Here is a 71,406-nt window from a genome sequence, read left to right on the forward strand (position 1 = left end):
GTTTTGGACTTATTACAAGTTTGCCACTCCAATGAAGGTAGGTACAAATGTGACTTTATAGCCTTTTCTTCATTAGGGTTTCTTTTGGAGAAAAAATGAGAACACAATGTCTCTCCCTTTCTCTCTAGGAGGCCGGCCCCCTTGGAGGAGATTAGCTAGCAATCTTCCCTCTTCCAAGGTCACTCATCTCTTATTTGAATCTCTCCTTGGTGTGGAAAAATTAGAGGTTCTCAACTTTGGGAACTTGGAGAATCCTTTCAACCATCCTCATCCAAAAAATCCATGGAGCTAAGAAGCAAGGAATGAAGGCCCTATCCTTGGGTGATTAGCCTTTGCTTATGCAAAGAGGAATCAACAAAGGTATAAAATTTCTCAACTCACTTTGTTCTTGAGTTGAGTCTTGGTTCACATAACTACTAGGCTTTGAATTTCATGGGTAATGTTTTGTTTTTAAGTGCATACAAGCATGATTCCGCCTTTAAATGTTAATTACATGTCATAGATGTTGCTCAAATGAACATGTTTTTCACAAAATTTCCGTCACGGAATAGAACGATGTTATAACTTTATTTTTAAAAAAATGGAACTTTCATGAAAAGGGCTTTAATCAAGTTTATTTTAATAAAAAATCATGTTATAATTTTATTTAATGAAAAAGACTTAAATTTTAATGAAAAACCCTTAAATTTTAATAAAAATGACAAACGAACTTAAATTTTAATGAAAAATATATAATTTTAATATTTTAAAAAAAAAAAATCTAACATGCTGACCCACGCATCCTTACACTGTTTATGAAACTTCTATAGTGTTTATGAAAAAGACATAATTTTAACATTTCTATCCAATGTTTAGCATTGAAAGTTGTATAAAAAATGTTTAATGTTGAAAGAGACCTCGGACCCGATCTCATTGAACATATATATATTTTTTTACAACTCAAATACTCTAATTAATACACATTTATACTGGTCTTTGTGTATATGATGTTTGTCCTTAATTATTTGCAAAAATAATGTAAAATATACATGAGCTGTATTACCTGTGTATAAATCTTTTGGGCAAATCACCTTTTTCTCTCCGTAAGTGAGAGCCTTTCTCTCCGTGAGTGAGAGTTCCTTCTTCCCTTTGTGTGAGGGTTTCTAGATCCATTTTTCCATTTAGCCGCCAGCCTTAGCTATGGCTAGGGTCAGTGGCAGTCTTTTCTTTATGTGTTTTGTTGTTCTCTCCCTTACCTCCTACTACTGTTTTGCCCCAGTTATCATTTCCCCTTTGTTTGTTCTTTCCACCCCATATGTTGTCGATCCTATTAGCCGATGTCCTCATAACCACTCTTTTCTTCTCCATCCTTTGCAATTTGTTTTGTTCTTTCTAATTTGGTTCCATCTTTCATCAATACCTTACCTTAGCCAATTTGCCATCACTTTCAACTGCAATCTGTTGCGGTATATCGAGAGGGTGTGTAGAGCTCCGGTGTTTCCACCGGCTCGGGTGTTCGCACCACCTCCTTCTCTTGGTCTGCCTTTGTTGGCAATGTCGCAAGTGGAGATCCCACTAGCTTTCTTCATTTTTTCTACCTGGTGGCTGCAATCGGAGAGGTTTTCTTTGATAGATGATGGCATCTTCCTTCCTTCAACCTCTGAGGTGTCGATTGGTCGAATCTATGGTATTCGTTAGGTTTCATGGAACGTGATGATCAAGAGGTGTTGCGGCGGCGGGGATTGCAGCAGACTAGGGTTTTCTATTTTCTTTTGGTCTGTTTATGTTTTTGGGCCTAATCTCTTGGTTAGGCTCAGTCTGCTTTGTCTGGAAGGCCCACCCTTTTGTTGTTTATTATGTTTGGGGCCTTGGCTTTGTAACTTTCGTTTTATGTTGGCAATAAAATGCCTTTCTCTCCCAAAAAATAAAAAAAAATTTGGACTAGAGGCACCAATTGGTCCTTCCTACCTTTGCTAGTGGCAACATCGTTTTAGGGTAACGATTTCTTCGCCCTCTTCTTCATTTATGCACTTATCGCTTTGTTTTTATCTCTTGAATTTCTTTCATGTTACAATGCATAAGAATTATACTTTTGATGACGTCCACAATTTGATTAGACAGGCCGCACTAAAGATACCAAGGCTTAGTTTGACATTGATGTGCTGCGAAAACAATCCTTTCAAAATTACTGTGTGAGGAATCATTTGTGGCAAAAAGTTCTTTGATCTCTGGTAAATTATATATTTAGAGGTATATTCAATTGAGATTTTAAGAGATTTTAATGAATTATAAATTCATGAAGTTTGATGGCATTTAATTGACTTTTAGAGATTTCACGTAAAATTTGAGTAAAATGTCTCAAAATAGAAGAAGAGCAGGAGAGATTCGTGAGTGCTTAATGGGCCAACATCTTTATATAGAAATGGCTCACTCAAGCTTACTAGCAATTTACGGGTTATTGATAATTATAGTCCATATTTTCCCGGCAACAAAATTACAGAAGATATCACATAAACAAATGAAACTATTTATTCGAAATTCGAATACAGGCTACGCAACCTTCAACTTACAAACTGCAACCCAATGCTAGCTTTCAAGTGGAAAACATTATTAGTAATTATAGAAAAAGAAAATGATTATTTTGTTAAGTTTTAGTAAACTGATATATACAGGAATTGGATTTTTAGAGAAAGCTGAAAAGACAGAGAGAGTGAGAGGCAAAGTTTCTTCAACTGCAACTCTGTTACATTGCAGAGAGCAACATTTCATTCATCTACGTTCCTTTCTTTTACATCGGAAATCATATCCGTTCAATTACATGAGCCAATGTGATTTTGACACATGGCAGAACAAAGCATATGAGCTATTGAAAAAGACCTGATCTAAAATCACACACTTGGCATATGAGCACAAGTTATCACAACATAAAACAGCTACACAATAGAACAAAGATAAAATAGATAAGTAAATCATTTACTAACTTGAAATTAGTAAGCAATTTACTTTTCAACACTCCCTTCTAAATTGTTAACTGATTTCACACCCAGTAAACTTCTCAAGTTGTTGAATCTGTCTTTGGGAAGAGCCTTGGTAAAGATGTCTGCAATTTGTTCTTCACTCTTGCAGTAAATCAGATCAATGGTACCTTCTTGAATTGCATCCCGAATAAAGTGAAACTTCCTGCCAATATGCTTGGTTCTTTGATGAAACACAGGATTCTTAGACATAGCTATAGCTGAAGTGTTGTCACAGAATAGCGTTGTTGCTGCAGCTTGCTCTTCTCCAAAGTCCTTGAGCACAAACCTAAGCCAAATGGCCTGAGATGTTGCTTCAGCTGCACTAACATACTCTGCTTCTGTAGTTGAAAGAGCTACACTATGCTGCTTGACTGAAGCCCATGAGAATGCCCCACTTCCAAATGAAAAAGCATACCCTGAGGTGCTTTTCATATCCTCCTCAGATCCACTCCAGTCACTATCGCAATATCCAATCAGCAAAGCAGATTTTCCATTCAAATATTCAATTCCAAAGTCAATTGTTCCTTGAATGTACCTTAGGACTCGTTTAGCCGCTCCATAATGTTTCTTGGTAGGCTTGTGCATAAATCGTGCAAGTATACTAGCAGAGAACATAATATCTGGTCTAGTTGCTGTTAAATACAGAAGACTTCCAACTATTTTCCTGTACTCACACTCATCTGCAGGTTCACTTCCATCTTCTCTTCTCAGTTTATCAGTTGCAACCAATGGAATGCTCATTGGTTTGCAATCTTTGAGCCCAAATTTATCCAAAAGAGTTAGAGCATATTTTTTCTGATGTATAAATATACTCCATTCAATTTGAGTTACCCCCATTCCAAGAAAGTGATGAAGTAAACCCAAATCTGACATCTCATATTTGCACATCATTTCAGCTTTGAATTCTTCCATCATTTCTGCATTGCTCCCTGTGTACACAATGTCATCAACATGGATTGACACGATCAAAGTACCAACATCTTCCTTGCTTCTCACATATAAAGTTGCTTCACTTGAGCTTTTGTGAAATCCACAGTGAATTAAATATGTGTCTATTTCACTGTACCAGGCCCTTGGTGCTTGTTTTAGACCATAGAGAGCCTTTCTCAGCTTATAAACCTTGTCTTCAGCCCCTTTAATCACAAAACCATCAGGTTGATCAACATATACTTCCTCCTCAAGAACACCATTCAGAAAGGCTGATTTAACATCTAATTGCCACAGTTTCCAACCTTTCTGTGCAGCTAGTGCAATGAGTGTTCTAATAGTATCTAACCTTGCCACTGGAGCAAAGGTTTCATTAAAATTAATCCCTGGTTTCTGTGTGTAACCTTTGGCTACAAGCCTTGCCTTGTGTTTTTGAATGGAACCATCAAGATTCAGCTTTGTTTTGTATACCCATTTCACACCCACAACAGGTTTACTACTAGGTCTGTCAACTAATTCCCACGTGGAATTCTTTTCAATCATCAATATTTCTTCTGTCATAGCCTTTTTTCAAGCATCATCTTTGATTGCCTCACTGAAATCTTCAGGTTCAATGATGCTCATGTTGCATTGAGCATATACTTCACTCAAACTCTTCCATTTCTGTGGAGTATGGTCATAACTTTCTGAGATTGGAACTGGAGAACCAAGTGAACCAGGTTCTTGAGATGCTTGTAGATCTCCAGTTGATTGTGATCTCAGAGGAGGCTGCATTGACTGAGTTGAATCACTTGAATCTGGCTCAAATTCAGATATCCTTGAGTTTCTTTCATCATTCCAAGAACTAGGAACTTGAACTGATTCATTAGTTTTCCAGTCCCATATCACTTTCTCATCAAAGATTACACTTCTTGATAGTTTAACCTTTTGAGTTCTCAAGTTGAAGATTCTATATCCTTTTTCACAATTTCCATATCCAACGAATACTCCCTTCTCACCAGTTTCCTCCAGTTTGTGTCTTTTCTGTGAAGGAATGTGAATATAACACATGGAACCAAATATCTTCAAATGTTTGACACCTGGCTTCCTCCCACTAAATGCCTCAAATGGAGTTATGTTGTTAAGAGCACTTGTTGGACATCGGTTTTGCAGATACACAGCTGTGTTGACAGCTTCAGCCCAAAACTTCAAGGGAATCTTCTTTTCAATCATCATAGTTCTTGCCATTTCAATTATTGTCCTATTCTTTCTCTCTGCAACACCATTTTGTTGCGGAGAGTAGGCAATAGTCAATTGCCTTTCTAATCCCATATCTTCACAGAACCTTGAAAACTCTAGAGATGTATATTCTCCACCCCTATCACTTCTGAGTTTCTTGATTTGATAACCACTTTGTAGCTCAACCATGGATTTAAACCTTTTGAAAATGTTGAAGACTTGAGACTTGTGTTGCAAGAAAAATACCCAACACATCCTAGTGTGGTCATCAATAAATGTGAGAAAGAATTTGTTGCCTCCTAGAGTAGTTATCTGCATTGGGCCGCATATATCGGAATGAATAAGTTCTAGAGGTTATGATGCCCTCCAAACTTTTCCCTTGTCAAATGATTCCCTGTGACCCTTTCCTGTAGCACATCCGGAGCAAACATGCTCAGAAACTTGTAGTCTAGGTAAGCCCTGCACCATTTCCTTCTCTTGCAGAAGCATCAAACTAATGTAGTTTAGATGTCCATATCTTCTATGCCACAACTGAGATGAATCTTCAACAGTTGCTCTATTAGCCATGTGAGAATTAACATATTCCAAACTTAATGGAAAGCATATGTTCCCTTTCATTGGAACACTTGCAATCAGATCTTCCATATGTCTATCTCCATAAATATCAACCATGTAATCACCAAACACAAGCCAATGTCCATGTTCTACCATCTGCCCTACACTCAATAAGTTTTCATCCAATCCAGGTACAATCATAACTTCTTTAATATACCTAGTCACACCTTTCATCTCAATCACCAATGTGCCTTTGCCTATTGACTGCACTAAATCTCCAGTGCCCATTTTAACTCTACACTTCACATTCTTATCAACATCAATAAGCAAGGATTCATGGGAGGTCATATGATTGCTACATGCACTATCTACATACCATATATTCATACTTCTTCCAATAGTAGCAGAATGACAGGCATAAAACATGGTTGCAGATTCTGTTACCTGATTCGCATAGTTTACAAGTTTTCCAGACTTGTTTGGTTGATCACAATCCTTGATGAAATGACCGAAACGATTGCATCCATGACATTTTGGCTTCCCTTTAAACCAGCACTCACCATAGTGCAGTTTATCACAATGCTTGCATTTTCCCTTAGACTGATCAGATTTTCCTCCTTGATCATATTTGCCACCTCGATTAGCAAGATTCAGAGGTTTAGGATCCCATTTCTTCCCTTTTGATTTCCAATCCTTCTTTGGTTTAGAATTACCAAACGAGAGATTTGGTTGACTTCCTTTCGAATTCAGATTCAGAGTACTGAAAGCTCTTTCAATGGTAGTCTCAGCATGTCTATCAAGGCGTTGTGCAAACCCTCTTAATGCTGCAATCACCTCTTGTACCTCAATAGTTTCAATATCCTTGGTTTGTTCAATTACATAACAAACAGGATCAAACTCCTTAGTTAAGCTTATGAGCAATTTCTGAACTAATCGTTCTCTGGGTAAATCTTCCCCATAACCCTTCATCTGATTTACCAACTCGAGAAGACGAGTGAGATACATAGACAGAGTTTCATCATCCCTCATCCTTGTGTACTCGAAATCACGACGTAGACCCTGCAACTTGATGGATCTCACTTGCTTATCACCAAGAAATTCCTGATGTAGGATATCCCAAGCACCCTTTGAGGTTTCTTCGTTTGAGATTCTGGGAAAGATGTCATCCGAGACAGCTCCTTGGATTATACCCAGTGCCTTAGCATCCTTCATTAGCTTGTCGCTCAGAGAAACTCTCTCCGACTCTGATGAACCTTCATCTCCAATCTTCTTATCCTTCGATTCTGAAATTTCAAACCCCTTTTCAACTAAATCCCAGATTCCATGTGATTTGAAAATAGTTCTCATTCGAATCTTCCAAAATTCATAGTTGTCACCATTGAATATTGAAGCCCGAAGATCACTACCACCAGATCCAGCCATTTGAGACTTGAATCGACAAAACTGAGTCGGAAATTTCACGTTGGATTTCCGAGCACAGCACTCACAGATCTTACGCCCCGATTCCAGATAGAACCTGAGCTCTAGATACCATGTTAAGTTTTAGTAAACTGATATATACAGGAATTGGATTTTTAGAGAAAGCTGAAAAGACAGAGAGAGTGAGAGGCAAAGTTTCTTCAACTGCAACTCTGTTACATTGCAGAGAGCAACATTTCATTCATCTACGTTCCTTTCTTTTACATCGGAAATCATATCTGTTCAATTACATGAGCCAATGTGATTTTGACACATGGCAGAACAAAGCATATGAGCTATTGAAAAAGACCTGATCTAAAATCACACACTTGGCATATGAGCACAAGTTATCACAACATAAAACAGCTACACAATAGAACAAAGATAAAATAGATAAGTAAATCATTTACTAACTTGAAATTAGTAAGCAATTTACTTTTCAACATATTTAATCTAAAGGAAAAAGGAAGAATGCAACAACATAATATATATATATATATATATATATATATATATATATATATATATATATATATATATTAGCTATGGAAGAGTGCTGCAAACAGAATTTGATTCCAACTATCCGGAACGCCGGGAAGACACCAATGGGTGCAATCCATGTTCCGGTGGCCACCGAAACCATAGACCGATGGGTGGCCGTCTTTCCTTAGTTGTGAAAGAGTTGTTATGTTGAGCAAATGAACTGGCTTTGACATTGTCCGCAGCACGTTTTCTAGAACAACTTGTGCTGGATGTGAACCTCCTGGATATTGTGCCCCCATCACTGGTGCCCTTTGTCCAAAACAGTTCCCTGATTTTGCATCATCGCCCCATTCTCTTGGACTGGCCATTACCACAAACATCAGATTAGATCACAATTAATTGTACGAGGGAGAACTAATCGTCATTGCTTTTATTTTTGGAACAAAATTAATGGTCAAAGTTTTTTATTCGAGCAACAATCTAATCTAATCTAAGCTACAGGGACAGTGATTCGAACTTGGATGCAGAAGAACTTGTCTATGTCAACTTGGCAACGACTAGGTCTGCAATATTGTCAAAGTTGAAGTAAGCGGATGATGTTGTTTAATTAGGAGGTCCAATTGCTTAATTACCTCATATGATCTGGAGAAACACCTTGAAAGAAGACCTTAGTTTTACCAGGATCCACATTGGAGTCCACCCACCTAGCCCATGTCTTCAAAGCTTTCTCATATGCCATCATGCGATCAATGTCTTCGTGTACGTTGTTTACGCCATATCGAACTTCCTCCCACCTGCATTGCTTTAGTTTAATTAATGTAAAAACATGAAGAAGGCAAAAGAAAAAAAAATTAGCAGAACATTCATGCGTACGTACGGCTGTTTTCTTCCAGTATGAAGCCACCAATGCCAGGTATTGAAGACCAAGACATCAAAGGTTCTCCAATAACTTCCATTCTGAATCGAGTCGAGCATTAGAACACGTCTGCTGTTCTCATGCACAATATCTACTAGGAAGGCATTCCGGGACAGTACGATCGAAACGTCGTAGGCCTACAAATTAGTGCAAGTGAGCACGATCGCATCTTGTAATTAACATATTTCGTGTGATTAAGGGGACCTGATTAGTAATATGACGGGTGTATTAGAGGGAAATGAAGCTAGTTAGCCTTACCGGGAACTTGAATGTGGAGACACCTCCAACCCTGTTTGAGGTGTAATTGGCTTGTGGCACTGATTTATGAAGTAAACATGTGAGGGACTGCCATTGATTTATGCTCAGTGAGTCCCCTACAAATAGAATGCGCTTCCCTCTAAATTTTTCCAAAAAGCTTTTCCCATCCAACCTACATATATACGTACATAATTATGAGATGACACTTTTTTTTTAGGGAAAATGACCCTTAATTAGGAATAATAGAAATGCAAATTATGACGAGGTGATGCTCCCAAAATAGTTTAGAAATTAAGGATGATTATTGCGGGCATGCATTAACCATGTGGTAAATACTTTCAGAAAAAAAAAAAAAAAAAAAAAGACAACTCGCTACAATAAACATATTTTAACATATGTTTATGATCAATTTGTTGACATTATTGAAAACTGACCATTTGTACAACGAAATGCCATAATTTTTTTTTTGACAGCCAGAATATGTTTATTGTAACTATTCCCCCCCCCCCCCAAAAAAAATCCACATTCTGCTATAGTGGCGAGAAGGACTGGATAGAGAAGATGAAGAGAGAAACAAAATGATGGATAAGAAATGTACGTTGGTAATTTGCATGAAGTGGGCTGCCATCTGTAGTTGAGATACTCATTGTCTGGACGACCATTCTTTTGGCAATCGAATTCCTTCCAAATGAAGGGACAGTCTACTGAATTGTAGAGAGGGTAGGACTTATCATATACCCATTCCCCATGGAAAAGGTCACACCTAGACCCAGACCCAGAACCAGCACTGTTTACATGTTTTATTGTCCCTTGACTCACCACCCTTCCTCCTATTTGACACAAAAGAGAAAATATCAATGCTGCAGAAAATATAGAGGAAGCACCCATGTGGCACAAGAGGATGATAGCTAGCTACAATATTCTTAGTTGCTTAGAATTATAGTCTTGCTTTTGTTTAAATAAGGGGGCTTCCTCTATATGCATAATCTTTTCTTAATCGATATGGCAATTAAGGGCTTGTTATATATTAGCTTTTCTTTTATAATTGAACACCCTAATTAAGAAGAATATATTTTGATTGCTAGATCAGCAGTTTAACAACATAACATTAGTAATTAGTTAGACCATTGATTGGATGGGTTGTGTCTTCATATCTAGAGTTAAATTCTCTGTTTGACGACATATTTGACAAAAGTGAATTAATCACTCTTTATATTGAATTTTCCCAATATAGCTTTTGTTCAAAACAATGGCTCTAATACAAGTAAAGGTCCTTTTTTCAACCCCACAAAAAAGCTAAGGTCTTAAACCTCTTCATATTAATATTTAAGTACATTAGCAATAAATAATCATGTTTTCCTAGACAAAATAATCCAAGAAAATTCTAATAGCGTTCGATCTTTATCTAATGGTGAATGAGAAAGTATAACAACAAAATATTAAATCTGATCCCCTATGGGATTAAGATTGAATGGTAGATGGCCACTTCCTTAAGTCATGTGGTTTAGATAAATACTAATATACTATATTGCGATATACAATGGAAGGCAAATAATCTCCATATACCTATCTAATTGACTAGATATTGGCCTTTGCAAGTGGCGAAATTAGTGGTCGAGGCTTGAGTAGTTTAGGCGTATAGAGGACCTTATTGTTTGGATTATTCCAACTTCTGAGTGGCTTTTCTCCACTCTAAAATGATAAGGTTGGAGGCTAGCTACTTCAATTCGTCACATTTTTCTTTTTCCTTTAATTTTGTGATTTGGTTCGATCGAACCTATACAATATACATGCAGCTCCTCTGCGTGGTGTCCATCAAGGTTCCAGCTTGCAGTAGATATATAATGAACTACGGTCGCTTCAGTGATTGCTGCGGCATAGGATTTACTTCCCTCTAAATTTCCTCTTTTTTTTTTCTCCCATCTTTTCACACTTTTTTTTGTCTTTATCTCTAAAAAAAAAAAGTCAATACAAGATATTGATGTGACTTAATCGTAACCATTACCACGTCAACCAGCTGTTGGAAGGTTCTATGATATATGCTACATTGGGGCCCATTGCTGTAGTGTTTGTCGGGACACATGTGCCTGTCATAAAAAAAATTGTCTTACGACTTTTGCGAAGACTTGTATTTTTGTTAAACAGTCGCCCGGCCTCGTCATTATGACTCCCCTTGTGAGGGAGAGATTTGATTAAGCAATCATAAGCCAGTCGGTGACACAATCATTTGATTAAGAAGTTTACTTACTTGTGGCACACGCACCACATATATAATCTAGTATAAAATTAATACATATATTAACTATTCTAAAATTAATTCATCTTTTCTATTGACAGAAATCAATAGTGGGACGCCTTTATAACAACAATCAAATAGATTCACTAGGTTCACCAAAGGCTTTGAGTGTCAATCCTCCGAAAACAACTGAGAATCCAACTTACGAAAGGGCCATTGTGTTTTCAACCAAACAGGATTATCTTATTCTATTTACAATACGGTAGCTTCTTCCACTTGTTACTTTAAGTTCATCTTTTTGAAGGAGAAATAAATTTATTCAAAGTTTTCGAGCCTAATAATACAATCGTTTATTTTTTAGGTCTTTTGTCAAAAATTATGTCTATAAAAAATCATTCAAATCAGAAATCATATGATCATTGGCTTAAATGATAGTCATTTTTAGTGTTTTTTTTTTACAAAACCGTATTCATTCATTTTCTTCACTACAAATGAATGTTTTATTGATTTTAGATTTGTCTAATTTTTTGCAGGGAAGATTTGTAAATGATGAATTGAAAGCTAGACGATTCGAATTCTTGAAAAAATTACAGAGTGACCTCCAAAATTTGTGTCAAAATTAGACAAAATCCAAAACCAGTAAGTCATTCATTTGTAGTAAAGAAAATAGACGAATATGATTATGCAAAAAAAAAAAAACACTAAAATGATTATTATTTTACGTTCATATGGTTTCGAATGTTTTGGTGATTTTTGGTAGACATAATTTTTTAGGGAAGACCTTGAAAATGGATTAGATCATTGAAATACAATACAAAGTGAGCCAACAAAATATTTGTCAAAATAGGTGTAAAAAAGTGTCATCCTAACCTAAACCTATATAATATATGTATATGTGTGTGTATATATTTATGGTAGATTTACTCTAAGGGGCGAGATGATAAGTAGGTATTGAACTCGTTATCCACAAAACATCTCACTTATAAGTGAAAAAAAATACCAATAGACTGTATTAGTAAGTGCTCATTTTTACAGTATATATGTACTTGTTCATAACTGTGTTACTTTTGATGAATAAAGATGATGCTCATAAGTTGAAATCGCATGCTTGCGTAAGTAAACCATATTAATTGGATGGAATCGCCAATTGGACTAAACCTGAGGGCTTACATGTTACTTTTAATTTTCCGAGTCCACATACACATAGTAACTGATTTTGCTTTGTATCAGAGATGCGTATAGAAGCTGATTCCAAGTATCAGGAACTCCGGCTAAACACCAGTGGCTGCAGTCCATGTCCCTGTGACCGCCGTGACCGTACACAGATGGATGCCCATCTTTTCTTAGTTGTGAAAGGGTTGTGACATTTAGCAAATGAACTGGGTTTGACATTGAACGCAGCACTCTTTCTACTACTACCTCTGCTGGATGTGAACCTGCCGGATACTCATCCCTCGCCATTGGTTGCGTTTGCCCTTCACAATGCTTTGAGGCTGCCTCTCCCCACTCACTTCCACTGAAAAAACATTGCACAACTAGAATGAGACAGGAAAACAAAAGGTTGCAGAAGAAATGTAAACAAAATGAGCAAACAATTGTGTTAAAAATAAGGTAAAACACTAGCTAATTGATACTAAATTCTAAACAATGTAACAACGTTTCCTTATGTGATGAAAGCCACAAGATTTCTTACCGGATAACTGAACATGTGCATTTGAATAAAAGTTCATATTGTAAAGGTTGACGTTCATAATTTGATAACATGTTGGACCTTATAGAATAATGCGGTTACATTACAAACAATGTGCTACATGAAATTAGCGTTACTTATTATGATCTGGGGAAACGCCTTGGAAGAAAACTCTTGTTTTTGTCGATTCCAAATTTGTATCAACCCATCTAGCCCATGTCTTGAGCGCTTTCTCGTATGCAACCAAGCGATCCATATCTTTGTATGTATGGCTTCCGTCTTGAATTAGATCCCAACTGTAACACATACGTTCATTTACTTAACGTTGTTAATTAACCAAATTTTTACAAGCTAAATTTACAAATTCAATTATTTAAGCAGTTTTCTATCATCTAGCACAGGCCCATAGGGTGTTGGAAAATGGAGCTTACGGTTGCTTCCTTCCGGTGTGAAGCCACCAATGCCATGAGTTGAAGACCAAAACATCACTATTCCTCCACAGTTTCCCACTTTCGATAGAGTCGAGTTTAAGAACTCGACCAGCAGTTGTGTTTATTGTATCAACCAGAAATGCATTCCGAGAGAACATGACCTTCATATTGTATGCCTGCAGCCAGATGTGGAACAATACGGTTTTAGAACCACTTGATGACATCAAATTACTTTAGCTAGGACCATTAATAACTGACGTGTGTGCGATTGAAAGTTAATGTTCTACTCTAAAACTAATTAGCAATAAGGGAATTAACTTGATTCTTTATAATCACATGCAAGGTCTCTTAATTCTCTGACGTGGGACAATACTCTACAGCATCACACACCTCCTCACACGTGACGATAATCAAGTCAAACACATGGCTGGCACATATTATATCAAAGTAATGATGCACTTGCAAAATTTATTTACCAAATTTTGTTCACCAAATAATATGCGGTACTGTGTCGTTATTTATTCAAATCCTTATCTATATCCAAGGAGGCCTGAGTCGTCATGTACTAAACAAATTTAATGAACGTAATATTATTCTGGTAGCTAGAGATTTATAGGTGGTCTCACTTTTTTTATATCTTGTTTGTCAAGTTTTGATGCTGATAGGCTATATTTTAGGGAAGAGATTTGAAACCAAGGAATCTCTAATTAAAGAAATCTATGATTAATATTCCATCCTAGCGGTTGCTCTTTACAGTTCACATGCATTAAGCTTACCTAATTTCCAAAATAATTGCTGGTAGAGTAATGCATGCATCATTACAGCATAATTGTCATCTTTTCTACTATTTTTATAGTTAGGAGGACCCAAATATACTTATATGAGATCCCAAAAATAAAAATAAAAAAGGAAAAAGCAGTATTCGGTTCTTAGTTTTTAATGTTTATTTATTAAGATCTTATTAGTTTTTAGATTTTGATCAAAGTCGCTAATATTAATATATTAATAAATTACATGTAAGTTACATAATTTTTTATAATGAAAATTAGTAATTGATTTAGAGTTTTAATACTCATACTCTTATTAAACTCCTAATTAATTTTCAATTCAAACATTTCCAAAATATAAAAAATAAAATTAGAATAAGTTTGTACCCATTAAATTTTTATAAAAAAAATTGGGTAAATTACAGAAAACTACCTCAACTATTAGACCAGTCATAATTTCATACCTCATCTTTAAAAAATGTCAATGTCATACCTCATCTTACGAATTTATTACAATTTCATATTTTCCGTTAGTTTGTCTGTCAATTCTTCCATCAAATAATGACAGGCCCACTTTCAATTCCAACTAGATTAAAAAATTAACTAAATATTATAAAAAATTAAAAAAAAAAAAACAACAACAACAAACCCACTCCCAGATCCCCTTCCTTCCCCCTCACCTCTCTGCAACTCCCGCTCTCTCTTCCTCCATCTCCACCTCTGTGCTCCTCCCCCTCCCCCTCATACATACCCATCACCCTCTCCATGTATGCCCACTCTCCTTCCCCATCATCGTCATCCGTACGATTCGTGAACCGCCCCAGATCTCCATGCCGTTTGATTTTGGTGAAGAATTAGTTCTGCAACAGCAAGAACAATAACGACCAGGCCGTTGTCAGTGAGAATCGAAGGAATGGAAGGCGATTTGGTGAGAAGGCTTTGTCGGCAATGGGTGTGTGGTAGGGTTCACGAATCGTACGAACGACGATGACGGGGAATGAGAGTGGGCATACATGGAGAGGGTGATGGGTGTGTAGGAGGGGGAGGGGGAGGAGCGCGGAGGTGGAGATGGAGGAAGAGAGGGCAGGAGTTGCGAGGGGGAAGGATATGGATCTGAGTGTGGGTTTGTTGTTTGTTGTTTGTTTTTAATTTTTTAATATTTAGTTAATTTTTTAATCTAGTTGGAATTGAAAGTGGGTTCCGTCTCAAGCCACGTTACTATTTAATGGAAGAATTGACAGAAAAATTGGCAGAATGTATGAAATTGTAACAAATTCGTAAGATGAGGTATGACATTGACATTTTTTAAAGATGAGATATGAAATTGTAATTGGACCAATAGTTGAGGTAGTTTTATGTAATCTACCCAAAAAAATTCAATTTTTTAATCTTATATGTACCCATTCTTAAATATAACAATTTGTTATATTAAAAATGTACCTTTTTTTTAATATAAAATGTACCCAGTTTTTATTTAAAATTCATATTCAATCTTTTCTCTAATCTATTTTTTAAATTTATATGGGTACATTCTATTTCGTTGATTTGAGAATGCGGCCATGTCAAAAGTTTAATAAAAGAAATTTAATAATGTTATTAAGCCTAATATTTTTTTTTTATGTTCTCAAAAAAATGTACCCATATTTTGGTACAATAATTTTTTGGTTAGTTTTGATGAACGTACCCATGTATGTATATATATACACACAATATATTGGAGAGTATAATTCATCTTTAATATTTTTAATCCTATAAATTATGAGTTCTATTTAAAATCTGATTAATATAAATAACTATAAATTTTATTTTTAATTTAAAAATATAATAACCTACATAGAAATACATAATTACATTAATGTTAATGTAAGGAACTTCGATAAAAAACTAAAAACCACAAAGGTTCAGTGAAAGAACATTGGTAGTTAGGGACTGTATTCAAAGTATTCCAATAAAAAATTATGCATTACTGTGAAGGAAAAAGATTATGCACTTCCTTTTTATCTTATTTTCTTGTTTTGTTTATAGCCACATGATTGAATAAATCACCTGTGAATCAGAGGACAAAAACCAACAAACATTATTTCCCTAGACCTAGGGTTAAAATACAGTGCAACAGTAGGACAACTAATATAAGAAATGCATTAACAATTAAAAAGAAGGTAAAATATATATAGGTATCAATGGTCTCACTGGGAATGCGAATGTGGATAGTCCGCCAGTCCTGTACAGGTTATATTGAGTCTGTGGATTCGCTGTATGAAGCATACAAGTGAGTGACTGCCACTGGTTCAAACTCAATGAGTCTCCAACAAACATGATGCTTTTCCCTCTAAATCTCTGCAAGAAATCTTCACTGTTGAACCTATATATACACCAGTATTAAAAAAAAAAGAATTAAAGAATTAAAGTATTTATAATTTCTGAAACTAAAAGTTGAAGAAAGCATACAGCAAAGGGGTATCTAGCCATTGATACCAAGGGAGGGGGAGGTTTTGGACTTGAACGTAGTGAGTTGAAGAGGAAGACTCTAATCACCAAAGCAATCTACCACTTGCATATATTTACCTTGTTAAGTTGCAGTGAGTAGGCTGCCATCGGAATTTGAGATAGAATTTGTCGGAACGACCATTTTGTAGGCAATCGAATTCCTTCTCGATGAAGGAGCATTGTGATGATGTATAAAGGGGATATGATTCATCATAAACCCATCTTCCTTGGAAAATATCACATCCTTCACTAGAGTACTGGCGACTTCCGCGTACATGATGGTGCAGAATAGAGAGCACCATAATAAATGTGCCAATGGCAAAATTATCCATGAGAGAGAGAGAGAGAGAGAGAGAGAGAGAGAGAGAGAGAGAGAGAGAGAGAGGAGGAGGAGGAGGTTGGAGAGTCTCACAATGTATGTGACTAGCTAGGGGGTGAGAATGCATGTATGTATATACGTGTGAAATTACATGTTTCTTCTTTTTGGCAGGAGATTTTGTGGATTAGAGATGAAATGTACTCCAAGAAATGGAATTTAAAGATTTGGATTTTGTTATGATTGGGTGGATGGAAAGGACTGGGAGAGAGTTTTGTGTAATCTCCATTATCCACATATATATGACACTTTGGATGTAGTCCCTAGCTATCAATATTCTTTGACTGAAACCTTATCTGTTTTTAGCTTTGATCGAAGTTCCTGACATTAATGTAATAGTCTAAGTTACTATATTTTTTTAAATTAAAAATTATGAATTGAAATTTGTATTTGTTTATATTAAGGAGATGGAGAAGTGGGTTGCCCGGGGGGGTGGGTTCTGGCTTGTTTTGGTTGTTTTTGTTTTTTTTTAAAATAGGGTAAATAATATTATATTTTAAATGCATAAAGATTACTTTTTTTTGCCACGTGTCACAAATGTGGCAGCACGTCAGCACAGATGTGGATCCCATATTACATTCGTTATTTAGAGAAAACCGAACTTGCCAATTTAATAGTGGAGAATAATACGATTAGGCTATAGTTTGGAATCATTGTGTTTTGATTTTTTGTGTGTAAACAAATACAATTGAAATTAGTAATTTAAACCACTAAAAATTGAAAAGGACTAAGAAAACTGCCAAAGTAAAAAGAAAGCGAATCATTTTTAAAATTAAGAAAGGATCCCAAAATAATAGAATAATCATGCAAAACCAAATAAAAAACTTATTTTAGCAATGTTACATGAATTGTACACAAAGTTTTACTGTAACTCTTATAAAAAAAAAAAGTTTCCTCTCATATTAATTCATGTACTCATCCTCCATGTTCTGCATTATCCTATTCGGTCAACTAGGTTAAAAGAAATGTTAATTTCACATACAATGAACACCAAAAATTGTAAAAAAAAAAAAAAAAAAACCCTAGCTAGACCAGTAAATTATATTATATTCAATCTATACTAAAGCTGAAAACAAACTGTTTTACTATTCATAAGAACAGTGTAATTTCGAAAATGCCCCTGCCTTAATTGTGTAATTTCAATATATTACTCCGATGTAAATCTAATTGAATCTGGACCGTCCATTTATTTGGGGCACTGTGATAAGAAATCAGTCCGTCCATTTTTATCTTCTTTTTCCTCTTAAGTGAACGTCATTCTTTCTCTCGCTCTCTCTTCCCACTCAGCACCCACGAACCCAGAAACACCGAAAACCATCACCAGTCTCATCCTTCAGTTCTCAATTGGATTCCACAGTGTAAACCCAGAAACTAAAGGTAAGAAAATTCAATTTTGTTTTCGGTTTCTTATTAACTTTCAATGTTACTTTCTTATTAGATTATTATTTTTGATAAACCCACTTAGAATCTGATTTGGGGTTTCCTTGGATTCTAAAGTAAAAACCTTGAAACTTAAAGGTAGGAAAATTTCAATTTATTTATTTATTTATTTACTGTGTTGATATCTGATTAATACTATTTTTCATAAACCCACCTAGAATCTGATATGGGTTTTGCTTAAATTCATCTTGGGGTTTTTTAATTTTAAGTTTTATAATTTTCTGGTGCACCTGTGATTAAATATTCAGATAAATTTAACGGGATGGGTTTTTATTTTTATTTTTTTAATTGCTGTAGTTTATGCAAAGAGCAACTTACAAAGAGGTGAAGAAAAAAAAGTATGTCAAACCATTGCTCATCACTTCAAGTACCTTTTGACCATTTGCATGTCAAGATATGCTTCAATTTTGTTAGGTATTATTTTAGTTTTAGTTTTGAAGTTTGAGAATTTGGAACTGGTATGCAGGATGATCATGAATGAATGGTACTCTTCTGCAATGGCGGGATTTGTTATTTGTGGGGCAACTGATTGGGTAAGTTATTTCGAAGCGTTTTTCGTAAAAATTTATTTATGCTGGACATAGTTGCAAGACTCATAATGATTAGGCTTGAAACAGATTCTGTAAATCAATTTTGGTGGAGGAGTTGTTCCGTAGCCTGAGGAAGAACAGAGCAATGTTTTTGAAACAAGGTTTGGCCGAAACTTTTCTATAAAATTTCACAATTTTTGAGTTTTAAGCCATTCAAATTGGTTTGTTAAGTAGGAATAAAACTACCAATTAATTAAAGATTAGTAATTTTCTCAAGAACTAATTACTAACCAAATTCACATCTACCTGTATTAAGCAAAACCCCAAGATGAATATCTTTTATGATGTCCAGCTTTCTCACTGTACATTTGGTACCTGAGTACTGGATGTTAGCTTAGAGATTTTGAAATACCAATGTTTTTTAGTTATCATATTATTTTGACCATATTATTTGCTTTAGTCTTGATGCATCAATGTCACTGATTACAGTCAGTTGCAGATGAACCAGCTAGCTATCTTTCACCAGAAAACAAAACAAGGTAGCATTCACCTTCTTCTCCATCTTTCCAAACCAATTAATTATACTATAGATTACAGATAAAGCAGTCCATGTAATTTTAGCATGGTATCATTTTTTATCTAATAACTCCGCCTATGTAAGTTTATCTTACATGGCCGGTCCCAAGGCCTGGTAAAGGAGGAGGGGGAGGGCGTCAGGTAGTCGACAGCCGGCACTCCACAGTCACGTCGAATCCTTATGAAAATGAATTCAGAATGAAATCGCGCTAAAGCTAGGGCGTCACCCGTAAGTGGCGCGCTGTGTGGCCCGAGCACAGTGATAAGTGAGCAAGGGTCGCTGTATTTCCATAGGCACCCGGATGCAGTGTTAAATGAGTAAGGGGGCCATAGAAACTTCTTTTCGAACGACTCCACTCAAAGTTGTTTAGGAGCATATGCACCTATCAACTTTACACGGGACACACAAAAGAAGTACTTTGATTCCATTGGACAGGGGAGGGTGAAGAAGCTAGGACAGAAGGGTAGAGCTCAGGAGAGTAGAATGCGTTTAGGAACGTGGAATATAGGAACCTTAACGGGAAAATCTATGGAAGTAGTGGAAGTTATGGTGAGGAGAAGGATAAATATTATGTGCCTACAAGAAACTAAGTGAGTTGGTCTTAAGGCAAAGGATCTAGAAAACTCAGGGTTTAAACTTTGGTACTCGGGCACAAATAGAACGAGAAACGGTGTTGGCATCATCGTGGACAAGACCTTGACACAAGATGTTGTAGATGTCAAGAGGGTAGGAGATAGAATCATGGCAATCAAGATTGTAATAGGACAAGAACTTATCAATGTGATTAGTGCGTACGCACCTCAAGTAGGGTTGGATATGAGTTCGAAGGAGAAATTTTGGGAAGACCTTGGAGACTTGGTGCAAGGAATTGCTCAGACGGAGAAGTTATTTATAGGAGGAGATTTAAATGGACACGTGGGCAGGGAGACAGGCAACTATGGAGGTTTTCATGGTGGCCATGGTTTTGGGGAGAGAAACGAGGATGGGGAAGCTATCTTGGATTTTGCAATGGCATATGATCTCTTCTTAGCCAACACCTTCTTTAAGAAGAGAGAAGAACATGTGATCACCTACAAGAGTGGGTCGTCAAAAACACAAATAGATTTTCTTCTAATGAGGAAAGGGGATCGTATAACTTGTAAGGATTGCAAAGTTATACCAGGAGAGAGCGTGGCTAATCAACATCGCTTGTTGGTGATGGATGTACATATCAAAAGAGTGAGAAAAAAGAACAAGACTTGGAAGTGCCCAAGGACTAGATGGTGGAATCTAAAAGAAGAAAAACAAGTCATTTTCAAAGAGAAAGTAATCACCCAGTGTGTGTGGGATAGAGAGGGGGAAGCTAGCCAAATGTGGGATTCCATGGCTAGTTGTATCCGAAAAGTAGCAAAAGAGGTGTTAGGAGAGTCCAAGGGCTTTGCCCCACACCAAAAGGAATCTTGGTGGTGGAATGAGGAGGTACAAACAAAGGTGAAGGCTAAGAAGGAATGTTGTAAAGCCTTATACAAGGATAGGACCGATGAAAATGGTGAAAGGTATAGAAAAACGAAGCAAGAGGCGAAGAAAGCTGTGAGAGAAGCTAAGTTAGCGGCTTATGACGATATGTATAAGCGACTAGATACCAAAGAAGGAGAGTTGGATATCTATAAACTAGCTAGAGCAAGGGAAAAGAAGACAAGGGACCTAAACCAAGTGAGGTGCATCAAGGATGAGGATGGAAAGGTTCTTGCTATAGAGAACGCGGTTAAAGATAGATGGAGAGGTTATTTTCATAATCTTTTCAATGAAGGACATGAAAGGAGTGCTTCTTTAGGGGAGTTGAGTAACTCAGAAGAGTGTAGAAACTACTCTTTTTATCGTCGAATCCGGAAGGAAGAAGTGGTTGTAGCTTTGAAGAAGATGAAGCATAGAAAAGCAGTAGGCCCAGACGATATACCAATCGAAGTGTGGAAAGTTTTGGGAGAGACAGGTATAACATGGCTCACTGATCTTTTCAATAGGATTTTGAAAATGAAGAAGATGCCAAATGAGTGGCGAACGAGCACTTTGGTGCCTATCTACAAGAATAAGGGCGACGTACAAAATTGCATGAACTATAGGGGTATTAAGCTAATGAGTCATACAATGAAGCTCTGGGAGAGAGTCATTGAGCATAGATTGAGGCAATAGACACGGGTTTCGGACAACCAATTCGGGTTCATGCCAGGACGCTCAACCATGGAGGCAATCTATCTCTTACGAAGATTGATGGAAAGATATAGAGATGGGAAAAAGGATTTACACATGGTCTTTATAGATTTGGAAAAAGCGTATGATAGGGTCCCAAGAGACATTCTTTGGAGGATTTTAGAGAAGAAAGGAGTACGAGTAGCATATATCCAAGCTATAAAGGATATGTATGAAGGAGCAAAGACTGCCGTAAGAACTCATGAAGGACAAACCGAAAGTTTTCCCATAACTGTAGGATTACATCAAGGCTCATCCTTAAGTCCTTACCTTTTTGCGTTGGTAATGGATGAGTTAACAGGACATATTTAAGATGATATTCCTTGGTGTATGCTTTTCGCAGACGATATAGTGTTGATAGATGAAACTCAGGAAGGGGTAAATGCAAAGCTTAACCTTTGGAGAGAAGTGTTGGAATCTAAAGGTCTTCGCCTAAGCCGATCAAAGACAGAATATATGGAGTGCAAGTTCAGTGCAAATGGAGGCCAAAACGAGTTAGGGGTGAGGATCGGAGATCAAGAAATACCAAAGAGCGATCGTTTTCGTTACCTAGGATCTATCTTGCAAAAGAACGGAGAATTAGATGGAGATCTCAACCATAGAATACAAGCTGGATGGATGAAGTGGAAGAGTGCATCCGGCGTATTGTGTGACCGCCGTATGCCACTGAAGCTCAAGGAAAAATTTTATAGGACGGCAATAAGGCCGGCGATGCTGTATGGCACAGAATGTTGGGCGGTGAAGCATCAACACGTACACAAAATGGGTGTAGCGGAGATGAGGATGCTTCGTTGGATGTGTGGGCACACAAGAAAGGATAAGATTAGGAATGAGGATATCCAGGGTAAAGTAGGAGTAGCCGAAATTGAAGGAAAGATGAGAGAAAATCGGTTACGGTGGTTTGGACATGTGCAAAGAAGGCCTACTGACGCTCCGATTAGAAGATGCGACTATGGGACAGAGGTTCAGGGCCGAAGGGGTAGAGGAAGACCTAGGAAAACTTTGGAAGAGACTCTAAGAAAAGACTTAGAGTACTTGGATCTAACGGAGGACATGACACAGGACCGAGCACAATGGCGTTCAAAGATTCATATAGCCGATCCCACTCAGTGACTTGGATTTTCCAAGTCTCCAACCGAGAAGTTTTCCTCACTCGGGAAATTAAGGGAATACTACCTCAACCTACATGCTCCACTCACAAAGCTTCAACATACAAGCTTCAACAAAAGAAAATTCAAAGAACTTAGCGAAGAAGGCTTTGGTGTGTTCAACACAATACGTTGAAATGAAGGAAAGCTATTTATTGATATCCCTGATAAGTCACAAATATGTACATATACATGAGTCAAAATAAACAAACAAGAGGGAGCCTTCACAAAGGTTGCTTAGGAGAAGTCTCAGTAGTCGGTAGAGCCCCAGAAAGAGCAGGCACTGGAGGGGGATCATTTGGAGCCTCAGTACTGGATAAAACCCTAGAAGGAGGAGGCAGCAGAGGTTGATCATTTGGAGCTTCATTACGCGGTATAGCCCCAGAAGACGAAGGCAATAAATGCCTTTGGAACAAACCCACAAATCTCTGATGATCAAGTAAAACCTGACCATCAGATTCCTTCATCTGGTCAAGCTTCCTCTTCATGTTTGTAGCATAGTCATGTGCGAGCCGGTGCAACTGTTTATTCTCATGCTTGAGCCCTCTAATCTCCTGTTTGAGACTCATCACTTCAGCCGCCAATGATTCAACTTGGCGAGTTCGAGCAAATAGGCGTTGGGCCATGTTAGACACAGAACCTGCACACTGAACACTGAGAGCCAGAGAATCCTTAACAGCCAACTAATCAGACCGTTTGGAAAGTAGTCTGTTATCTTTGGGAGTGAGAATGTTCCTGGCCACTACCGCAGCGGTCATATCATTCTTCATCACGGAATCCCCAACAGTAAGAGGACCAGTAGGGGAGACGAAGGATGGGCGCCATATGTTGTCTGGAGAAGGCGTGGCTGCCTCTTCAACAAGGTTCAAGTCAAAACGACGGTCGGAGGGGCCAGACATTTTCAAAGGTGTTGAAGAGAGAAAAGGTCGGACAAATCAAGATCTTAGAAGTGCAAGAATGAAGCTTCTACTGGTGGAGATTCAAGTGTGCTTTGGAACTTAATGCCAGCCTCTATAAAAATCTGCACTCGACGGAGCTTCAGAAATAGAAGAGGCGTTTGCTTTCTCAAAAGCTAGGATGCTCAGAGACCACGAGACGTTTGCTTTCTCAAAAGTTGGGCTGCTCAAAGACCACGAAGGCCGATCTCAGAAATCGAAGAGGCGCTTGCTTTCTCAAAAGCTGGGCTGCTCAAAGACCACGAGGGCCGATCTCAGAAATCGAAGAGGCACCTACTTTCTCAGCCTTGTCAGCACCTGTCAGCTTTGCGGAAATTATGGGCATTATGTCGAAGATTTCTGGTGAAGTAGAAAGCACATGAATCTTACTGTTCAATCACCCACTTCCCACACGCAACATTAGCTCATGGGTACCACAGATAACTTTGCCAAAGTTCTCTGACAAAGTTGAGACACGTGAAGCTTGCAGCACACACTACACCGCTCTGACCAAGAAGGGTAAAAGAATAGCAATGAAACAGCACTAACAAAGTTTAGACACATAAATTTTGAAGGTCTAGCTACCATATTATTACCCACAAGGGTAAAGGAACAGTACCACTGCTGGATAATTGGAAAGTCTCTGTGTGTCAACCTCTGTGCTTCGTGGCAAGATAGACTAGCAAACATGCCCAACCTTTTCTCACATTCGAGAAAACACTCCCAACAAGACTGCTTGCTCCAAAATCGAAGAGGCACCGCCCTCCGAATCTCGAGAGCCAGACTCCCAACATGATTACTTTCTCAAAAATCGAAGAGACACCGCTCTCCGAATCTCGAGAGCCAGACCCCTAGCAGGATGGCTTTCTCAAAAATCGAAAAGGCATCGTTCTCCGAATCTTGAGAGCCAGATCTCCGACAGGATTGCTTGTTCGAAAACCGAAGAGGCACCACTTTCCCAACTTCAAGAGCCGGATCTTCTTGGATAAAGCTTGTCTGTAATCTTTACACGCAACATCAGCTTTCCAGATACCACAGACCACTTTTTCAAAGTGCTCTGACAGTTAAAACATGTGAAGCTGGCAGCTCCCACTACCGTGTTATGACCAAGCAGGGTAAGGGAATAGCATTACTACTTGTTGTTAGGGAGACTCCTATATATGTTGACCTCCATCCCCAACAGACAGGCAGACCTGCAAAAATGCTCAACCCTTCCTCATATCTGAGAAGGCACTCCCAAAGAAGCCTTTCGAAATATTCAGCTTTCTTTCCCCCCGATAACACCTCTGCAAACAAGCTATACTAGAGCAAGAATATCTCATATCATCAGGGTTAAAAGCAAGAGTATCCCATATCATGTTTTTTCCCTGTCTTTTCCTTTGGCCTTGTTCTTACCTACAAGACAAGGAGAAAGAGAGCAATCAGTCAGCACTTGGAATCAAGCTTCCAGTCAGGAACTGACTGCCTGGAACCCCTTACTTGATTACTTACCTGGCATTGCTCTCGAGTACTCATCTTCAACATCTTATGCTTCCAGGGAAGATACCGCATCTGCCTGAGGAACATATAGGGCAAGTGAGAGGGATACAAGGAAGCATGTGGAGACAAGCGTAACAGCACACGTGCCGATACATCCACTACTCTGTCAAAAGCAAAAGTATCCCATATCAGCAGGGTCGAACGTACTATAGATTTGATGGACTTGTTTTGACCCTCAAATTCTTCAGTCGGCCTTATACTCTGGAGGAAACCAGAAAACCCTCCAGCCCAGTTCAAGAATAAGCCTGTGGAAAGTTACTTCTTCAAAAGCAAAAGTATCCCATATCATCTCTTCTCATTTTTCTTCTCTTTATCCTTCATGCTGCCTGCAAGATAGGGAGAATGTGAACAATCAGCCGGAACTCGAAATCAAAGTTCTGATCTGGGACTGATTGCTTGGAGCTCTGATTGCTTACCTTGTCTGTCACCTCTTTCAGCAGATCCCCTAGCTCGACGACTTGGAGGACTCCTACTACATGGTTTGTATCGCGCTTGACCAAGCCTGAAACTACAAGTAAGCTTCAAGTGAAATTGATACATTACCTTGTGCATCTCCACCAGTTAAAGATACCACCCCTGGATGGAGGAAGAGTACTTCCAGAGAAGATGCCACATCTACCTACGAGACAGATAACTAAATCATTCACTTGTACTCACTAAAAGAGAGCTTGAACCTATGTACTTGTGTAAACCCTTCACAATTAATGAGAACTCCTCTATTTCATGGACGTAGCCAATATGGGTGAACCACGTACATCTGGTGTTTGCTTTCCTATCTCTATCCATTTATATACTTATCCACACTAATGACTGGAGCAATCTAGCGACGATCACAAAAAGCGACCGTTTTCGCTACCTAGGATCTATCTTGCAAGAGAACGGAGAATTAGATGGAGATCTCAACCATAGAATACAAGCTGGATGGATGAAGTGTAAGAGTGCATCCGGCGTGTTGTGTGATCGTCGTAAGTCACTGAAGCTCAAGGGAAAATTTTATAGGACGGCAATAAGGCCAGCGATGTTGTATGGCACAGAATGTTGGGCAGTGAAGCATCAACACGTACACAAAATGGGTGTAGCGGAGATAAGGATGCTTCGTGGGATGTTTCGTGGGATGTGTGGGCACACGAGAAAGGAGAAGATTGTGAATGAGGATATCCGAGGTAAAGTAGGAGTAGCCGAAGTTGAAGGAAAGATGAGAGAAAATCGGTTACGGTGGTTTGGACATGTGCAAAGAAGGCCTACTGACGCTCCGGTTCGAAGATGTGACTACGGAACAGAGGTTCGGGGCCGAAGGGGTAGAGGAAGACCTAGGAAAACTTTGGAAGAGACCCTAAGAAAAGACTTAGAGTACTTGGATCTAACGGAGGACATGACACAAAACCGAGCGCAATGGCGTTCTAGGATTCATATAGTCGACCCCACTTAGTGGGAAAAGGCTTTGTTGTTGTTGTTGTTGTTGTTGTATCATTTTTTATCTAATGCATGAGTATAAGAAATGTTAAGACAATAGTATATTGGGAAACACCATGTGATTTAAAATGCAAAGAGAAACAATGAACCATGTTTTATATTTTTTTCGTATTGGTTGATTTAAATTTGGGAACTTTTGACTTGGATTAATGTGTTCTGTTTAAGATATCATTTTTAGATTATGAATTGTTTGCCAATGCAAAAGTTTACATCTTTTTTATAGTAGGATTCATGCGGTTTTTTTTAATCAATTAATCTTTCAAGCTTTTAGTTTTTATCAAGAAATTTAATTTGGGTTTCATTTATTTGTAAAATTAGACACTATTTTGTGAAGATTTTTCTTTATAATTCAGTAAATAATTGCTCCTTTGGCTGTAAATTTGACTTTTGTAAATTTCCAGGTTGTTCTAGACTTTGTCGATTCTGCACAGAGGTTGATAACAGGTTTGGGTCAGTCTCAATTGCCAGTAGATATTACTTTGTTTTAATTTATTCATCTTTTTCAAATTTTTGTGCAAATATTTTTGAAACCCAAGTAATTCAAAGTTCAAATTTATTTGTAAATTGATAGGTGTGGGTGTGGACACCCAATATGACTTTTACATGGTGTTGCTATTTGGTTTTTCACATAATTATACTGGGAACCGTCGAAATTTTGGTTTAGCTGCAGATAAAACAAAATCAAAACGTTACAAAGTAGAGGTATGATTTGATTTTTATATTTGATGCATCATTGGATTATATCAATATAGTAAGAACATTGACTTGACGTATGTGCTTTCGTTTCATATTTAGAATGGATGTTTTCCTTAAATTTGTTCATCCAATATGTTTTCGAGGATCATGCACAAATTCATCCTTCAAACAACAACAAGGGTGATGAAACAATAAGTAATCTTGGGAAAAAACATATGGTTAATGAAATGCTACCGTCTACACCACCACTCTCAGTCAAGAAATCTCTACCTTCATCTCCAACAGAGAGCAGCTCAAGTTCAAAGAAACGACAAAGAGAGCCAAACAGAAAGACTCTTTTCACCTCTACACCAACAAAAAAACCTAAAAGGTTAGTCTTTATAAAAAAAAAAATTAATTGAGATAAACCTTTTTTCCATTACTAGATGTGCATTGATACTTTAATCTCTCTCTATTTTATATGATCCAAGTGATACCACAAGTGGATACAGGGAAGAGACCTATGCATTTGAAGAGACCGATGACGAGAATGTAGCAAGCCCAGATCAAACTCCCAATGAATAAAGTATGGATCCCAACAGTCATAAATCAATTTTCTTAACAAATTGTTTTCCCATCTTGAATGAGCAGTCTCTCTAACACGGAACTATATCTTATAAATATCGCATAATCAATAGGAAAATCTAGAGATAGAGTTCATTTGCGTTGCCTACTGCTTCCTTTCTCCTCTGGCTTTTTATGACCTAAAAAAGCGGTAATGAATGATAAGATGGGTTTTGATTTATATATGCAAAGTGTCCGTAACTGCTGCTTATGATAATTTTGTTGGGGATCCTATTACTATGCACTAGCTTGGTGTCAATGAGTTTTTTTATTTGATTTCAGAGAAATTGAGGAATGAGAAATTGTTTTTTGCTTATGTTTTTTTTAGGTGTGTACTGATTTGAATGGCTACTGAATTGAATGGCTAATACAAAATGTGAACCAATCTGACTTTTTAATTTTTGTGTGCCTGCAAATCATATGCAATTTAGATTCATTCAATTCTTAAGTGATCGAGTTCTATTTTTAATGTTTTTTGTATTTATTTGCAGTTCATCGTTATCGTACAAGACAAAGGAGACACCATTAACGATGCATATGGGTGTCTTTAGTGGAACAAATCTTACTTTTTGAGCTTTGTACAGTTTTAAACGTTAGTCTCCCCGGGAATAGGACCATAGCTTTTAAAGAACAATCCATGAGGATGACATACTAACATCCTCCATTTTTGGCATGTAATATATGAAAGTAAATAGTACTCTTTAGCTATGGTGTACTACCATCCCAATTTTTGTCATGTAATATATGAATGTAAATAGTACTCTCTAGTTATGGCTATGGCGTACTCTCTGGCACATATTTTCTCACGTATATATGCCTTACTTTTTACACGTTTACAACAGTTTTGAAACCCGCAGCATCGCGCGGGCTTCAATGCTTGTATATACTAAAAGAGAAAAAGAACTGAAACACTGTTCATAAGCACAGTGTGATTCCGTTTTTGCCCCTACTTCTTTTTTGTTATTTCAACTTTGCCGGTTTGCTATGATGTGGGAACAAAATGGTGATGCGTGTTCTTCCTTCTCGATGTTTCGACTTGCTTCTTTCTCTCTTTGCTCTCACCGATTCACTTCCGTCAACTCTTTCTCTCGCAGTACCCACAAGCTCTCTTTCGCAGAAATGACGAACCCAGCTCGAGTTTTCTTTCAAAACTCAGGTCGAGTCCTCGACTTCTCTTTCAAAACTCAGCTCGAGTCCTCGGGTAAAACTCATCATCTTCCCTGATTTTGATGGGTTTTCGTACTGCATCAAATTTTGATAAAAATTGTGAAATTTGGGATGTGGGTATTGATGGGGTCGATAGGGTTATTTTCCTTTCCTCTTCTGTTCTCCTCTCTCTCCGTCTGTGTTTGCCTTTGTTTTGATCTCTCTATCTCTTTCGTTTCGATTCCGATCCGATCGTTTGTGAAGGTGGTTTGACTGTGCTTCCCGTTGCTTTCCAGAAACGAATCGCAATGTTTTAGGTGCGTTGGTTCATTTGTTTCTCTATTTTTTGTTTGGTTAGGAAGAAATTTTTTCAATAATTGTTGTAAGATTCCTGCCTCTGCTGCTTCCTGATTCTGTCTCTGTTTGTTATTTGGCTTCCTAGAATTTGTGGTTTTGTCCGATAATCTTGAAAAAAAATTGGTCTAAGCGGAGGAACCAATTCAGGTATTATGTGGAGGTGACTGACGTGATTCATAATAATGCAATTGCACATAGAGAGCACGTTAGTAAGTTGTAATGTTCTGGAATTCAATTAATGGTGGTGTGTGCAGATGGCTGTGACACACACAATACTTCCCAGCCGCTTCTGAAAGATATAAGAATGGTTAGTAGCTGAATTCATCAAAGTTTCCTGAGTTTCTAGAATGACCTTTTACATGATACTTCATTTCATCGTTTTAAATATTTTCTGTAACGATTGTAGTTGATTGGCATTGAATTGTTGAATTTCGGACTAGGGTTGTTGAATTGTTGATTGGAATTTTTATCTGGATATATATATGTGTGAAGACAACCACAGATGCCAAATTAGAATGGGAAAAAAAATAATATCAAATTAACAAAACACAAGGCAGGAAACTTAACTCAAAACTAGTACCAAAGTTGCTTGTATCTTTATACGAAGTTTTACAAGCTGCTTTTGGGAAAGGAGTGGATCCAAAACCTGAGATTGCTTCAGAATTGTCAAAGATGGATTTGTCTATTGAGGATCAAATCAAGGCATTAAATATTCTTTTCGAAAAGCCACAGAATGAGAGGACATTCTTGTCTTTGGATGGTGCAATGAAAAAAGCTTTTGTACTCATGTTACTTGGACAAAGTAACCGCAATTGACATTTCAAACCAACAACAATATATTTTGTTAAAAGCAGCATGCATATCTTTTGTTAAAAGCTGCATCATGCATATATTTTGTTAAAAGCAGCATGCATATGTTTTGGCTATTTGGACAAATTGTTTCTTACTGAAACCAACTTGCATTTGTATATTTTATGAACTTGAATATGTGGTTGGATTATATAATGTAACGATTGTAGTTGTTTTTTGTGAACCTTCTTTTATGTTATTGGAAAATATTTTGAATTTGATGTATGGAATTTACTATGTTTCTTTGTTATTTGAAAATTTGTGTGGTTTTCAATAGGTATAAATATGAGAAAAGTTCAACAAACAAAGAAAGATTTGTTAATTTTTTTTTTCTCTTGTCCTATCCGGTTCAGTACCAAACACAGTATAAATAATACGGTCATTAATCCGATACTGCACCAAATGCCCGACTAATTTAGTCAGTACTATCCGGTGGCTATTTATCCTATCCGACAGAAATAATCAGTACAATCCAAGCTGTCAAACGAGGCCCTAGTGTATATAATATCGCATTTTTCAAAAAAAAAAAAAAAAAAAAACAACCTATTGCTCTTGTGTATGCATGAAATTTGATATTTAATTGCATGATTATTTCTTGAATTTTCTATGTGATTATATATAGCGATTAGACTCTACTTTTCGAACATATGATGAATTTCTCCAGTGGTTAGAATCTTCCTTTTTGGCCCATTGTTTCACGTGTTCAAATTCTCATCCCCCCCCCCCCCCCAGTGTAGCTTAGATTATAAATATATTTAGTAAGTAAAAAAAATAAGGAAACCAAACAGAGCACAGCACAAGAAAACTTTTAGCGAATAGCTAACGTAAGATTTAACATAATGAAGCCTTATTTGAGAAAAGCTTAATCAATGATTATTAATCGCCAATTTGGTAAAAAAAAAAAAAATTCTTTGAGATATAAAGAATGCCTAATTTTGAGTAAGAGCTGCATGAAGAAGCACATTCCAAGTATCAGGAACTCCAGCTAAACACCAATGGCTGCAGTCCATGCCCCGGTGCCCGCCGAGGCCATAGACCGACGGGTGCGCATCCTTTCGTAGTTGCGAAAGAGTTGTAATATTCAGCAAATGGACCGGCCTTGACGCGGTGCGTAACACTTTCTCTAGTACTTGCTCTGCTGGATGTGGTTTTCCTGGAAAGTCTGGGCCTGGCAGTGGTTCTGTTTGTGCATTGCAGTTAATTGCTTGAGGATCACCCCACTCTGTTGCACTGATACAAACAAAAAGATTGAGTTTGATTAGAAACTATCAGAAACTCTGCTCAATATTTCAATTCTACGAAATGGGTTGTGATTCAGGTTCTCTCGGGTGCGTCATGTTCGTGCCGTGTTCATACTTGCACTGGCAGTTGAGAATACTTACTTGCTATGATCTGGAGAAACACCTTGGAAGAAGACCTTGGTTTTGTTGGAGTTCACTTTGGAGTCAACCCATCCAGCCCAAGTGGTCAACGCCTTCTCATATGCACGCAACCGATCCATGTCCTTGTAAGTTTGATTCCCCACTTGAATTAAATCCCATCTGCAACGCATTTGAACACAAACATTCAATTACTTGCACAACACGCAAACTCAAAGATTTAGTGGATTTCAAATCAATAGGCGTCTTACGGTTGCTTTCTTCCGACGTGAAGCCACCAGTGCCATGAGTCGAAGATCAATACATCGTTTTGCAGCCACAGTTGCTCGTTTTCGGGTGAGATTGAGTCGAGTTTGAGGACACGGCCATCAGGTGTGCCTACAATGTCGACAATGAAGGCATTTCGGGAGAAGGACACACTCAGATTGTATTCCTGAAAATTTTTGAATTGGCATTCATCATGTAAGTAATCCAACCAAATCTGTCATGTAAAACTAATAAATGGCAACTTCTTGATTTCGAATTAACAAAAAAGTTTGGAACACAAAGCAATCATTGTCATAGGAGCAAAGTGCAGCAAACATGATCATTTCGAAACTGAACCAAACAATATCATCTACTTCTTTATGCTAAGTGAGACATTATAACAATATCTCAAACCAATAATACGTTACTATATGAAAATTTTAAAACATATAATGTGTTATTAGTTTGAGTTACTAACCACATTGGTGTACCTAGTTTAAGTCTTCTCTTTTATAGAAATAATTATAAGAAAAATAAAAACATATATAGATCATCATTTTGTGCATCTAATATATAGATTATAATTAGGTGTAAGTTGAGACTTGAGAAGTAATGCATCTTCAATGCACATAAGACTTAAAACTTGAGGCAAACATATTGAGACCTAAATTTGACTTTCAATAGGAGATTTGGGTCATTGGTGGAGCCTATGCCAACAAGGAAAAATTTTAGGGTTTGAGTTTTGACTCCAATCATTTCCAGTGCACATACCCAAATTGTCAAAACTTAAAATTTGAGTTTTGAGTTCATTGTTTCTCCTCCGATGCAAAGACTCAAAACTTAAAACTCAAAATAAGTGTCAGGATTTGAGTCCTTGCATTGGAGATGAAATCCAAAATACATAAATCTACAACTTTTTTAGGATCCAAATATAAGAATTTAGGTCTATAATTTGAGTACGAGATGCTCACCAGGAATATGAATGTAGAGAGTCCTTCTTTCCTGACCAATGTGTATTTGGTTCCTGGAACAGCTGTGTAAAGCATGCAAATAAGTGACTGCCATTGGTTCAAACTCAACGAGTCCCCGACAAACATGATGCTTTTCCCTGTGTATGTCGACAAGAAACTACTTCCATTGAATCTGCATCATCAAAATTCAAACACACAGGTCAATATCAAAGTTTTATAACGTATTAAGTAGATAGTATGTTACAAAGATAAGTAAATTGTGTGATTTGTGCAAATGTTCCCTCGTAGTAAATTTATGTTGTTTTATCACAAAATTGTTAATTTGAATTGCACATTCAAATTCCGATCGTGCCATTTATCCATTTTGGAAATTTGGAATCTCCTCTTATCAAGAATATGGCCAAAGAAATCAATCTTAAGATGTATTAATTTCATGTTCAAATTAAGAAAAATGTATGACCAACGACTGTTTGATATTGTTTATGCAAAGTATATTTCTCAATTACGTGACAGAGACTCACTTATAAAAGCAAATATCCACATACCATCCATCAGGCCATAGTCCTCATATAGATATACATACATACATACATAGCGTTTAAAAAAAAAGGGGGTAAATACTAGTTTGATATTGTTTTTGCAAAGTATATTTCTCAATTACGTGACAGAGACTTTCACTTATAAAAACAAATATCCACATACCATCCATCTGGCCATTGTCCTCACACACACACACACACACACATATATATATATATGCAACATAGCGTTGAAAAAAAAGGTAAATACTCGTTGTGACAGAGACTTTAACTTATAAAAGCAAATATCCACATACCATCCATCTGGCCATGGTCCTCATATATATATATATACACACACACATATATACACAGCATAGTGTTGAAAAAGGGTAAATACCATATAGAGGTGCTCTTCAACTTGTATTAAAGTATGAAAGGAACCAAAGTGCTAATGCGAAATGCTACCAACCAATCTCAAATGTGTTGTAATGATGCAAAAATCAACCCAATCATAAAGTTTAAAATTAATAAAATAAAATAATAAAATACTTTTACATGTAAGGAAAGGTAGAAGAACTTTTATTTATATTGTTGTTTTAATGAGAAATATTTAAATGTGGAAAATTAATGTCTACGTGTAATCAACTAAACAGTGTTATGAAAACAACATTCAAAAATCCAAACTTTAAAGGAAAAATACAGCAGAGCAAAAATTAGTTGAACAAATTCCAAAACAATAAGCCATATCACATCTCACATGGGCTTTAAGTTTGCGAGTCTGTCCAGAGTGGCTAATAAGATCGGATAACACAAACAACGATAAAAGAAACAAAAGCATATATACGAGGTTGGAAGCTATGGAAAGTTACTCAAAATTAATTTTCAGTTTTCTGAACCAAAACATCAAGGGCATGAATTCTTTTTTCTAGGACAAGGTTATTTGGAGTATCGAATATTTCATAATTTTTAATCGTTTTTAGAAACTTATTTGGACTAAATAGCTAAAACCTTGGTCAAAAATACAAAATTCAAAATCTAAAAATCAAAAAACCCAAAATAATCAATACTTCAAAGCACCATAAAATATTTTACAAATTCAAATGCATAGAAAGTAATAAGGACCAATGCCTTTTCAAAAAATCTCATCAATTTTAGAAATATCATTGTAAATTGAAACGGAAATCAGATTCCTCATTACTAATGCGATATGACATTGCAAAAACTCGTGAAATATTAAAAAAAATAAAGGATTTTTTTTCACCGAAAATGCATTCAAATGATTAAGGACCAGCCTAACGAGCAGTTCATAGATAGAGTCACGCATGTAACAGGGTGTGGGATATATAGTTAGACCATGAGAGTAAAATTAGAAGGTGATAACTCAAAAAGTTTTGGACCAATAAGTTTTGTAATTAGTTTACCCACATTAGCAATCTAATTATTTGCTCGGATGACCAAGTTTTATCTGAACATGTGTGATTCAAACTGAGACTCTCGTGATACAACACGTAAGAAGTCGGGTAAGAGAATATTATCTATGTATGTATGCAATATGCGTGTATAACATTGAAAATCGTCGCGTACCTTGGTAAGCTGCAGGCAAAGGGTTGCCATCTATACTTGAGGTAGTTTTTGTCCGAGCGGCCATTCCCTACGCAATCAAATTCCTTCTCAATGAAGGGGCAGCTGGGAGCGGCATAAAGAGGATATGAATCATCAAAAACCCAGTTTCCGTTAGAAACATCACAGTCGTTGATATCGCTCCCTACGAGTCCTCCATGCACTTGGTGATGCAGAAGAGGAAGTAGAAGCAGAACTACTGCAGCTCCAATTGCAAAAGAAGCCATGAAAACACAGAGGGATATTAGAAGGCTGGTCCAACTCACAAAGTATATGTATACATATATCATAGAACTATGAAGTAATAATATATATGGTAAAATTAAGGTAATGTGGAAATAATGGAGACTGGGATTTGGTTTTTCCTGGTAAACTAAATATGGAGAGGGAGGGAACTGAAAGAGAGGGAGAGGGAGAGGGAGAGGGAGTTTCAAAATGGTTTGGTGGAGTTAGAGAGAATGTAGATATCTAGGAGGGGACAATTTGGAGCTGTCCATTGGTTAGCTTCTGTGGGCTCACCAAATCAAAATAAGGGAAAACATAACTTTTCAGTCTTCACAACCAAAACTTTACACAAATGATAATAACTAAATGATTTGTTACGTGACAGTGACTTCTCGACCAACAAACGAATTGGCTTCTAAATATTTTCCTGAGTAAATGCAAAAAATAAAAAATAAAAAATTCTGTGTTTAAAATATATAAAAGTGAGAGAATCTTTGTTAGAGATTGAAGTAAAACGCAAATGATGATTACTCTGTTTACGTCTTTATTTATATACAAGTCAGTATAATGGTCCGGAAAGAAGGAACAATGATACTGAGAGAAAGCAGTGAGATGACTTGATTTCTTCTGGAGTGTCTAAAATGGTAGCAGAAGGACCCTTTATATAAAGTCCTACAAGGTTATCTACAGTGTACAAATTGGATAGAGTGCATACACATGGGCCACGATAAAATTTTGTCGGAAATTTTCATTCTTTGTTGGTGTCTTAAGATAATTGATTTGGCGACTATGAAGGATTCAGAATTCTATCCCATGCAAATGCGACCTGTGCAAGTAATGGCTTCTAACAGAAAAGAGAATTGCCGTGCAAGATAAAATAACCTTTTTGTTTTGTTACGATTCGACCTTCCACTGTACCTAAATTTTAAATTGAAAAAAATATATATATTCTAACAGCATTTGGTAGAAAGATAAACTAAAAATATACTTCAATATTCATAGGAATGCTTGTTATATTTGGAGGAAATATATCACTATCGACCATATAAAGATAAGATAAATCAATTGACCGGTTTTAATTAAATCATGCAACTATAATACTAATTCAACTTCGGATAGCCAAAAAAATTAAAATTTAACTGATTAATTAATTCTCATGCAAGCAACAATACAGAAACAAAAAATCTGGACGCGAAATAGAGAAAAGGCCACAAAGATGAAGAATCAAGGGACAACCTAGTTCAAATCGAATCAATCTACAGTTTAGGGGTACTACTGTCCCTATTGTGAAAGGGATTGCTCTCAGGGAAGCTTCAAAGTTAGCAAGACCAAAGTTTTAAGCCTGTCTCTGTGGGGGGTGATGCTAAGTTGGTAATCGATGGAGATTGAAGACTATTACAAAAGATATTAAGCATTTTGCTCACCAATTTGAACCAATTTCTTGGAGACGTGTTTAGAGCGACAAATTTTCTAATCGCTCTCACAAATATGGACAACATAGCAATCAAACATCAACGATAATACTTCAATTTGAAAATTGATAATTTTAACTAATTTTTCCTCAAAAGTAATATATAAGGAACTTACTCATTCTCATTCCACTAGACATATGCATTCTAAGAGATGACCGGCTCTTGCTACTACTTGAACCACTAGATCGGATCACTTCACCTTCGTATTCTCAACAACAATATGATGTTAAGGAACCAATTAAGCATAAAGAGATATCAACACTGAACAAATCTCTAGAGTTATCTCAATGAAAGGCTCCAAGAAGAAGTGACAATATGTCTATATCAACCCTTGCTTTTAGGGGGTGTATTCAATTGGGAATTTGAGAGATTTCAATGGATTTTTATGGAGTCTAATTGATTTGTAGAGATTTCATGTAAAATTTTAATTTAATTCTCTCGAAATCTTGGGGGGTGTATTCAATTGGGATGTTGAGGGATTTTAATTCTTTTAATAAATCTAGGGGTATTCAATCAGGATTTTAAGTGATTATTTGAAATTCAATGGGTATTTAATTAGGATTTTATGATAGTTTATTAAAATTCTTAGAAATATGGGTGTATTCAATTAGAATTTTAAAAAAGTTTATAACATTCTAGGTGTATTCAATTAGAATTCGAATTTCAAGAATTTGGAAAAGTTACACTATGTTTGGATGAAGAAATTTAAGATTACTAAGGAATTTTAAAATGACAAAATTGAAATGAAGGGATTTTATTTTCTAGAATTTGTGAATTTTGTTGTTTGGTTAACTTAAAAGAACAATGAAATTGAAAACAGAATTTGTTAATTTTACACTATCTTAAAATCCTGATTGAATATATATTAAATTTTAGAGAATCACTTCAAATCTCGATTAAATACCCTTAGATTCATTAAAATAATTAAAATCCCTCAAAATTCTAATTGAATACACTCCCTTATATTAGCCTATTGCAGTCTTGAATAGGTATATAAGATTATTTCTTACTAATTAAGAAAGTAAATCGGTCGGATTCTTCCCGTTTTGGATATGGAGTATGAATTAATACTGCAACTCAATTCCGGTAATAAAAAAATTTGTAAAAGAAGAAAAATAACGCACTAGAAAAGGAAACACCTTCTCTTCTCCACCCAAAAACTGATACATGCATTCGTCGACAATCTCCTACGTGAATGGGTAGGAGTCCTACGTACTGACATAGGGATTGGATTAACAGTCCAACGCACTGAGAGGAATCGTCCTCTCTTTTGTTTTTTTTTTGTTTTGGCAAGTTTTTTGTTTAGAGAGGAACCCTTGCCATTAACTAATCATAATATGGAGAAAAACTTGTATGAAACTTGGCTTGCACTAGAGGCTTGTCATTGGACTTCGCTAAGTGACACTATAATCTACTCAAAACTTGTCACATGACAATTCTTAAATATAATTTTTTATCTTTCTTTTATATTTAAAATTCTTATAATTATTTTTCTTACTAATTAATATATACCATGAGATGAATCTAATGGTGACTTCTTTTCTACTTTTCTCCCTTTTTTTTATTCCCAAAATTTCCTTCCACTATGTTTTTTGCCGTGAGTGTCACAACCTGTCCCGAAATTCAGTTATCAGTGATGTAAAATGACAATTTTATCCTTGGACGGGAAAATTGTAGTTTGTATGTGTGACATATTGAGACTTAGAGGTTATTGTGCGGTTTTGGATTGGTGACCACGTGGATCACACACACACCACACTCACTCCCTCACTCTCCCTTCTCGTGCTCTCTCTCTCGCAGGCTCTCTTTCTCATTCGAACTCGTATGGACAAACACCCAAAACCCTTGAAACTTCACGGATCGTGGTCAAAATTGGCACCATTGTGTTCGTGAAGCTCAGACGAGCCAATTGGTACCCATTTCAGGTAAAGATACCTTCGAAAACCGTAGTTTTCATAACCCTTGATTTGTGCACTGTTCATGCACACGTAATTATGGATGTTTTTGGAAATTTGAAGCTTGTAAGAAGCTTAGTAAGGTCCCAAGGAAGCTTGAAGTGCTTCGTTTGAAGGTTTTGGACGTCGGGATCGTGCGGACGAAGTTTGGCCGATTTTTCTTGGAATTCTCCGGTGGGATCCCGTGACTTTTAGAACTTTAAATTAGTATGATTGTGTTCTACAAGTTAAGAGCTTCATTTTGGTATAAATTGCGTGAAAAATGGTGAAGAAACGAGTGAGAAATCAAAGTTCTAAAAGTCCCCAGTTCTCCGGCGACGGCGACGGTCGCTAGAGTCCCAAGGTTGAAGACAACGGAATATTCCGTCAAGTCTGAAGGAATATTCCAATGTTGTTAGTTAGATTTAACGGTAACAGTTAGAAGTTAACGGAATATTCGCTGTATATACCTGACGGCGCTAACTGACGCCATCAGTGTGCCTGGCACATGGCCGCGCGTGGGGGGCGTGTCTGGCCGTGCCATTATTGACGTGTGGTGGCGCGTGAGGCTTCCAAAAATTTATCTAAAAATATGGGGATGATCCTGAGGTTATGTAGGTCACTGTGGTATGTTCATATACCCATTTTGAGCTTTGTATGAGAAGTTATTAACTAGTTTTGCCTATGTACTTTAAAATAACGTTTTTATAGTTAATTCGCATATAGGTGAGACTTATCCCGAGGACGAGCGTATCTAATGGCGACTCGGGGGCTACGACCCTTCGACATACTAGTGAGTGGGCTTTTGATTTTCAGTATATATTTATATACTCGATATTTTCCCAGAAATATGTGTTTTAAATGATAGTATGCCATAAATGCCATGCATATAAATTATAATTCAAGTATGAATTGGCATGTGATACGTTATATATATAATTGTGGTGTTGTGGATGCTCAGGTAAGCCGAGGTAAGTTGTGTTTGGTTATATGAATCATCGATGATGTGATATGTGATTGAATACTTTTGAGCTCATAAAACTGCACTTAGGGTGTTTGTGATTTAGCCATAGATATGGCACATGCCTGTTTATTATGTCACCTCCCGCACCATATGCTCATATTGGATCCAATTTAGGTGCACAGTCTTGTCATACAGACCTTATTTATGGTTCCGACTCGTAGGTGATTAGCGATTTATCGCCTAACTATTATATGAGAGTAGTATTAAGCATGATTGTATTACACCCATTATTGTCGTACAGACCTTTTCATTTGGTTCCGACTCTTGTGCAGTATATTGTCGTATAGGTCATAGTAGTGACTCCGGCTAGATTGAGTTTGAGCTATGATGTCAGCCGTATAGACTACCACAGGGGTTCCGGCTAACATGTTATATTTCTATGAAATTGTTCTTACCTGAATTGCTTACTCTGTTATATCTTGGCATGGCATACATATGAATATGATTATGTGAAGCATGAATTGAATTGATATGATTTCATATATATATATATATATATATATATATATGTGCTTATATCTTGATTCTGGGAAAAATTATACATGTTTTACAGCGAGGGGTTAGATATGTTGATAAATGAAATGGTTTTGTAAAACATTTGTTTTTGCCTACTCACGTTTTCTGTTTTGCGCCTCTCCAAGTTTTAAGTAAGCTTGTTGTTGGTGGCTTGAGGACGTCGGTAATTCTAACCTATCTAAATAATAGTAGGACATTCCTGGTACTGTATAACTAGTACTTGTCTTATTGGACTGCACCTAGACTTATGCTCTGATTAAGAGTGTCTACTGTTGTAACTAACTCCTATCACTTCCTGTTTAGTAATGCACTTTAGTAATTTGGTTTTTAATTATTCATATATTTGTTATCATTATTGCTTCCGCACTATGCACATAGATACATCACTCTCATGTGACGGCCATCATGCCTTGATCTCGGTCGGGGTGTGTCAATTTGGTATCAGAGCCTAGGTTTAGCAGTCCTGTATAATTCTTGAATATTCTAATCATTGTGATGTCTTATGTCAGAACTATGCCGCCTCTTAGAGAGCCCCGTCAATCAGCTGAACCTAGTTTCCCCAATATTGCTCAATTAGGGGAAGCTATAGTATCTGCCATTCAGCTTGCATTCCGTACTCCTCAAAGGACACCTCTTGAGACAGTTTATAACCTGAAGTTGACTCACTTCATTGGAAATGAAGGTCATGAGGGGGCAGAAAAATGGCTTAATCATATTGAGAAGACATTTCTAGTGATGCAGAGTCAGGGGAATCTTTCTCTTGATAGGTGGGTTGAGACGACTACTTGATTTTTGGGAGAGCAGCCTGCATCCTGGTGGAGACAGGAGTCTTACCAGTTGACCCCAGCAAAGATTGCAGACTGGGGAGTATTTAAATAGCTGTTTTGAAAAAGGTTCATTCATCCTGAGTATATTGATCGTAAGAAACAGGAGTTTACTCATTTGAAGCAAGGAAAGATGTCAGCTAATGAGTATTATAGGATGTTTACTGATCTGTCGAGATATGATCCGGAGGTTGCTGCTAACCCGGTTGAGATGCTCCGCCGTTTCATATTGGGTGCTAAGAAGAAATGGCATTCCATAGCAACATCGACTCACCGTGCCACTTACCAGGAGTTTTATGAGATTCTACTGAGGATTGAGGACTCAGAGAACATGCCTAGTGAAAGCGAGGATGAGGAAGGAAAGAATGGGGGCCAGAGATGAGATGACAAAGGAAAAGGGCAAGCATTTCAGGGACCCCGCAAGACTCAGAATTTAAGGAGGAGTGGTGGCAGTTCCAGCTCTTCTAGCGAGGGATTGATTACTAATATGCAGAGGAAAGGTGGCAGATTTACTAGAGGCCCTATGTTCCAGAGGAAGAGAGATTTTGGTGGTTCAGGTGGATCTGGTGCTCCCTTATGCCGCAGATGTAATATTAGGCATTTTGAGGAGTGTAGGAGAGACAACAGTGGATGCTTCACTTGTGGTCAGATGGGTTATAGGGCTGCTCAATGCTCTCAGAGTCAGCAGAGACCCTAGCAGCCTTCATTCCCACCACATGCACCGACCCAACAAGCTTCAGGATCTGGTGGTTATACTTATACTAGGCGAGAAGGTACTTATCATTATCAGGGCGACGCCGCTGCTTACACCTCAGGAAAGTAGCAGTACTCTCAGGATCCTCAGTATCAGAGTGGATACCTTCAGTACTCTCAGGACCATGAAGTTCCATTTGTTAAAATGTGTTATTTTCACTTTGGTTTATAACCTAAGTAAATGCACGCTTCCAGAGTCTCACTCTGATATTCCTTTCTCAAATGTAATAATACTCTATCAGTTGTTATGGTTTTGATCCTGCGTTTTTAGTAATATCTAAAAGTGACAACCCCGATGGTTATTCACCTTTAGATATCATTTCACAAGTCCATACATGTGTCCCTTTTTGTGATTTTGTGACATATTCTTTATAAGGGTCATGAAAGTAGTTTTTCTATCATATGTAGAAATACTTTATCAAATCTTCAACGTTTGAGATTCAATTTCCGTATATAACATTCTTGAGATAGCATTGCTGTATCATTATGTCCATTTTTAAGTCTGTACTTCAAAATTGATCGTGTCACAATTTGTCATTTTGAGTAACATTTGTTTTTCATTAAGTCTATCAAATAGACTTCATTCATAACATGTTGCTCAAAAGTATGACATCACTCCCACTGACCTTGTTGTAACTAAGCATTCATTCGAAACTTTAAGAAAAAACTTAACATTTATATTTTCTTGATTAATGCATATAACTCCCACTAAATTGTCTTGGATCTATTGCCAATCTTTCATATCCATTAGCTTATTGTTGATGCCTCAATTGATTTGAGGCAGTCAACAATTCTAGCTAATACAAGTTGTTTAAATGAACATACACAAAGAATTCCTTCTTAAGTAATCCATTAATATTGCATTAAAACTGGATTTAGATCCAATACCAAATGTGTGACTTGTTTTGTCAAGTCCTTTCATTTAAAACATATGGTGTCAAACACCATATTTCAAGTTTTAGTCATACTAAGACTTTTAAAGTAGTCATATAAGAATTATCCAAATCTTTAGTGGAAGCATGGATCCAACTAAAAATATAGAAATTCAACCATACCTCCTAGGTGGTTGATTTAATTCTTTATCAAAACTACATAGAAAATTATAGTTATATGAGGTGCCGAAATTGGATTGTCCTGTTCTTAAACAATATGTTGTGACTCATTTTGAAACTGTTCCCTTTTGTTTCATCAACTTGTCCATTTGCTTTGTTCTTAGCTTGTTCTCATAAATGAGAATGATGGACAACTCCCAACATATAACCATTTTATGCTAGGTTGGTGAAACCAACATTCATAGGTTATTCTTAGAATGTTACACAACATAGAATTTTAACGCTTTGAAGAGCTTGAGACCTTTAACAATTAAAATTACAAGCTCAATAAGAATAGTATTGTACTATTAATTTTAGACAACTATAAACCAATCATATTCAAGTTTATATCATTTTTCTCACCTCCCACTGCTTCTCATGACTTTAATGAGAAATCGCATTATACATTCAAAGTTTATAATTCTGAAGTATACCGGTAGATGATATTATGGAGTAGCTTCAAACCTTTTAAGCTTATTGTTCCAACTCCACTAAGTTGATGTCTTGTTATTAAGTGACTAAGGTCTTTAAACCTTTTATAGATTTTAGACACTTATTCTTGGTTTGGTTATTACTTACACATTTGACATTTCTTAAGACAATTTAAGAATGTCCAATTAGTTGTTCAAAACTACTGGTTGAACCAAGAGTGATCTTGGTTATTGTGGTTAAGTAAGTGATAACCATATATAAGAAACGTTTTTCTTATGTAGTATTCACTTCATTATAATGTGATCTTCCTTTTCTTCAAGAAAGGAATCTCTAGACTTTGTAAATTCATATAGAACTTATATGTAGGCAATTGGAACCAAATCTAAAGATTCATTGTATCCATCTATGGCCAACATGTGAGATATCCTTAATTAATGGATCCAAAGTTTGGATATCGCATTATATAAGTGATACATTTCTTGTATCTCAACTAGAATACAACAAGACAATATTCAATTCATAACACTACTTTGGGGAACAAATATAGTAGAAGGCATTCATCACTTACATTAATATGATAAGTTAAACATTCATAATGTTTAATACAAAAGAATTAGCTCTTACATTAGAAGTGGGCCTTCCATTATATACCTTCATATAGGCACCAAAAGTGGGCCTTCCATCATATGAAGCCACATAATAAGTTCTTAGCAAAATAAGAAAGTTTAAAGATTGTCTTTAAGTGCCTAACAAACTTCCTAAGTAGTTAGCAAACAGGGAAATGGAACGAAGATTATACCTTTGGAGGTGAGAGGGAACTGACATGGCCATGAAGGGAGGGACTTTCAGGGAGACAAAACAGAGAAGGAAGAAGCGGACGACGTGACTGCAAGAGAAGAATTTTTTTGACCATTGGATTTGTACCAACGACTTTGATCAGTGGACCCACAAGATCCCCACGGGACTAATTCGGAGAAGATCTCAGTTCGTGTATTGTCTAATCTATGATCCTAAAATTCCCTCTTGATTCTCGAGTCTCCTTTACCTCCATCCATATTTTTGTTAGGAGTGTGTTATCCACATCTATTTTTACTTCTCACACACTTTTAGTTAATTTGTCTTTTGATTTTTTTCAATTCATTCGAATCTACAGTCGAAAATTAAAAGGGTGTGTGAAAAGTTAAAAAGGAGTGTGTGAGAAGTAAAAAGGAGTGTGTGGATATCACACCCCTTTTGTTAACATTTAAAGAAAATTTAGAAATTCACTCCTCAATCTTAAAAATTAAATTAAATAATACTAAAAAATGAACCCAAAAAAAAGGAAAATTTATTGAGAAAGGAATCAATATTCCAAATTCTGATCCATCCAACTGTGCAGAAACCTTAAGAAGTTTGAAATTTGAGCTGGGAAGTGATTTAATTCTCGTAGAGGGAGTGAGTGAGCCACAAGACTAGACAAGTGGCCTACCTAAGGACCCGAGTTGGTACAATGCGCTACCTCCTAACACTTTTCTTTTTGTTTTATTTAATTGTTAGATGCAAAAGCCTCATTTGCCCATAAATTTAGCAGAAAATTTGACGAAGTTAATGAAAATGGCCAAAATGCGACATAAGAGTGAGTTCAAAAACCATAGAAAAAAAAGTTTCAAGTACAAAATGAACCACAGAGATAAATTCATAGACCATTATTGTAATTGTCGCAATATAAATGATGCTAATCAACAATTCTCTTTTTTTACATTATTTTTCGCAAGTGAGCTGTTAAAATTTAACCAATTCTCATTTGTTTAATCTTAACTTTTGTTTTTTGTGTCTTGATGGTGATAACCATGGGATTGCTTTAGCTTGTGCCCTGAGGGCTGATGGTGAAGTCATGACATCCCCCTGGATTGGATTAGATGCCAACTAATTCCAATAAAGAATTCTCATATCACATATTTAGTGCTTGCTTTTAAGCAATTGGTTTGAATTTTGACCGGTATGCTTTCCTTTTTTTTTTTATGTCAATATTATGTTTTTTCTATTGTCAAGTAAGGAAGAGGATCCTAGATCCACTTTGTGGGGATCCTAGGTATCCTCACATCCTAACTGTTCATCGTATATCGTGCAGTCAATTTTCGTTAGGTATTATATGTTTTTAATTTTAAATAAAAAAAAAGTCAAATGATTTCTGATTGCACGATACATAATGAATGGCTAGATGTGAAGATCCCTAAAATTCCCACAATTTGGATTCGGATGGGATCCAAATCCATCAAGTAAGGAAATTAAGGAAATGATAGTCACCTTGTACTACAGTCTAGTGGTATTCCTTTTCACTCCAAAGGCAGATTTGAACCATAATATTATTAGCTCATTGTGATGTTTAGCAATGAGAATTAGAAAAACAATGATGTAAGGCTTAGCAATAAAAACAATGTATTTCCTATCAAGTATGAAATTGTGGGGAAATGAGAATTAGATTAGAGTAAAAAAAGATATTTGACTCTCTAAAAAATCATTACCTAAACCCTAAATGATTCCCTACAGAATCAAACTGAAGAGCATGAAGAGCAAATGAAGGAATACAGCGATCCCAAATATGACAATCAGTAATAAGAAGGCCTTGGTCGTCGTCCACTTGATATCTTCAAAATAGGAACTAGATTCCACGGCATCACACTCTGGTCCAACATTGACTGAATGACCAACTTAGAGTCACATTCAACCATAATCTTTGTATAGCCCTTCCTCTAAGCAAAAAAAAAAGGCCATCTATGATGGCCTTAGCCTCCACTTCTGAAGTAGTGGCATCATCAAGAATTAAAGCTTTGCCCTTAGTAAGTTGCCCTTTATGATTCATTAAGAAAAACATCCCGTTGTCACCTTGTTCCTAGCCACCGAACTGTCAAAATTTAGCTTAACAAAACTCTTATTCGGAGGATGCCATTTAATAATCGTGGAAATATAATCAGTATTCCTTCTCAATCATTACAATTGGCTTTAAGATATCGCCCACCCATAGATATAACCAATAACTTAAATTTCGTCGTGATGGGCATAACATTTATGAACACCATATTATTACAATCATTCCAAATTTGCCATAAGATCTAATATTTAATTGGATTGGAATGTGAAAGATGACAGTGAGCTGTAGTTGAAGTAAGTCTTAAGAGACTTAAACAAGAGGTTGCACTTTGCAGCTATACTTATAACATTTAAACTATAGGGTAAATCTCAATTTACCACTCTTATGTTTCGTGGTTTTCAACATTTAGTACATGAAGTTTTTTTCATCCCAAAGTCATGCCTAAAGTGTTAATTTTAGGACAGTCTCATACATCTGTTAGTCTGACTATTAAGTTTCCGGTTAACTGATGACGTGACACCTATGTGGACAATGACTGGACGCCATGTGTCATTAAACGATCCACGTGGGGAAGACGTTACCCTAAAAAAAATAAAAAATAAAAAACTCATATCCCTCTTCATCTTCCCTACCCGACATCTTTTCATCCTCTACAGCCCCTCCATGGCTCCACCCCTCCATCATTTCCTTTCTTCTTGCCCTTAATCAAAATCTGATCGGACTCAGTGCGAGGGAGAACATGTCGAACCGAAGCTCTCACCCCCGACCCGTCGGAAGCAAGGGTGTCCCAAAACCCCAAAAGGTTTTTCTCCCCAAGAATCCAGACCACAGCAATGGCAATTTTACCCCCTTGATTTTTTTCTTGGGGAAGATTTTTCAAACCACCCCACCTCTTCGAAGAAGACGCACCAGCATCAGCAGCAGTGGGGTCTATCTTCGCTCTCTCTCTGCCACGATATCCTCTCCGCCAATCCCTCTAGCTCCCACCTCCTCCTCAACGTCGGCGACTGCCAAGGCTGCATCGCCGTCCTTTACCTCCACTTGAAATCATGGTCCTCTGGTTGCTGGGTTTTAAAGCTTGAAGCTTGCAGATGGTGGGGGTTTTTTTCATTTGATTTGTGCTCAAATTTTAGGGTTCTGGTTGTTAAATTTGTTTTTTCGAGGGTTCTATGAATTGGGTAGAAGACAATGGATTTTGCCTGGAAATTTTGAATTAAGGTTTTCTGACATTTGATTTGGGAGAAGTGGATCGGAGAAAAGGTGGCTCGGGTGGGCAAAGGGTGGGTAATGGGGGATGGGAGAAGGGGGTGCTCAGGTGGAAAAGATGAAGAAGGTGGAGGGGATGGAGGGGTGGAGCCGTGGAGGGGGTGGAAGGGATAGAGGGGTGTCGGGTGGGGAAGACGAAAGGGGTTATGGGCTTTTTTTTAAACAAAAATATTTTTATTTAATTAATTATTTTAATATTTTAAATTTGGGCAGGAATTTTTTTTTTTTTTGAATTTTTAATTTCTACGTGGACCCCTTAATGACACGTGGTGCTCAGTCATTGTCCACATGAGCATCACGTCATCAATTAATGGGAGACTTAACAATCAGACTAACGAATGTATGAGACTGTCCCAAAATTAACACTTTAGGTATGACTCTGGGATGAAAAAAACTTTATGTACTAAATTTTGAAAATCACGAAACTTAAGGGTAGTAAACTGAGATTTACCCTAAACTATAAACATATTGTAGTGGCCACTTAGTACTATGGTCTAGTGGTATTCCTCTTTACTTGTAAGTGAGAGGTTTTATATTCGATTCTCGTCAAATACGAATTTGAACCACATTATTGCTAACTCATTGTGAGGCTTAGCCCATTTTCGTTTCTTTAATGTAGATAAAATCGTTTGTTAAAAAAAAAAATTGTAGTAAAATGATGAGAAAAAGTAGTGGTTGTGCGGGGGCGTAAGTATAAAGAGCAAGACTAAAGACCATTTCTCCTCCACTTCTCTTTGAAAGTTGAAAGTTGAACCGTTGAAAGGTTGAAAGTTGAAAGTTGAACCGTTGAAAGGTTATCCCCAAGGGTCCAGTCAACGCTGGTTTGCTTTCCACACATAAAAACACCAAAGTCCCGTGCTGCCTATTTGCCTCATAATTTTCTCCTACAAATTATAACAAATATAAAAGAAAACAACACAAATATTTTCTCTCTTTTCAGTTTTTATACGTGTATGAACCAACGAAATACGGTGTTAGATTTGAAACTAATTTATTCTCATACCTCTTTGGCGTAATATATAGTTGTATAAAAAATATTTTAAAACAAATTAAAAGGGGTGGATTGTCCCAGTCTTTAGAGTTCTTTCTTTTCAATCTAATGTCTCTCATATTCATGGTTAATTTGGTATTGATGTGCTTTTAAAAAAAAAACCTATTTCTACTGTGCTGTGAGAATAAACTGCTGTAAAATAAAGTTGTTCAGTGTTTGGTAAACTTTTTTTTTTACATAAATTGTTGTTAATATATTACATTACTAAAAAATATATGGTATTTAATGTAATATAATAATTGTCAAAGAGAATAATGTAGGGGCAATGATTGTAAATTTTGTAAAATATATACTTGTCCTGAAAATTTCATTAAATGAATACTGATTACTATGCTTTAAAAAAAAGTTTTTTAGAAGCATGTTAGACTCTGTTTTTTCATTTCTATGATTTTCTACTGTCATTAACAACCGTTTTTCAAAAAAGCACTTTTTTGTGTTTTACCAAATACATTTGATATTTCAAATTTTTTAATAAGCTGATTTTTTAAAAGCACCGTCATTCCAAATCAGCTCTTTATATCACTTTATTTTAAATCAGTGGAAAATATTTTTTATTATAAAAATAAAAAATTGAAACAAAAAGTAAATCAAAATATTGACACGCTAATGCTTACAAAAATCGAACACTTAGTTCTCTCATCCGTCTGTCTCTTTTGCTTTCTCTCCAAGTTGCGCGTTTAGATTGGGTCGGAAAAGTCAAAGCTTGTGCGCATACAAAAACCGAGTTCCGGTCGTCCTCTGTGACATTACCTCTCAACTGCTTTCCTCCATTTGCATCATTCATTTATACAATTTCTGGGATTGGCTTAAATCTTTCATCTTCTTCCTTTCTACGCTTTTTGCTTTCATTTGAAGCAATCCCAGTTCGGATTCACCAAAACAATAAACTCCCTTTGATTGACTTGGATTGTAGTTGGTTTTTTTTTTTTTTTTTTTTTTCAAATTCCCCCAGAAACATGATTGGATGCCAACTTTCCAGCTTCTGAATTGAAAAGAAGAAGAAGTAGAAGAAAACCCATCTTTCAGATTGTTTGGTTTCGATGCTTACACGGTTTACTTGCTGTTACTTCATTGAAACTTGAGTTGAATTTCAATAATTTTTTTGCCAGTCTATGGATTCCGGGTTTTCAAAATTCTGGCTCACAGAGTTGTGTGTTTTCACTAACTTCAACTAAGATTTGCAAGTGGCTTGTAGCTCAAGTGGTCGAGAGTGTTTACCCTTACTCGCGAGGTCTTGTATAAAAAAAAATCCTGCTAGATTGAAGATATTTGACCCACTTGCCAATTGCCAATCCTGATTGAATATTTCTGGTTTAGAGTTTGTGAATTATGGATGGTTCTCAGGGTGGTTCTGGTGGTGCGCCGGCGCCGTTTCTTACAAAAACATACGACTTGGTGGATGATCCTTCGTCCAACCACATGGTGTCTTGGAGTGAAACTGGTTCTAGTTTTGTAGTTTGGGATCCCACCGAGTTCGCCAAGGAAATGCTTCCCATGTATTTCAAGCACAACAATTTTTCGAGTTTCGTGAGGCAGCTTAATACATATGTAAGTTCTTTGGTATTTCCTTCACTTTTTAAGCATTTAATTTATCTTCAATACAGTGGCTCATTAGCATTGGAATCATAGCATTTCGATATGATTCACTGCATGATGTTTATGTGTTTAATTTTATTGTGATGAACTATACTTAAATGACTTAATAACTCAGTGGGATTATAAACTTCAGAATTGGTTAGTTTGTTTGCAGTTTTTTGTTCTAATTTGTGCTTGTACACACTTTATTGCCTTCTGAAGTAGGAATTATTTGTGTTTGTTGGAGTATTTGTAACTCTATTTCATAAGCAGTTGCAAGCATGGTGACGCTGATATCATTTTTTGTATAATTGTTCTGTTTACAATTGTTGTCTTCGATTGCGAGTGCACTAGTCCGGTTTGGCCTTTGCTCGAAAAGGTAATCAAACTTTTTCTTGTAGATTGTTTTTCGCATAGACAAAATTGAGAAGGAGGTGATCCCTTCTCAGAAATTAGCTGAGTTTATAGAATCAAAATGGAAAATTGTTCCTTAATGGGAGGTCTTCAATATGGCCAAGACTATGGAGCGCAAATAGCTACGAGCCCTAGATGCTTTTCCTATATGTTCCAAACATAAACAAGGTTGGAAAAGGAGTGCCTGGGTCTAACGCTGCGAAACAAAGAAACCTAGTCATGGAGTAAACTTCTTAAATGATGGCGAGAACAAGAAATACTTGTTGTGGCTGCTACGACTGAGGATAATCAGCGGTCAATTGACGTGGTTTGAAATTTGAGCGATAAGATTATATAAATGCTTTGCACGGGGTGTTTATTTTGCTTGAACTAGGGGAAAGTGTCAGCACATTGAGTAGGTAGGTACCCTGTTGGCACACGGTGTTGAGGCCTCACCAGAAAGCTTCCAAGACATGCTACCATATGGTGGGCAGCAATTCAGAGGTATTTTCTGGATAAGGGAGAGCAAAGGGTGCAAATATTTCCTATGTTGCACGGTTATGGAGCATGTAAAGGCATTGGTTTGAAGTGTATCTTATATTGCCCTGGTTTGCTGAGATTTGTAGGATGAGATTTCTTAAAGAAGGAGAAAATATAGTTCAGCTAGTACCTGCATTTTGTAGGGCGGGAAATCTAAAGAAAGGTCATAATTAAGTTATTTTTTATCCGAAAGAGCGGGTCATTCCTGAAGTCGAATTATAGACTTTTGCTCTTAGTGCTGAGATTTAGAATTGCTACTTCTTGAACTTTTTCCATTCACTGTGCAGATGAAAAAAACTGAACCATTGATTCCATTCCTAAAACGGTACCGAGAAATCTGCTCTAAGGAGGATTTAGACCATTCCTCAGGAGATTAGAAAGCTTGAAATATGTATTATGTGTGTGCTTGATTAATATAGCATGTGCTACTTTAGTACAATATTTGTTTAACCTAGCACCATGAAATTCTTTTTCCTTTTGAGTTGTTAATCTGAGTACGTATGATTTGTAATTGTTAAACATTTGTGTTCTGTATGCGCAGGGGTTTAGAAAGATTGATCCAGAACAGTGGGAGTTTGCAAATGAGGAATTCTTAAGAGGAGGAAGACATCTGCTGACGAATATTCACCGCCGCAAGCCAATTCATAGTCATTCCTTGCAGAATCACGAGTATTCTTCAGTTCCTTTGACTGATACGGAGAGAGAAGAATATGAGAAGAAAATCAACAGACTGAATCATGATAAAAGCTTGCTTGAGTTGGAGGTACAACGGCATCAAAGAGAGAGTCAGGAGTTTGAATTTCAAATACAGATATTACGAGAACAACTGCAGAACATGGAGAATCGGCAGAGGCAATACACGGCTTTCCTGGCTCAACTAGTGCAGAAACCGGGATTTGCTTCGGTACTTGTGCAGCAGTCAGAAATCCATAGCAAAAAGAGAAGATTACTGAAATCGAACCACTTTCCCGATGACTTCGGTATGGAAGATTTGACTTTGAATCCGCAGAAAGAAACTTTGGGAATAAAGTTGGACCAGCTTGAGAAGATGGAGTCTTCCTTGAACTTTTGGGATGATTTTCTACATGGGGTTGGGGAAGCGATGCCCGAAGAAGTAAATGATATTGGCCCATTGTCTCAGGCCTCTCCTATCATTGTTACAGAAATACAAGACACCAGCATGAATAGCAGGCCTTGCTCACCTAGATCGCATATATCTTCACCGAATTCAATGAATGCTCATTCCTTCCCAGAGGTGGCTGGGTCTGCAAATCTTTTTGACATCCTTGCTATAACATCAATGTGCCACACTGTTGATTTCAGGTCTAAATCTTCAGGAATTGATATGAACTCCAAGCCCGACAGTGCCCCTGCTCTTGATTCCTCAAAAGAAAATGTAGTACAAGTGAAAAATGCCGAGCCTGCCAAGGCAAATGATGTCTTTTGGGAACAATGCCTAACAGAGACTCCTGGTTTAGATGATGCGGCGGGAGTACAGTCAGAAAGAAGCGATGGCGATGGCAAAGCGAGTGATGCCAATCCGGCTATTCGGAAGAAGCTTTGGTGGAACACAGATAATGTAGATAACTTTAGGAACCAAATAGGGCGCCTCACTCCAGCTACTAATTTTAGATAAACCGTGAACACTTGGACGTTTTGATGCTTATGTTATGTATACTTTTAAACTTTGAAGGTGGATTTACTTAGTCATGTATTTCTAGACATCCAATTTTTTGAGCTCATTGTTGTGGATTCTTTCTGCTGTAGCTTGGAATTAGAGACATTGGTTAGTTTTTGTATGTAAATAATATCAGGTTTCAGGGAGTTTTATAATTTGAATGTTATTGTTATTAGTTGCGAATGTAATTGCGTAAACTTAAGTAGAATTCCAACTGGGTTTGAAGATCAAATTTTCATACGTTTGTATTACTTGTAAGGCAAGAAAACTCATCATGATTAGTATAAATAAAGGTAAAAGGTACGGATGGCAACGGTAGATCGGGTTTGTCTCATCCCGCACCCAAATGCGATATTTCCCAAGCCCAAAACTGTAGAATCCCCATACAGGTTTTCCCATAATCAAACCCATTGGATAATGGATTTCCCATCAAGTAACGGTTTTTCATGTTATGATATTCATATATCTTTATTTTATTTATATTATTAATTAAATAGTAGATTTTAAATAAAAACGAGATTAAATAGACTATTATTATTAATATAACTAATATAATGCATATAATAAATAATATAAAAAATTTACATTATCAAAAAAATATTTATACTACTGATAATCGATGATCATATAAGACTATCTTCAAAATAGACGTCAAATATGTTAAGTAAGACTAAATGACATTTAGGTGTTTTTCATTCTATATTCCATATATGATGTGACAGGTCATTTGACTTTTTACTTTTTAGTTGCCTTTTTTGACATCAAACAAAGAGAAGTCAAATATATTTAATTACATTTTTTATGCATGGTCCCATTGACAACTAATAGAATAAAAACTAAAATCAATTTTAATTATTTTTTTTAAAGGAAAACTAACTAAAAGTCTAAAAAAACCTCCCTTTGAATGAAAAGTCATTTTTAAAGGTATAGTGAATAGTATCAAGGAAATGTATAAATGTGATTTTTCATTAAAAGTGAACAGTACAAGGAATGTTTTGTTAAAACTCCATTTTTTTAATAATTAATGTAAATGTGAGGCCCAGTATAATAATATAATGAATATTTATATTCAATTGGCCACAAGAAGATTTAATATTGGCATTCAATAGGCCACATCAGCCAACAAACATAATATTGACATATTATAGTTGACATCTCCAAAGGAGATATTCTTATCTCTAAAGGAGAAGTCAAATATACCAAATAGAACTAATGACATTTAGATATTCTCAAATGTATATGTCATATATGATGTGGCAGCTGAGTTATTTGACTCCTTAGTTTTTAGCTGTCTTTTTTACATAAAACAAAGAAGGAGTCTAATATATTTTATTTAATTTAACTTTTTATGCATGGTTTTTAACTATTTTTTAATAGTTAATGTAACTATGGGGCCCATATAATACTAAAATAAATATTTGACATATCTATTGGAAAAGAAGAAAATTTAACATTTGTATTCAATTGGCCACATCAGCTATCAAATAAAATTTGACATATTATAATTGACATCTCATTTTGGGATGCTCTAATTATACTATTAATGATATAATGCTTATAAGGACTTCCATATTTTATAACGCATGATATTGATAACTCGTTTTTCTATATAATAAATATTTATGTTTTTTTTTTATTAAAAATGAAAATAGTTCTATTTTGGATATGGGTTCGAGGCAGATACCCTAATAACCATAACCGAACTCAAAATTGAAAATTTACCCGACGGCTATCCATAATTGGAAAATACTTGAAATTTAATCTCTGAAATTGAACCGTTTGGATCGATTACATACGGGGATCGGGTTTGATGGGTTAAATCGCCATCCCTAGTAAAAGGCCAAGGGGTAAGGACACAATTTTCATACATATGAGCTCTTTTCTCTCTACCATCCTCTCTTTTTCACATACTCTTATAATTAATTAGTTTCACAACACATTATCAACATGATGTGTCTTTGTAAGAAAAAAGGATATAAACCCGGCGAAAGCATTTTTACCATTTTCATCAACATCCAAGTAATTCTAAACTCTCATTTATTTGATTCCAATTTAATTTATGCCATGATTTTATGCGTACTATGCAAGTTATATATTAATAAACAAGTGTGGGTATATCAAGAAAAAAAAGAAAAACGAAGTAATTCCAAAACCCTAAATTGTAGAAGCCGCACCTACGTTTCGAGAGTAGTCATGCGAGCTGATGAGCTGCGTTAGTCATCCACCCAGGTCTAGACGATAAGCCATTTGACATGTCTTCTTCTTCCCGACCTGGTCGACTCCTCCCTACCTTGTGCAATCGTAAGGGTTGCGATTCCAAGCCACCTCCGATGACTTTTGTCGTCGTTGATCGTGACCCATCTATGAAGCATGTAGTCGTCGAGGTTGAGATGGGGATAACGCCGGTGACAGAATATTAAGGAAATTACTCGAGAATCTAGTCAAAACCTTTGACCTAAATTTCGTCCAACCATCAACGTCTTCTGTCATAGACGACGATGACATCGGGGATATATCTATAGACTCTAGAATAATAGACCTAAGGACAACTCGTTACCCCCGACGTCGAGATTACACTGTCGTGTAAGACTTTGGGTTTCACCAAAAGCCCAAATCTCGAACCTTGCCTGGAAACCACCTTCTTCGATTTATCAAAGTTTATGGTGAAGTTTAGAGCCTTTCCTCGACCTTAGAAACCCCATACACCACCTAAAATGGATGGCCTGGTTATTCTGCCAAGATAGAGGTTATCCTAGAGATTGGTTAAGAGATATCGAGCGATATTGACCCTGCTTCGGCAAGTGTCTATCGAAGGAACCCTGACATCTCTGGCTATGATGTACCAAAAGACATGCTCTGTTTTGGCAATGATATACCGATCAAGGTGCTTGCTTCAGTAGGAGCCTACCGAATCACACACCCAGCTTTCGGTTATGGTGTACTCACTGTTCTAAAAATCTCCGCCTAGCGCCGCCTAGGCCACACCTAAGCACTAGGTGGTTGGCCACCCCAATTCATGTCTAGGCATTTGAAAATTAAGAAAGGCACCTAGACTTGTTGAAATGCCCGCCTAGATCGCGTAGGCACCCGCCTAACCCGTCTAGACCCGCCTAAGTAGCAACTCAGTGAGACAGAAAATATATAATTTTTATGTTGCATTTTATCTTTTTCCATAAATTGTAAAAGACTTGTAGCATACTTAAATGAACATACATTATATGTTTGTTTCCTATATTTTCATTATGTTTCAATAATTCATAATATATGTCATTATATTTTGTAGTTCACGTATATTTTAAGTATAATAAGACACTTATTTAAACAAAATATAATAGATTTACTTAAATCCGCTTAGTCCACCTAGGCCACCTAGGCGCTAGGTCCAACCCGCCGCTCGAGTAGCGCCTAGCGTTTTTCAGAACCGAGGGTGTTCCGAACCTGATCTCCCAGCTTCGGCATGAAGGTACCAAATAGAACCTCAGTTTCGGCTGGACATTTTCAAACCCCTATATAGGTCTATCCCTCTTTGATTTTGGAATGGGCTTGAATGTCCACACACACCCATGTCCTGATACTTAAGCTTGAAGCTCAAACATAAGTAGTGACGAGTCTAGATGATTCCCCACACATAAGAATTTGAAGTTGTTACTTTATATGCTTTTCATATACTATTGAAATGTTATATTTGTTTTCTATTGCATATGTATATGTGTGTATTCTCGTAGGATTTTTATGAATACATGTTGAGTGAACCTGAGATTCATTCCAATCTTGATCCCAAGGTTTTGGGCGTGCCACTGAAAAAACTGGGGTTTTGTTCCTAAAGAAGTTCACCAACCATGTTAACAAGTATTGATCTCCATGCTGTAAATTCTTTAAACCAAACTTTGTCCCTTGAACCTATGGTTCTAGCTACAACGGGTGCAAATTTATTCAAAACACTAATTCATGTTTTGGTCTTTTCACTACTTTGGACTTATCCGAAGAAACTCATCAAGTGGATTCAAGACTTCAAGCTCCACCTTACCGCAAAGGGTATTAGAGCAACCATCGAGGTTGAGAACCAAATAAGTGAAGCTGAGAAGGTAACCACTATGATCATATATGCCATCACATGCATCATGCATTACATATTGAAGTTAGATACAATTGGAAGGATTAGTTGATTGATTGAAGCTGAAAAGGGAACCCTTCTGACAAGCATTAGATAATTGATTTAGTCACTAGAAGTTGATTACTTTGCTTGAAGCTAGAGGTGGGCACGAGCCGGGTATTGCAAATTTGATTACTGGAATCGGACATAACCCAGCCTGTTTGAAATGGGCCGGTTTTGGACGGGTCTTTTTTTTTACCTGTTTTGATCTCCTACCGGACTTGCCATCCTCCAACTCTTCGACTTGGTCTCCAACATCAAGACCCACATCTTCTTGCCATGCCATTTCCAAATCTGGTACAAAACCATAAACCTAATTCACCACGAAAATTCTATTTTCTCAGTAGCCAAATAGAAAACAAGAAAGAACGACCATTGATGGTGACCAGTCGAGCTCTAAACTCGACACCGATGGTAAAATCATGCACATGCTGGAACTTCTTATCTGTGAATTGTAACAGCAAGCAAGATTTTCCGACACCTACAAATCTAAACCCAAAACCAAAACCCAATTGTTTTAAGACCTCAATTCTCAAACCAAACAAACAAAACAAATAAGAAAAATCAGAATGTTAGGGGAGAGAGAGATCGAGAGGGAGGAGGTTGAGAATTGACAGATCCAAGGTGTGAGAAATTGGAAACAGAGGCATTGGGAGAGAGAGAGACTGGGGGAGAGAAAAAGACTGGGGGAGAGAGAGAATGAGGAGACTGAGGAGAGAAGAGTCTTCGAGAAGGTGTGAGACACTATGGTGGAGGTCGTGGTGAGGTGTAGGTGTGCGTGTGGTGTGTTTGCTCCGGGAAAGAAAGTTGTAGAGATGGGGGGGGAGAAGAAACAAGGAGAGGAATGAGGGAGAATGATCGAGAGATTAGGGGTGTGTGTGGGTGTGTTCTCATAGAGGAAAGAGTTGTCACGGGGAGACAAGGAGACAATGTTCTCGAATCTCAAGAGTGAGAACTATCATGAGGGCCTGAGAGACAGTAATATTTTTAAATTGGGATGTTACACAAATGGGTCCTCGGGTACCCCTTTTTTATATTTCTGGATCCGGCCCGCCCGCCCTATTTCTCTTTTTAAAAATTAGGAACCGGCCCGTACCCTCCCTGAACCTTGATTACCCGCCCCAACCCGCGGTTCCTGTACCTGTTTGCCCACCCCTACTTGAAGTTAGGCACGATTACATTAATTTGATATACCAGGACTATAAGTTTGTGAATTAGGGTTGGTCCTAAGTTTTCAAGTGCCCAGGGTGAAGGCTTAAAATGTGCCTTTTTCAAACATATTATATATTAATTAAAATACTGGCATAGCATTCTAAGATATATTATTAAAAAAATTAGTAACGGACGACATATCAATTCAACATATTTAAAATTAAAAAAACCCTATTCTTCAGTTGCCACTCAAAGTCTCAAACTTTTATGCTTTGGAAGTCTCGATACGATATACGATTGTTGCAAGTTGCTGCTTCTGTAGATTTGCAATCCTGTTACGAAATTAAAACTAATTTGTAAAAAGCAAAACCAACTTGAAAAAATGGATAAAAGTGATGAAAAAAAGTTTTTAATTTGGGCTGTCTAGCCCGTTTGCATAGTGCAGACTACAAGACTGCGTCTTTGTAGGCCCAAGGGTGTGGGTGTGGCTTGCGTGGGTCTTGTCAGTCTCGCAGTGAGCCAGTAGGCAATGGCAGACATCAAATTGAAAAAATAAAAGTGGGTCTTTACCTAGCTGCCCTGGTGGAAGTAGGAAGCATGGTTCACTGAAGTAAGGCGACTTGAACTAGAAGTCGGAAGCAAAACCAAAAAATGGGAGATTGGATGTCTGGCACCGTCACTGACACTGTGCTGGGTATTCAAAATTCCAAATGGACCGACTAAAATTCTGAAACTCGAATGTCTTTGAAATTTTGGAATTTCGAACAACAATGGCACAAGCATATGATTATGAAAAGTTTGGACATAAGGACTGATTTATAATGTTTAATTAAATTAAAGGCTTCTCTTGGAACATGAAATTTGATCTTTGGAATTGGAATACGTACTAAACAACCAAGAATCTCGAGGCGTTCAACACCAGAAGACAATGTGATGGTCAGTGTGCACTATATCAAAATTTATAATTTTTTTTATAACTAATATTTGGACAAAAACTTTTAGGTGCCCCTTAAAATTTTAGGCCCAGGACAAGCGCCCTGTTGGAACTAGGCCTGGGCTGGTTCTATTGTGAATGAATAACTCTGAAGTATGTAGAATCTGGTCATTATTGAAATATTGGGAGGAAGAATTGAATGAACATGATTTCTTGCAAAAAAACCTATTCAACCTTCCATGGTACGAATATCAATTTGTAGCAGCAATATCGAGCACAAAATTTTACTAAATTCTCGGATCTCATATTTGTCTTGTTGATTACTAAGAAGAACAATCAACTACTGATGAAAAACCATAAGTCTTGACCCACTGACAATATAGTTGATCCAGAAGCACATGTGATCATTTTAAATAGCTAGAAACGCTGTCAAATGCGTAAGGGATGCAACAAGGATCTTAAATCCAAGCATGTAATCAATGGGAGACTAAAATCTGACCAGCAGAAGAAAGATGTTTTGTCCAAAGCATGATTCCCTTGCTCCCAAAGCCCATAACTTTAAGAGTAAACCTAAAGTTGCCAAAAATCCTTCCAACTTGAAATGTGCTACCCAGTGACGAAGCTTTTAAGGTGCAGAGAGGGGTGGCCACCCCTTATTTCGGCAAAAAAAAAGCCCAAAAATTTATATGATTATTGATATTGATTAATTGAATTGAATTTTTTGTTTAGTGAATAATTTATATGCTTATTGGTATTGGTTAATTGAATTGTTGGTTTAATTAGTTATTAGTCATATAGTATATTCTACTCTAGGATTACGAGTCTAAGACTATTTTTTCCCCATTAGACAGTTACGTAATAGAACGATACTATAAGAAACAGTGCTTAAATCCTCCTTCAAATATTCTGGGTAATTCACAACAAAGTAAGGTCACTGAGTTTGATGAAAATTTGGCTAATGTTCCTACAGACCTTGAACATAAAAGTTGAATGCTTGATTATCCACCTAATTATCGCAGAGTAATTCGTAAACACTATCTCCAAAATGCTGGGCACACAAGAAAGGATAAGATTAGGAATGAGGCTATCCGGGGTAAAGTAGGAGTAGCCGAAATTGAAGGAAAGATGAGAGAAAATCGGTTACGGTGGTTTGGACATGTGCAAAGAAGGCCTACTGACGCTCCGATTAGAAGATGCGACTATGGGACAGAGGTTCAGGGCCGAAGGGGTAGAGGAAGACCTAGGAAAACTTTGGAAGAGACTCTAAGAAAAGACTTAGAGTACTTGGATCTAACGGAGGACATGACACATGACCGAGCACAATGGCGTTCAAAGATTCATATAGCCGATCCCACTCAGTGACTTGGATTTTCCAAGTCTCCAACCGAGAAGTTTTCCTCACTCGGGAAATTAAGGGAATACTACCTCAACCTACATGCTCCACTCACAAAGCTTCAACATACAAGCTTCAACAAAAGAAAATTCAGAGAACTTAGCGAAGAAGGCTTTGGTGTATTCAACACAATACGTTGAAATGAAGGAAAGCTATTTATTGATATCCCTGATAAGTCACAAATATGTACATATACATGAGTTAAAATAAACAAACAAGAGGGAGCCTTCACAAAGGTTGCTTAGGAGAAGTCTCAGTAGTCGGTAGAGCCCCAGAAAGAGCAGGCACTGGAGGGGGATCATTTGGAGCCTCAGTACTGGACAGAACCCTAGAAGGAGGAGGCAGCAGAGGTTGATCATTTGAAGCTTCATTACGCGGTACAGCCCCAGAAGACGAAGGCAATAAATGCCTTTGGAACAAATCCACAAATCTCTGATGATCAAGTAAAACCTGACCATCAGATTCCTTCATCTGGTCAAGCTTCCTCTTCATGTATGTAGCATAGTCATGTGCGAGCCGGTGCAACTGTTTATTCTCATGCTTGAGCCCTCTAATCTCCTGTTTGAGACTCATCACTTCAGCCGCCAATGATTCAACTTGGCGGGTTCGAGCAAATAGGCGTTGGGCCATGTTAGACACAGAACCTGCACACTGAACACTGAGAGCCAGAGAATCCTTAACAGCCAACTCATCAGACCGTTTGGAAAGTAGTCTGTTATCTTTGGGAGTGAGAAGGTTCCTGGCCACTACCGCAGCGGTCATATCATTCTTCATCACAGAATCCCCAACAGTAAGAGGACCAGTAGGGGAGACGAAGGATGGGCGCCATATGTTGTCTAGAGAAGGCGTGGCTGCCTCTTCAACAAGGTTCAAGTCAAAACGACGGTCGGAGGGGCCAGACATTTTCAAAGGTGTTGAAGAGAGAAGAGGTCGGACAAATCAAGATCTTAGAAGTGCAAGAATGGAGCTTCTACTGGTGGAGATTCAAGTGTGCTTTGGAACTTAATGCCAGCCTCTATAAAAATCTGTACTCGACGGCGCTCCAGAAATCGAAGAGGCGTTTGCTTTCTCAAAAGCTGGGATGCTCAGAGACCACGAGACGTTTGCTTTCTCAAAAGTTAGGCTGCTCAAAGACCACGAAGGCCGATCTCAGAAATCGAAGAGGCGCTTGCTTTCTCAAAAGTTGGGCTGCTCAGAGACCACGAGGGCCGATCTCAGAAATCGAAGAGGCACCTACTTTTCCAGCCTTGTCAGCACCTGTCAGCTTTGCGGAAATTATGGGCATTATGTCGAAGATTTCTGGTGAAGTAGAAAGCACATGAATCTTACTGTTCAATCACCCACTTCCCACACGCAACATTAGCTCATGGGTACCACAGATAACTTTGCCAAAGTTCTCTGACAAAGTTGAGACACGTGAAGCTTGCAGCTCCCACTACACCGCTCTGACCAAGAAGGGTATAAGAATAGCAAAGAAACAGCACTAACAAAGTTTAGACACATAAATTTTGAAGGTCTAGCTACCATATTATTACCCACAAGGGTAAAGGAACAGTACCACTGCTGGATAATTGGAAAGTCCCTGTGTGTCAACCTTTGTGCTTCGTGGCAAGATAGACTAGCAAACATGCCCAACCTTTTCTCACATTCGAGAAAACACTCACAACAAGACTGCTTGCTCCAAAATCGAAGAGGCACCGCCCTCCGAATCTCGAGAGCCAGACTCCCAACATGATTACTTTCTCAAAAATCGAAGAGAGACCGCTCTCCGAATCTCAAGAGCTAGACCCCTAGCAGGATGGCTTTCTCAAAAATCGAAAAGGCATCGTTCTCCGAATCTCGAGAGCCAGATCTCCGACAGGATTGCTTGTTCGAAAACCGAAGAGGCACCACTTTCCCAACTTCAAGAGCCGGATCTCCTTGGATAAAGCTTGTCTGTAATCTTTACACGCAACATCAGCTTTCCAGATACCACAGACCACTTTTTCAAAGTGCTCTGACAAAGTTAAAACATGTGAAGCTGGCAGCTCCCACTACCGTGTTATGACCAAGCAGGGTAAGGGAATAGCATTACTACTTGTTGTTAGGGAGACTCCTATATATGTTGACCTCAATCCCCAACAGACAGGCAGACTTGCAAAAATGCTCAACCTTTCCTCATATCTGAGAGGGCACTCCCAAAGAAGCCTTTCGAAATATTCAGCTTTCTTTCCCCCCGATAATACCTCTGCAAACAAGCTATACTAGAGCAAGAATATCTCATATCATCAGGGTTAAAAGCAAGAGTATCCCATATCATGTTTTTTCCCTGTTTTTTCCTTTGGCCTTGTTCTTACCTACAAGACAAGGAGAAAGAGAGCAATCAGTCAGCACTTGGAATCAACCTTCCAGTCAGGAACTGACTGCCTGGAACCCCTTACTTGATTACTTACCTGGCATTGCTCTCGAGTACTCATCTTCAACATCTTATGCTTCCAGGGAAGATACCGCATCTGCCTGAGGAACATATAAGGCAAGTGAGAAGGATACAAGGAAGCATGTGGAGACAAGCGTAACAGCACACGTGCCGATACATCCACTACTTTGTCAAAAGCAAAAGTATCTCATATCAGCAGGGTCGAACGTACTATAGATTTGATGGACTTGTTTTGACCCTCAAATTCTTCAGTCGGCCTTATACTCTGGAGGAAACCAGAAAACCCTCCAGCCCAGTTCAAGAATAAGCCTGTGGAAAGTTACTTCTTCAAAAGCAAAAGTATCCCATATCATCTCTTCTCATTTTTCTTCTCTTTATCCTTCATGCTGCCTGCAAGATAGGAAGAATGTGAACAATCAGCCGGAACTCGAAATCAAAGTTCTGATCTGGGACTGATTGCTTGGAGCTCTGATTGCTTACCTTGTCTGTCACCTCTTTCAGCAGATCCCCTAGCTCGGCGACTTGGAGGACTCCTACTACATGGTTTGTATCGCGCTTGACCAAGCCTGAAACTACAAGTAAGCTTCAAGTGAAATTGATACATTACCTTGTGCATCTCCATTAGTTAAAGATACCACCCCTGGATGGAGGAAGAGTACTTCCAGAGAAGATGCCACATCTACTTACGAGACAGATAAGGCAAGTCAAGACGATACCACATTCCGGAACTTAGAAGTTTCGTGATTACAAGATCATTCTCCCACAATATTTCCTAATGTCATTTGTACTAAATCATTCACTTGTACTCACTAAAAGAGAGCTTGAACCTATGTACTTGTGTAAAACCTTCACAATTAATGAGAACTCCTCTATTTCATGGACGTAGCCAATATGGGTGAACCACGTACATCTGGTGTTTGCTTTCCTATCTCTATCCATTTATATACTTATCTACACTAATGACCGGAGCAATCTAGCGACGATCACAAAAAGCGACCGTTTTCGCTACCTAGGATCTATCTTGCAAGAGAACGGAGAATTAGATGGAGATTTCAACCATAGAATACAAGCTGGATGGATGAAGTGTAAGAGTGCATCCGGCGTGTTGTGTGATCGTCGTAGGTCACTGAAGCTCAAGGGAAAATTTTATAGGACGGCAATAAGGCCAGCGATGTTGTATGGCACAGAATGTTGGGCGGTGAAGCATCAACACGTACACAAAATGGGTGTAGCGGAGATAAGGATGCTTCGTGGGATGTTTCGTGGGATGTGTGGGCACACGAGAAAGGAGAAGATTGTGAATGAGGATATCCGAGGTAAAGTAGGAGTAGCCGAAGTTGAAGGAAAAATGAGAGAAAATCGGTGACGGTGGTTTGGACATGTGCAAAGAAGGCCTACTGACGCTCCGGTTCGAAGATGTGACTATGGAACAGAGGTTCGGGGCCGAAGGGGTAGAGGAAGACCTAGGAAAACTTTGGAAGAGACCCTAAGAAAAGACTTAGAGTACTTGGATCTAACGGAGGACATGACACAAAACCGAGCGCAATGGCGTTCTAGGATTCATATAGCCGACCCCACTTAGTGGGAAAAGGCTTTGTTGTTGTTGTTGTTGCACTCTTTTAAATTCGCACATCTCCCCGACAATTTCTGGCTTCGCCAGTGGTGCAACCACTGTAAGGCATCAGACCACTAGGTCCATGAGTGTTGTGCTCCCAAGAAGGTCGTGGAGGACTATCGCGCTTGCACATCTATTAATGAAAAAGATGTTTTTTCCATGCCCGACTCGTACATTATGATCAGGTTGTATCCGAAGTACGCGTCCATAAAGCTCAGCAAATCATGCCCCTAGAGTGGAATCGACGATCAAATCTATTCGAGGTAAATGATAAGGATCCTTGGGGCATGCCTTGTTTAACCTGCACGTGGGAGGCGTCTACGACTTTAAAACAATGAAAAAAAAATGCCCATCTTGATATCACATGCCAAATTATTCCTTACTCTTTTTTGTATACTCCTTTATTTCTTGATATGTATATTTGATGTAATTGAGTATTAGCTAATTGATTAAATTTATATGGATATTATGAGTGTATTTCTTTATATTTCTACTCATTTTTGGTCTCATCCTCTCTCATACCACACTCACTCAGGGTGTCGCACCCTGAACCCTCACCTATTTTAGGGGGACAAGCTATTATCATTACGGGAAATGATAAACACACATCATTTTTAGTTTCTTGCACACCTTTGTTTAATTTGTCAATTAATTCCGTTTAATTTATTCAAAGCTAATGATTATAAATAAATAAAAAATGTGTAAGAAGCTACAAAAAGTGTATGAAAATACCTTCTTTATTATTATAATGATTGAGTTTTACGTGGAATACACTTTACCTTCAATTTCGTACCAAACTTTGAATGCTAACAGTTTCCCATCATTTTTTTCATTTGCAAGTTTGTTTTGCACCAACCCCAAATATCATCATACATATATACTGGTGAACTATTTCATTTTAATAACAACTTACAACATAAAAGTATGACATGTCAATACAAGATATCTCACTGTCTTTAAAAAAAAAAAAAAATCTAATTATGCACTTTAGTGATATTCTCTTCGTAAATCTATCTCTTTCTATATATATATATGGAAAGTTAAAAAATCATCATATAATAATCAAGAAATTGCAATAGAAAAGAAAAAAAAGGGAGGTTTGTGATGTTCTTATTATTCCTCGTCTACAAATATCCAAATTTTGATGCCTAATACCCCATAGATAGTTCGAACTGCATAGGAACTATGTCCATGCTAGAAAGAGCCAGCTTGAAAGCCCCAAACTACTACTCCGTTAGTGGTCTAACCTTTTATCCGTCTTAGTAACCTAGCCCATCATAAGAAAAAACGGCCTATCCGGATCTATGGATAGAACTGATATTATTATATTAATTTACGCTAGAAAGCTAGACTCATTAAGTTGGAGGAAATGTCTTAACTACCAGAACAATCTCCGACTACAAATTTGACGTGTTTTTCATTTTTCATATGGTCTAATATTTTAATTGATTGAGTGTTAAGTTCTATAGATGCGTCCCGAGTTCTTTTTGTTGATGATAATAATAATAAAAAAAGTTGGGTCAAAATCACATCGGCGGGAATGCAGGCACCAGTGACCAACCTGTATCTTAGAAATAAAGCAAATATTAATAAGGGTTCGAGTCTACGATCCACCAAATCCAAATATTTCAATTCATGCCTACCCAATAAAAAAATAAAATAAAACCCTACCTAATAAAGCAAAATCCTACCAAACTATAAATTTCCAAGCTCAATATAAAAACCAAAATACTATACTTTCTTAGGACAATAAAATACCATATGATAACAAATTTATTTGTTTTAATATTAAATTAAAAACGCTTTTGACAATATTTTTTTTATTACATACGATAGAATGAGCTAAGTTTCACAATCAAACTTGAAAATTACCGCTTATCAATAAAAACTGTAGTACTAAATTGCAATATTTTGGACAAATTATGGCAGACATGAGAAATATCTTTTTTTTTTGGCAACTACATTTCCACCGTTTCATACCCCTCTGTCCTTTGACAAAAAAATCCCTCCGACACCACACCTACAATTTACAAACACCGTATACATATTAATCTCACATCAAACAAATCCCAGATTGGATCTTTTTCTCCTCCTCCTCCTCCTCAGCTCTATACATCTCTCTCTCTCTCTCTCTGGCAAACACGCAAAATTTGAGGTCAGTTCAATGCTCTTCTGGCATTCAATTTCTAACTCTGACCTTTCATATTTTATCTGTATATTTCTGTGTAATCTGATGGAATTAAGCTAAAGATTGTGGCCTTGGAGTTTGTGGGTCGTGCTTATAATCCGATGAGCTACTTTTTTGTATCCATTTTTTCATTCATTCATTCGTGTTTCATTTGATCTCAATGCTTTAAGGGACAGACCCAAAGTTGGTTTTTTGGGTTTGGTACCTGCTCTCCAGCTGTAATGCTTTATTCACTTTATTTCATTGGGTTCAACACTGTTTGGTTGCTTAGAAATTCTATGATCCACCCAAACTTTTCTCGGGAAAACCTGCAAGAGCTCAGCTAATCATTTATGTACTGAGTTGCGGGTTGTTTTCTTCAGAATTTTCGTTCTTGCGTCTCGTTGATTTCAGTTTAGCTTATATTGGACAATTTTGGCTTTTTTGTTGATGGAATTTTTTATCTGAATAGCAACTGCTGGAGGAGTCTTCACATTCATCCAAGCATACCTGTTTGATTACTTTATGTTATCTGGTGGAAATTCTAGAGGAGCTTCGGAGGGGTCTTGAGTTTAGGCCAAGAAACTTGTTGATTATTGACTCAAACATGTAGTCAAAGTCCAAATCTTTGGGCTACTTTTGTGGTCAAAATTGTTGGATGGCATGCTACATGTGGGAAACCAAAATTGGATGCACTTATGCCTAATTCTTTTTGACTTGATGTTAGGCCTTTGGCCATTGATGTCTTTGAGAAGCTTTTCTTTGGCTATAAAAGGAGAGCAAGGTGTAGCTCATAAGCATGGAGAAGTAGAGAAGAACAAGGAAGAGAGAAAAATAGCAAGAAGCCATTTGGCATAGAGAAGAATTTTCTCAAATTGTCTTGCTTTGTATTTTTTTTGTTTTTTCTCTTCCTATTGTAAGTGTGAGAGCTTGGGGTTATTTGGGTCTTTGGGAAATTGAGTGATAAACACTATTGTATGTTCTCATTGATTATAGTGGAATACTCCGTCGTCTCCAAACTGGATGTAGGCATTGCCGAACCAGTATAAATCTTGGTGTTCTTGTTGGTGTTGTTTTTTATTCTGTTCTGTCTTACTATTCACTTACAGTCGAATGCCGCTTCCGCACAACAAGTGGTACCAGAGCCCAGTTCCGTGAATAGTGTTGGCGCTACAGTTCAGTGAACAGTGAACTGCTACAGTATCTGTGAACAGTATTGTACCTGTGAACAGTGCCGTATTTGTGAACAGTACCGAGTAGATGGCTGGAGATAAAGATGAATCTGTAAGGAAGGAGTCAGCATCGTCTTCGTCTTCATCCAATAGACATCCAACCACTACTACAAGGTTAGAGGTTGATAAATTCAATGGCTCTAATAATTTTGGTATGTGGCAATGTGAAGTTATGGATGTGTTGTATCAACAAGAGTTGGATATGGTTCTGGAAGATAAACCAGAAGATATTGATGACAAGCAGTGGACGCGAATTAATCTTCATGCTTGTGCTGCTATTCGATCGTTCCTTGATAAGGAGTTGAAATACCCGTATATGAAGGAAACTTCTGCTAAGGAGTTATGGACGAAATTGGAGGAGAAGTATATGACCAAGAGCGCAGAAAATCGTCTCTTCTTGAAGAAGCGACTCTTCCGATTTCAGTATCGTCCAGGTATCTCTATGCACGAACACCTCAATGATTATAATAAAATACTTGCTGATTTAGCAAACCTTGATGTGAAAATTCCTGACGAGGACAAGGCACTATGTTTGTTAAATTCATTGCCTGATGATTATGATCATTTGACAACTACTCTGTTGTATGGAAAATCCGAGGTGAAACTTGATGAGGTGTCTGCGGCATTGGTGAATCATGAGTGTCGTAAGAAGGAATTGAAGACTCACAATTCACAAACCGAGGCATTTGTTGCAAGGGGTCGAACAGAGGAAAGAAAATCTGGGAAGCGGGGAAAATCTCGTTCAAAGTCACGAGGGAAGTTTCCTGCTAAAGATGAATGTGCTTTTTGTCGCCAAAAGGGTCATTGGAAGAAAGACTGCCCCAAATTGAAGAACAAAGAGAAGGAGAAAGCGGGTTCTGAAGCAAATATTGCAAAATCTGGAGATGATGATTTCGAGTTTGCTTTGGCTAGTTCATATGCTGATGGTCACTCCAATGAGTGGATTTTGGATTCAGGTTGCACCTATCATATGTGTCCCATTCGGGAATGGTTTTCTAATTTCGAGGAGCTGGATGGTGGAGTTGTTTTGATGGGTAATAATAATGCCTGCAAAACACAAGGGATAGGCAAAATCTGTTTGAAGATGCATGATGGAACAGTCAGAGAATTAAGTGATGTTCGGTATGTACCGGATATGAAGAAAAATCTTATCTCACTGGGTGCATTGGAATCCAAGGGTCTCAAGATCACCATGGAGGGTGGAGTTCTTAAAGCTGTGTACGGGGCACTGGTGGTGATGAAAGGTACAAGACGAAATAACTTGTATTTCTTGCAGGGGAGTACAGTTATTGGTGGAGCAGCTGTCACCGAAGCTGCTGACGCAGATAGCACAGACACCACGAGGTTATGGCATATGCGTCTTGGGCATGCTGGTGAAAAAGCGTTGCAAGGATTGGTGAAGCAAGGCTTATTGAAAGGTGCAAAGGCATGCAAATTGGAATTCTGTGAGCATTGTGTGTTGGGTAAGCAAACTAGAGTAAAATTTGGCACTGCTATTCACCACACTAAGGGCATTCTTGATTATGTTCACACTGATGTTTGGGGACCTTCCAAGAATGCATCTTGGGGAGGTAGCCATTATTTTGTCTCCTTTGTTGATGACTTCTCTAGAAGAATATGGGTGTACACCATGAAGCGTAAAGATGAAGTCTTGAAGATATTCCTGAAGTGGAAAAAGATGATTGAAACGCAAAGCGGTCGAAAGATCAAGACTCTCAGATCAGACAATGGGGGTGAATATAAGTCTGATCCTTTCTTGAAAGTTTGTCAAGATGAGGGTATTGTGAGGCACTTCACGGTTAGGGAGACACCGCAACAGAATGGGGTGGCGGAGCGCATGAACCGTACTTTACTTGAGAAAGTTCGGTGTATGTTGTCTAATGCTGGATTAGGCAAGGCATTTTGGGCTGAGGCAATTACTTATGCAAGCCATCTCATTAATCGATTGCCAGCTGTTGCGAACGAGGGCAAAACGCCTATGGAGGTATGGTCTGGTAAACCTTGTACAGATTACAAGTTTTTACACATATTTGGTTGTCCTGCTTACTATCGTGTCAGAGAAAGCAAGTTGGATCCAAGAGCAAAGAAAGCTCTATTTATGGGCTTTAGCACTGGCGTTAAGGGATACCGACTCTGGTGTCCAGATGAGAAGAAATTTGTTGTAAGCAGAGATGTGACTTTTGATGAGGCTGCTATGATTAATCAGAACAAGCATGAAGGTGAAACTGAAGCGACCGAGACCATGAGTAGCTCAAAGCAGGTGGAGTTACTGAAGACTCCAGTTGTTCCAGTAAGGTCTGATGTTTCAAACACTAGTCCTACAGTTAATTCTGATGATGAGGACGAGGATGATGAAGAGGAGGCACCTACCCAAGAGCCTCCACAGCAACAAGACTATATTGCAACCAGAAGATCGAGAAGGGAAATCCGAAAGCCTGCTCGATTTACTGATATTGTGGCATATGCACTTCCCGTTATTGAAGATGATATTCCATCCGCCTACAAAGAAGCTGTCGTGAGTTCAGAGTGCGAGTTGTGGAAGAAATCTATGGATGAGGAGATGAAATCTCTTCATAAAAATAAGACTTGGAAGCTGGTTCAGTTACCAAAGGGGAAGAAAGCAATTGGTTGTAAATGGGTGTATGCCAAAAAGATGGAATCTTTGGGAAAAGACAATGTAAGATTCAAAGCCAGATTGGTAGCTAAAGGCTACGCTCAGAAGGAAGGCATTGACTACAATGAGGTATTTTCTCCTGTAGTAAAACATTCTTCTATTCGTATTCTGTTGGCTTTGGTTGTGCAGTTTGACCTTGAGTTGGCTCAACTTGATGTCAAGACTGCGTTCTTACATGGTGATTTGGAGGAAGAGATTTATATGTCTCAACCAGAAGGTTTTAAGGTTGCTGGAAAGGAAAATTGGGTTTGCAAATTGGAAAAATCATTGTATGGCTTGAAGCAGTCTCCAAGACAATGGTACAAGCGATTTGATAGATTTATGATCGGGCAGAAGTACACAAGAAGTCACTATGACCATTGTGTATACTTTCGCAAACTACAAGATGGAACCTTCATTTATCTGCTTTTATATGTTGATGATATGCTTATAGCATGTAAGAGCAAAGTGGAGATTACAAGGTTGAAGACTCAACTAAGTAATGAATTTGAGATGAAGGACTTGGGAGAAGCTCGGAAGATACTAGGTATGGAAATTGAAAGAGATAGAGCGAAGGGCAAGATTAGTCTGTGTCAGAAGCAGTATTTGAAGAAGGTACTACAACGTTTCAGGATGAATGAAAATTCAAAACCGGTTAGTACACCTCTTGCCTCTCATTTCAAACTTAGCGCTTCTATGTCTCCTAAAACTGTTAAAGAGAGTCAGTACATGGCTCAAATTCCTTATGCAAATGTTGTTGGTAGTTTGATGTATGCTATGGTGTGTACTAGGCCTGATATTTCACAAGCTGTTAGCATTGTCAGTAGATATATGCATAATCCAGGAAAAGGGCATTGGCAAGCTGTGAAATGGATTCTACGGTATATTCTGGGTACTGTGGATGTTGGTTTATTGTTCCAGCAGGATAAAGTTACTGGTAAATGTGTTGTTGGATATGTGGATTCTGATTACGCAGGTGATTTGGACAAGCGTAGGTCCACTACTGGTTTTG

The 71,406-nt window shown here is 37.5% G+C and overlaps 5 protein-coding genes and 1 long non-coding RNA gene across 11 annotated transcripts in view; 3 read left to right on the forward strand and 3 right to left on the reverse strand.

The window, feature by feature from the left end:
* Positions 1 to 7,298: 7,298 nt before the first annotated feature.
* On the reverse strand, positions 7,299 to 10,090 carry LOC103444049 (protein trichome birefringence-like 43). Of its 2 annotated transcripts, none has more exons than XM_008382956.4 (5): positions 9,410 to 10,090; positions 8,812 to 8,983; positions 8,515 to 8,690; positions 8,270 to 8,431; positions 7,299 to 7,997 (listed from the first exon to the last, which is right to left on the reverse strand). In XM_008382956.4, exons 1-5 carry the CDS (start codon positions 9,697 to 9,699, stop codon positions 7,694 to 7,696), a joined length of 1,104 nt encoding a protein of 367 aa, XP_008381178.1. In that variant the 5' UTR covers positions 9,700 to 10,090; the 3' UTR covers positions 7,299 to 7,693. The 2 variants fall into 2 exon arrangements, with proteins under 2 accessions (XP_008381178.1, XP_070661255.1); XM_070805154.1 differs by having other exon boundaries at positions 8,812 to 8,870; positions 9,410 to 9,632.
* Positions 10,091 to 12,141: 2,051 nt separating this feature from the next.
* Positions 12,142 to 16,932, reverse strand: LOC103444047 (protein trichome birefringence-like 43). Of its 3 annotated transcripts, none has more exons than XM_008382954.4 (5): positions 16,501 to 16,932; positions 16,126 to 16,297; positions 13,169 to 13,344; positions 12,875 to 13,033; positions 12,142 to 12,563 (listed from the first exon to the last, which is right to left on the reverse strand). In XM_008382954.4, the coding sequence occupies exons 1-5, from the start codon at positions 16,866 to 16,868 to the stop codon at positions 12,227 to 12,229; spliced, it is 1,212 nt and encodes a 403-aa protein (XP_008381176.3). In that variant the 5' UTR covers positions 16,869 to 16,932; the 3' UTR covers positions 12,142 to 12,226. The 3 variants fall into 3 exon arrangements, with proteins under 3 accessions (XP_008381176.3, XP_008381177.3, XP_070661256.1); XM_008382955.4 differs by having other exon boundaries at positions 16,126 to 16,272; positions 16,501 to 16,914; XM_070805155.1 differs by having other exon boundaries at positions 16,126 to 16,272; positions 16,384 to 16,586.
* A 12,030-nt stretch (positions 16,933 to 28,962) lies between these two features.
* Positions 28,963 to 32,244, forward strand: LOC103444046 (uncharacterized). Of its 2 annotated transcripts, none has more exons than XR_011571272.1 (5): positions 28,963 to 29,428; positions 29,554 to 29,615; positions 29,723 to 31,424; positions 31,636 to 31,824; positions 31,939 to 32,244. It is a non-coding gene; the product is annotated as an uncharacterized lncRNA (long non-coding RNA). The 2 variants fall into 2 exon arrangements; XR_011571273.1 differs by having other exon boundaries at positions 28,968 to 29,428; positions 29,723 to 29,775.
* LOC103444053 (protein trichome birefringence-like 43) lies at positions 31,094 to 35,539 on the reverse strand. The gene is made up of 5 exons (XM_017334145.3): positions 35,019 to 35,539; positions 32,914 to 33,085; positions 31,948 to 32,129; positions 31,700 to 31,858; positions 31,094 to 31,547 (listed from the first exon to the last, which is right to left on the reverse strand). The coding sequence occupies exons 1-5, from the start codon at positions 35,342 to 35,344 to the stop codon at positions 31,247 to 31,249; spliced, it is 1,140 nt and encodes a 379-aa protein (XP_017189634.3). The 5' UTR covers positions 35,345 to 35,539; the 3' UTR covers positions 31,094 to 31,246.
* A 13,598-nt stretch (positions 35,540 to 49,137) lies between these two features.
* On the forward strand, positions 49,138 to 52,834 carry LOC103444051 (heat stress transcription factor A-4c-like). Its single transcript, XM_008382958.4, has 2 exons — positions 49,138 to 50,041; positions 51,543 to 52,834. Exons 1-2 carry the CDS (start codon positions 49,823 to 49,825, stop codon positions 52,635 to 52,637), a joined length of 1,314 nt encoding a protein of 437 aa, XP_008381180.3. The 5' UTR covers positions 49,138 to 49,822; the 3' UTR covers positions 52,638 to 52,834.
* Positions 52,835 to 66,365: 13,531 nt separating this feature from the next.
* The window catches only part of LOC103444054 (probable sugar phosphate/phosphate translocator At1g06470), a 16,064-nt gene continuing 11,023 nt past the window's right edge, over positions 66,366 to 71,406 (forward strand). Inside the window, exon 1 of one of the 2 annotated variants that reach the window (XM_070805157.1) lies at positions 66,366 to 66,497. The gene's annotated coding sequence lies outside the window, so the exon portion shown is untranslated. The remainder of the gene's footprint in view (positions 66,498 to 71,406) is intronic. The other variant, XM_070805156.1, reaches the window with a different exon arrangement.

The sequence above is a fragment of the Malus domestica genome, chromosome 09, assembly GCF_042453785.1.
Source record: "Malus domestica chromosome 09, GDT2T_hap1".
Classification (NCBI taxonomy): Eukaryota; Viridiplantae; Streptophyta; class Magnoliopsida; order Rosales; family Rosaceae; genus Malus; species Malus domestica.

What these genes read in the sequence shown, in the direction of transcription:
- LOC103444051 (XM_008382958.4), top strand. Translation starts at nt 49,823, where the DNA reads ATGGATGGTTCTCAGGGTGGTTCTGGTGGTGCGCCGGCGCCGTTTCTT. An exon ending in TGAGGCAGCTTAATACATAT is followed by an intron (nt 50,042 to 51,542) that starts GTAAGTTCTTTG and finishes CTGTATGCGCAG; the next exon opens with GGGTTTAGAAAGATTGATCC.
- LOC103444047 (XM_008382954.4), bottom strand. Translation starts at nt 16,868, where the DNA reads ATGCATTCTCACCCCCTAGCTAGTCACATACATTGTGAGACTCTCCAA. An exon ending in TATCCACATTCGCATTCCCA is followed by an intron (nt 13,345 to 16,125) that starts GTGAGACCATTG and finishes ATCTGGCTGCAG; the next exon opens with GCATACAATATGAAGGTCAT. An exon ending in CACACCGGAAGGAAGCAACC is followed by an intron (nt 13,034 to 13,168) that starts GTAAGCTCCATT and finishes TATGTGTTACAG; the next exon opens with TTGGGATCTAATTCAAGACG.
- LOC103444049 (XM_008382956.4), bottom strand. Translation starts at nt 9,699, where the DNA reads ATGGGTGCTTCCTCTATATTTTCTGCAGCATTGATATTTTCTCTTTTG. An exon ending in TCTCCACATTCAAGTTCCCG is followed by an intron (nt 8,691 to 8,811) that starts GTAAGGCTAACT and finishes ACTAATTTGTAG; the next exon opens with GCCTACGACGTTTCGATCGT. An exon ending in CATACTGGAAGAAAACAGCC is followed by an intron (nt 8,432 to 8,514) that starts GTACGTACGCAT and finishes AAAGCAATGCAG; the next exon opens with GTGGGAGGAAGTTCGATATG.
- LOC103444053 (XM_017334145.3), bottom strand. Translation starts at nt 35,344, where the DNA reads ATGATATATGTATACATATACTTTGTGAGTTGGACCAGCCTTCTAATA. An exon ending in CACGTCGGAAGAAAGCAACC is followed by an intron (nt 31,859 to 31,947) that starts GTAAGACGCCTA and finishes AATGCGTTGCAG; the next exon opens with ATGGGATTTAATTCAAGTGG. An exon ending in GTTTCTCCAGATCATAGCAA is followed by an intron (nt 31,548 to 31,699) that starts GTAAGTATTCTC and finishes TGTTTGTATCAG; the next exon opens with TGCAACAGAGTGGGGTGATC.